The 60,948-nt window shown below is 44.9% G+C and overlaps 3 protein-coding genes across 7 annotated transcripts; 1 reads left to right on the top strand and 2 right to left on the bottom strand.

The window, feature by feature from the left end:
- Positions 1-303: 303 nt before the first annotated feature.
- tesk1 (testis associated actin remodelling kinase 1) lies at positions 304-38,567 on the bottom strand. Of its 2 annotated transcripts, none has more exons than XM_035427245.1 (12): positions 37,877-38,567; positions 34,996-35,273; positions 33,753-34,436; positions 17,801-17,922; positions 16,292-16,340; positions 15,506-15,652; positions 15,128-15,210; positions 12,420-12,510; positions 11,780-11,863; positions 5,873-5,959; positions 5,363-5,480; positions 304-4,941 (listed from the first exon to the last, which is right to left on the bottom strand). In XM_035427245.1, the coding sequence occupies exons 3-12, from the start codon at positions 33,930-33,932 to the stop codon at positions 3,863-3,865; spliced, it is 2,040 nt and encodes a 679-aa protein (XP_035283136.1). In that variant the 5' UTR covers positions 33,933-34,436; positions 34,996-35,273; positions 37,877-38,567; the 3' UTR covers positions 304-3,862. The 2 variants fall into 2 exon arrangements, with proteins under 2 accessions (XP_035283136.1, XP_035283137.1); XM_035427246.1 differs by having other exon boundaries at positions 3,863-4,941; positions 5,369-5,480.
- Positions 38,568-38,751: 184 nt separating this feature from the next.
- Positions 38,752-49,784, top strand: faah2b (fatty acid amide hydrolase 2b). Of its 4 annotated transcripts, XR_004766259.1 has the most exons (13): positions 38,753-38,907; positions 39,282-39,539; positions 42,781-42,863; positions 42,990-43,126; positions 43,386-43,595; positions 44,258-44,377; positions 44,867-45,002; positions 45,171-45,288; positions 46,092-46,211; positions 46,732-46,843; positions 47,575-47,763; positions 48,195-49,164; positions 49,270-49,784. XR_004766259.1 is itself a non-coding variant. In XM_035427249.1 (12 exons), exons 1-12 carry the CDS (start codon positions 38,905-38,907, stop codon positions 48,371-48,373), a joined length of 1,518 nt encoding a protein of 505 aa, XP_035283140.1. In that variant the 5' UTR covers positions 38,752-38,904; the 3' UTR covers positions 48,374-49,784. The 4 variants fall into 4 exon arrangements, 3 of the variants coding, with proteins under 3 accessions (XP_035283140.1, XP_035283138.1, XP_035283139.1); XM_035427249.1 differs by having other exon boundaries at positions 38,752-38,907; positions 39,429-39,539; positions 48,195-49,784; XM_035427247.1 differs by having other exon boundaries at positions 48,195-49,784.
- Positions 49,785-51,612: 1,828 nt separating this feature from the next.
- nelfa (negative elongation factor complex member A) lies at positions 51,613-60,346 on the bottom strand. The gene is made up of 11 exons (XM_035427250.1): positions 60,137-60,346; positions 58,948-59,119; positions 58,012-58,173; positions 55,223-55,312; positions 54,177-54,304; positions 53,886-53,955; positions 53,370-53,458; positions 53,144-53,255; positions 52,602-52,903; positions 52,237-52,336; positions 51,613-51,833 (listed from the first exon to the last, which is right to left on the bottom strand). Exons 1-11 carry the CDS (start codon positions 60,344-60,346, stop codon positions 51,649-51,651), a joined length of 1,620 nt encoding a protein of 539 aa, XP_035283141.1. The 3' UTR covers positions 51,613-51,648.
- Between the last annotated feature and the right edge of the window lie 602 nt (positions 60,347-60,948).

Below are 60,948 nucleotides of genomic sequence, written 5' to 3'. Positions count from 1 at the left end.
GAAAATAATTTAATTGAAATTTCAAAAATTACTTTTTTTATTTTAAAAAATGGGATCAGCTGAAGATGCATATCTTGTACTGTCTCTCGGTCCACAAAGGTGTAATGACAGATCTCAAAAGCTCTCAGGCATAAGAGTATCTCTGCTGAAGCAAAGGATGGACGTCCTATTACAGCAACATGAAAAACGAATGCCTCTAGCTACCTACCTTGAACTGATTTACCCATCTGTGAATATCAGAAGTGTGTCTAACTGGAGGTGTGGCAGTGAACCCGTCCGTAAGAATCAATCACACAGAGGCCGTTTACATTCAATGTTTTATTTCCCTCATTTTATTTCAGATTTCCTTTAAATAACATGAACGTGAGCGCACAGCTTCATTGCGGCTGGTCTTTGCCATTTGTTTCCAATGCTAACACAGCAAGTGCTGGAGGAGAGGGCAGGGAGGTCTCTGGCAGTGACAGGCTTCAGGCCGTGTGAATCGGTCGCACTGAGCTTCCTCAGACCAGAGCACCAATGGGAGAGAGCCATGCCTGATCAGCAGAGGAGCCTTTTAACAAACTCAGCAGCAGCATTCCGTGTCATACCACATGGAGGGGAACGACCAGGGGGATAGAATGGGGGAGAGAGAGACACCATTTTGCGGATTCCGCAAACGTAGGAAATGTTGGGGTTTTAAGTACATTTAGGATACAGGACAGCCAGAATAAGTGGGTGGGTGGCATATTTAGGGGGTCAGGGGGTACGGTCCAGTCCAGTTAATGTAGGACATTACTTACGGGTCAAGTCCAGGCAATGTGGGACTTTAAAGGGTACAGCCTGCTAAACTGCCATATTTTGCGGTGCAGTCTACTCAGTGATGCAAGATGTTTAGGGATGCAGTTGAGTTATCTAGGTGGTAGAGTCTGCAAATCTGGCATGTCACTGGCCAGTGAAGCAGAAGGTTCAGTGGCCCAGTCCAGTAACATCAGAACGTGCAACGTTGTATATTTAGTGACAGACACACAGCCAGGGCCTGGATGGTAGAATTCCGAGCAGATTAAACCTTACAAAACTGACATCTGGGAATTCATTTTTAATTCATTTACCTACTGTGTGCATGTCTAGGGAACAGGTTTTCTATGTTCATTTTATCCACATCAAAATGCAAAGATCAAGCTTGTCCATAACACACTGGACAGCAGCAATGCCTTTGGTGGGAGATTTCTGAACCAATCACGTTTGTATGTTGTTCAATGTGCAGAACTTGGCGTGGGCATTAAAAAAGATGGTGTCGTCTAATAACAAACCAAGATGGGAATGAGTTTGATGCAGAGGTTTGTAAAGTTCATGCACTAGTATATATTTATGCATATACAAGTTTCCCATAAATAGATTTTGATTGCTCTGAATATTATCCCCCACATGCATAGGTATATAATTTGCCAAATCCTTTAGCATTTCAGATATACCATGACTACCAGACACAGAAAACCACACAAAAGCAGCCAGGCCTCATCAACCAGGGTCCTCCTTCCACCAGGGGGAGACAAACACACTTTTGGACAGATGACAAGTTTCCAAGGGCATTAAAAGCATCAAGCAAAATCTTAAAAACTCTGTACAGTAATCAGTCCATGGAGAATAAAAATTCTAGTAACAAAATATACATTTCACTTTCCATTTCCTTATATCATACATATTGTCTGAAAGATAACACAGAACATAGAAAAGACTCAATGTCACCTCGCCCCCCCATTTTCTAAGTACGCAGTACGCATGAAACAACACAGACTGCCATCACGAGTAACACACACACACACACACAAACATTCACACACGCACACAGACACTCACACAAACATACAGCACAGACACTCACACCCACCCACATACACGCACACAGACCCTCAAACTTACACTCTACACGAGCAGCTAGTGGGGATCTGGAGAAAATGCATAAACCAAACTGGGATTGATATCTCATTCACAGAACTGAATAGATGCACAGGAAGACATACACATGCATGCATGAACCCACAAGGAGCAGAAAAGATGATAAATACCACTGTAGGCTGGGAGAGCACCTGTTCTATTAATTATTATTATTATTATTATTATTATTATTATTATTATTATTATTATTAATAATAATAATAATAATAATAATAATAATAATAATGTTGTTATTATTATGCAGAAGGCATTGTAAAACAATCTTTATAAAAATACTATTTTTAATTCTGTTAAATTGAAAATGATCACTTAGGGCAGTTCATTGAATATGTTTCAGAAGGCAGGCGCAGTGACGCTGCACACAAGCTGCTCCCTTCAGCAGGGCTGATCTCAGATCAGTGTGAGTCACAGGCGAGTCCTCGCCAGGAGGAGCAGCTAGCAGGAAATGAGCAGGGTTTATGCCTCCTCCATCCCGGCTGGCCTTCATCACCTTCAAATGGGAGGTGCTCACTGACTCCCATCAGAGCAAGAGAGATCAGGGATAGGAGCAACACGGAGATCATAACACGTGCGCTTGCACGCACGCACACACACGCATGCAAGCACCTGCATACACACACAGAAAGACAGACAGACAAACACATGCACGTGCATGCACGCGCACACACACACACACACACACACACACAGACATAGGCACACATGCGTGCACACACTGGCACAGACATACGTGAACACACGCACACACACACCTCACATACAGCCAAGCACACTGCCCTCAATGTGAGCACCACATCACCATAGCACCACATGTACGTTAAAGACAAACATCAGATCTGACCCACACAGTCAAAAAGGTAGTGTCACTAATATTAACAACAATAATAATGATGATGATAATGATTGTAATACAGATGAACCAAATGAATATCCCCTTGTTTGGTATCACAAACCCCTAGTATAATCTAAAAAAACACTTGCCATTAATGATACTGTGGAAAGTCATCACAGAAAACAACTCAATATCACCTTTGGGACCATTACCACAGCTACATAGCTGAGGCGACCTGTACAGCCTAGTAAATAATATTAAATTCACATTTCTTAAAATTATCTTTCACTTTTCAATGTGCCCAGCTCTAGTAGTTCATCTTGTCCTCTGCACACTGGGAGAGGGTAATATTTCATTTCTAAAATGAGAAACACATTCTCCAAACAAGCTGTCCAGCAACTGTTCTTCAGCCATTTCCTCCCCTCTTTTGGTAATGTATGAAATAATTCGCCAGCTAGCTGACCTAGCTACTGCAGAGACATGTCTAAAGTTAGTGGATATAGTTTGTTAGCTTTTCAGAGTCTGCATTTCTGGATTGGTACAAGGGTAAACTAGACAATTGGTAAACTAACATTGCTTTTGAAAGTACTGCTCCCCCCATAAAGGAATATGTCACAAGTTTAAGACTCAGTATTTAGATTATCAAGGTTACGTGTGCACTTCTTACATTGGTAGTGGGTTTTACCGGAGAACTTAGCAACAAACTAGTAAGCCAGAGAAAATCTGAAAAAGATCAGATGATACTGTTCAATAAGTGCAGTGTGTTACAGTAAAAGATGTAGAAAATACAGTATTCGCAAATCACTTTATTTATTTAAGTGATAAAACCACAATAGAATATTAGAACTGCACACTTCTTTCATTTAACTTTTTCTTCTGTGATACCAAAGGGGAAAACAGTTAACTCATTTATTATTATTAATAATAATAATAATAATAATAATAATAATAATAATAATAATATACCCAACCCACTTTTAATACTCCCCATTTTTTGCTGCACGGCAGTAGGGATAGGAAGCAGGTAATTACATTGTATTTACAGTTAGACTGACAGTAGTGCTATGAGAGGGTCTGTCCAGCAGAGGGCGCCCTCTATGTCTGAGCCTCAGGGAGGGACAGGCCGGGCTCGGGGGGAGTTGGGGGCGGGACCAGGCTCTTGGTACCACGGCAGAGCAGCCCCCGCGTCGCATCCCCGTTCAGGTTCTTGTAGGGGTGGTGGGGGTTCCTGCGGGGGGGTCCCCGCAGACACACTGACGGGAAGCTCAGCCCCGCCAGGCAGCAGCCGGGACAGGAAATGACCTCGTCCTGCTCCAGGGCGGCGCTGCTGGAGTTGGGCAGCGGGAAGGGAGCGGGGGACCCGGGAGGGGCATGGTACCCGTTGCCCCCCCAGGCTAGGGGACGGCTGACCACCACCGTGCTGTTGTTGTTGTCCAGGTGGGGCAGCGGCGGGAGGGAGGGCGGGCCGTTGGAGTTGGGCGGACCCCAGCCATTGGGCAGGGTGGAGGTAGAGGCAAGGCGGGGTTTTGATGGAGCTGAGATGGCACCATCTAGTGTGTCGGGGGAGCAGGTGCAGTCCATGGGCTCGACTAGACACACGCTCTCCCTCTCCACCTCCTCTTCCTCCTCCTCCAGCCGCTCCAAGGACACCATCTCCAGGTCCAGGGGAAGCCCCGAGTCATCGCCTGGTAGATCCAGGGCCTCCGTTGACTCCTTATGCACCTCCTCCTGCGCCTCCCCCCTCTCCTCATACTCCTCCTCCACGCTATCGGAGTCCATGTCCGCCAAGGTGCCCATGGGCCCCTGGGTCTCGTCGCCCCTGAGGGCCACCGAAAGTATGGGGATGCGGCTCAGTTCAGGGGTGCAGGGCAGGGACTGGCAGCGGCGGTGCACCCCCCGGGGGGGCTCGCTCTTCGAGGGGGAGGCGCAGGGGTCGTGGGGCTGGGGAAGGGTAAAGGTCAGGGAGATGACCGACTTGCTGGGCGTATCAAAGAGCTTGATCTTGCCGCCGTTCAGATCGTCCCGCAGGGAGAAGGGGTTCACCCGTGCAGGGGTCCCCAGCAGGGGCGGCGTGGAAGGGGGCAGCATGTCCGACTTGCTCCGGGACAGGCGCTGGTCTCCAGGGAGGCACAGGGACCTCCTTCGGTGAGGGCTGTCGCCAAGGGCAACAGGCTCTGCAAAAAGACAGGTGAGTGAGATGACGAGTGAGGAGACTGTTACTGGATAACTGAAGAAACACACACACAGGCGCACACACATGCACATGCATCCACACACAGACACAGGCACAGACAGACAGACACACACATGCACACAAAACGCACTTGCACACACGGCACTCGCGCACATACATGCGTACACACACACACAGAACAGTTATTGGACACAATGCACCAAAGACTGGATTCTCTGTAGGCTAGAAAATCAGGAGCACAGCTGAGTCCTATCAGGATGTGTCCAGCTCCTGACCCCTAAGCTGAGCTCTACACAGAGAGTGTTCTGGCCTGACACCCTGCACCAGTGAGATGTGTGCTAATCTGAGTGGCTCCCTAACGGGTGATGACTGAGATCCTTTCTTCAGGTTCTGTCGCTCACCTGTACCTGATTCGCCCTGAGTGACAAGTTCCTTCTTCTCCTCCCTCTCTCGCTCCCTCTCTTTCTTCTCCAGTTCTATCACGATCTCCGCGAAAGATGGCCGCTGCTCTGCACACATCTGAATGAGAGGAGAGAGCGATGGAGTGAGAGCGAATGGGGTTTGTGTGTGTGAGTGTGTGCACGTGTACGTGTGTGCGTATGTGAACATATGCGATGACTGCGCGCATGTGTGAGCGCCTATGTGAATACATATGTGTGCGTTGTGAGCATGTGTTGTGTGCGTGCATGCGTGTGTGTGTGCGCGGGTGCGTGTGTGTGTGTGTGTGTGCATGCGTGTGTGTGTGTGTGCATGCGTGTGTGTGTGTGTGTGCACGTGTGTGTGTGTGTGTGTGTGTGTGCACGCGCGGGTGTGTGTATGTGTGCGTGCGTGTGTGTGTGTGTGTGTGTGCGCGTGTGCATGCGCGTGTGTGTGGAAACTCTATCTGAGGTGAAAAGTTGTGCGCTTCTCACATTGCAGCACGTGACAGCCAGGGCCAGGAAAGATGGGGGGCAGTCGCCAATCATGTGCTGGAACGCCTGCACGTCTAAACCGAAGTCCTGCAGTGGGAGAAAACACACACAATACCGGGGTTACAGTCACACACCCACACAGTCAACCCTTCATCATTCAGCCTGAATGGACAGGCCAAAATAACAGCACACATCTCTTCTGAGATTAGGTCCACTGAAACACATCTCCAAAAACTTTTATTTCAGAAAATGTATTACTTTTTTTTAAATAATGAAGACATTTTACGTGAATGGACTGACCCTCGTAAAACCAGCTCTTTCTCTTTTTTCAGGTACCTGGGTAAGAACTGTGTGGTAGCACCAGAATATTATTTGTAGTCAGATGATGCATCTAGGCTAGTATTCTGTTATCAACTTGATCAAAACTAACAGCATGTCTGAACAAACATCAGTATCACATACAGAAGTCTGTACGACTAGGATTCAGAAACACTGTTGTAGGATCCTGACTCTAGTGTTTGGATTCAAGTTGAATTCAGCAACCAATTCAGAGGCTCCCAATGTATCCCTCCCAATGATACTAAGACACCTCCTCATCTATGAGATCCAGCGCAGTCCCAGAGGCTGACCGCTAGCACTAGCTAGCCGCCACTGTCTTTTCACCTGGTTTGGCTGTAAGTAATGCAACACACTCAGAGGAGTGTGCCATTTCAGCTGTTTGCCAGCAAAGGTCACTAGAGAGCAACGAGAGGGAGAGAAAACCACAGTCAGCAATCCCTCTTGTGGGAATGCAGCCAACTTCTTTACAGCGTACCCCCATCACTAGCCAAAAAATTACCCAGCAAGATCTGAACCTACACAAAGGGTGGTCACTCTGCACCGAATGTAAGTGCCATTGGGGAAGTTTCCCAAATACCAGGAAGGGTGTATAGTCCAGAGTGGGGCTGATCCTATGGCCATTTCCTACACCTTTGTGTGTATATAATCTAAATGCACAGCACAAAATTCTGACTACATTCAGCACTTCTAGTCGGTTCTTCAGTCAACACAATCGGACTGCAGTTCCTGTTCTGACACGCCGCACTGCAAAGCAGAACAAAATGAAAGACGGCGCTCTCACTTCAGAGAAAGGCAGAGGAAGAGAGAAGCAAACCGCTGGGCTTCCTGTCCCTGTCAACTGCTGCATCATGCAGAGGAAGCAGTACTCTGCTTCGAATGGAAATCAGTCAGATTTTCCCCCCAGATCTCACAAGAGAGCCAATTAGCAGTACCTAGCATGAAAGTGTTCTGATCAAACGCGTATGTGACAATAAACACATTTCGTGGAAAAACCATTTCATATGAAAGCGGCCTGCTCTAGACATTGCTTGCTTTCTCTTTAATATACATGAAGCAGATTTGGCATTTGTTACAGAGCTCCTCCACCTCTGGTTGAAAAACGAAATATCTCAGGATGCATTACCACCAGTAACCAGAGCAGGTGCTGTTGTGCTTCCCTGCAGGACACACAGGGGGCTGCAGCTGCAAACGCGCTCATTGGCGCATGGCGTGTGCATGGAAACGAGAGCTGCATCCGACAGCCATCTCAGACTGCTGCAGTCTGTTATCAGATGTAAAAGGAACAGGGAGAGTTCTGCGCTCTATGCAGAATCAGACAGGTTAAAAAAGATCTGCAGGGAAAGATGGACACACGCATGCACATACATACAGGCAAACACGCAGGCGCACACACACACACAAACACATACACACACAAACACACGCATGCACACGCACACGCACGCATGCACACGCACACACATATACAAACACATACACACACATACACACGCACGCATGTACATACAGACAAACTTGCAGGCACACACACACTCAAACACATACACATGCAAACACGCACACGCACACACACACACACACGCTGGCTGTCTCAGTGCGTGTGGGATGAAAAGCAGGGTGAGTCTGACCTCATAAACTATTCCCACAGGTATGCGCAGTGCGTTTGCGTTCTCACATTCTGCTTGATATCAGTGATGGCACAGCCAAACTGCTTTACAGCCCAGATAAGGCTCCCGGAAAAATTTCACTTAATGGAGAGATCAGAAGACTTTTACTCCGCTCTCGTGAGAGGAGAGAAAGCCGCGGACAGCCAGATCCGCACTCCGAATTGTAAATTCTGCACTTATAAACTGGTCCGTGCCCAGACGGAATAATTTACTCAGCAATAAAACGGAAGAGCAACCACGTTTCGCCCGCGAGCACCATCAACCTGCGAGAGAAAAGAGCTTCAGTTTTACACGGATTACAAGCCCACTCCCAACGTTTCAGAGTATCGAACGGGGGCATATTAACATATCATTTACATGGCATGAGCCAGAAAACCTTTCACAGCAATCAGCGAAAAGGTCCCCGTGCTTTAAAATACGAGCATCGGCAACCATCAGTAAACACGGGGCGGTCAGGGACTGGGGGCCCCTGGGTGATCACATTACATTCCTGCGGCAGATGAACCGCTGGTCGCTCCCCTTCCTTCCGCGCTCCGGGTTTATGACCGCCGTATATCACCGCTACCGCCCTTCCCCACCGCCCGCCGTCCCCTCGGTCCAACCAGCGATCTAAAGCGGTCATTTTCCGCCAATCAGAGCGGGAGGAGGATTATGACTCTACAAACGCGCACCAAAGCAGAACAGAATTGCGTGGGGGGGGGGGGGTTCTGGAACACTGGCGTTTGATCATGCAGAACACGGAATCATACAACACATGGACACGAGAGCTAGGGGAACACTTGAAGGTTCTGGTTCCACTGGGAGGTCCTAGCAGTTAAAGTAACCGACATCTCCTCGGGTCAGGCAACATACAAGTGCGTTCGGTCACCGAACGCAGGATAAGCACCCTTCCAGCTCACGCTAGCGCCGGGCTTAAGGAACAGCAGTGGATCCGGCTCAGACATTTCAATTTATAATCGGCAAACACGATCCATTGTGAAATCAGTTCAATCGCAGATGACGTTTTATGAGCTGAACACACTGCCACCGCATGATAAGCGACACGGTGCCGGCGAAGACAAAGAACGCGCGTTACAACGACCGGAGGCACGGTCCAGCTGTGTGTACCTTACGGCCCTCTAAAGAGGCCCCCCCCGACGGCGGTCTGACAATGCGCGACAGCCGCCATTATGGCCTGACGGATCAGCTCTCGCCTCACGCTGCTGCCAATGTCTGCCACGGAATCGCATGGTCAGATAACTGAGGGCTCATTCACTGTACAGCTCGAGAACCAATGTAAACCCATTGCAGGATTTGCCTCTCTTTAATTTACATTTTAGGTATTTAGCTGGTGTCCCTTTCCAGAGAAACGTACAACTAGTTAACTAAAAAGGCCTAGATTTTTAAATTGGCAACATTCCAAGTAGCGATTAATGAGTGTAATGGTGGGGCAGTAGCGTCATGGCGATAGGACATCCTTCATCACTGGAATTATTATATGGAAGGGAAGGCAGAGAGTTTGTGAGAGGAGAGGCAGAGAGAAGAATTGAGGACGGGAGGAGCGATGACCAGGTCAATTACGAAAGGCTACGGTTTTAATACGTTGTTGATTCATGGCATCTGTCATCTTGAAGTCAAATTAAATGTTCTCAGACGGGCTCAGACTGGTGGCATCCACTTCAGGTGGAATCCAATGCAGGTGGAAGATCTGCCCTTGAGAGCACAGGTGTCTAAAGGACACTCTGTCACATCACACTTTTACTTGTGGGGACACCAATGTGCAGGAGCTCTGACGGCTTCTATGACATCACAGCTTCTTTCCGATGTCATAGAAGTGTCCCAAAATGGACGCTGTGCTCACCTGGCTCTTGATATCACCATAAGACACATTAAGCTCAGCATCACAACAGGGCACTCACATAACCATGGCTCATTCAAAACTATAATGCAATGCATTGATAATGTCCCCATAAGGTAAGCTTGATACTGATCATTAATGAGCTCCAGAGCAGTGCCAACGTTAAGAGGTCACCGCACTTTTTTGGTGAGATAACCATCATCAAAGAGGGAAAATGTCTATGTGATGTGTAACTAGATAGCATAGATCCATAAGATAGTTGAAGATGTCATGAAGGTCATTTTTGTTAATTATTACACAAAGGAAGACATTTCAGCAATAAGACTGGCAGAGATAAACGGAACTGCTCAGTCTATCCATATAGGGTTTACAAGTTCTTAACAAATGTGAACGTGATGTAGCAACTAGCTAGTTATAATAAATTGCTACCTCACAATGTGCAGTACATTTCAGTTTGTTCTTGAGAGCTCTTTGCACGACACTGAATTCTAGCACACCTCAGACTTTTCAGTTATATTTTGCTGAACACTGCAAGCAAGATAAATGTCTTAATTGTTTTCTCTAAATGGCCCGTGACACCCTGGACTCATCTGGTCTCACACATTTCATTTTGCTCCTGATCTAAAACACAGGTATGTAAGGAGCTCACAGGATTACTTAAAATCAAACAATGCAATCCTCCCTTAAATGGATCCCACTTAAGCCATTTATGCAGAATAGTGTGCACCTTAACTAGACCTGCAACAAAACCCCAGTTTAAGACAAGAGCCAGTCAAAGCAGACAACACCACCACCGATCAGAGCAACGCCGCATAAATAATTCATTGCAAGCGGTAAGCTAGGAAGCTTATAACATAAAATTATTCACTTAGCACATTGGGCTGCAGTTTGCGCATTGAGGGCAGAGTACACACTATACAGCTATTTCATAATGTCTCAGCTGTGCTGGACATTGTAATCTGCTTGATAAAGCACAATCTTTGCTTGATCAGCAGTTCATAACTGACAATCACACCTCCATACCACAGGCTCCTTATATGCATATAAAAATCAAGCTTGAGAACTAGAAAGGTGGAATTTTTACAATTCATCGTAGTCTTACACGTACCGCGGCTAGTCAATGTGACGCAACAGAGTAAACAGGGCTGTTATTATTATCCCCGAATGAGGAAATTCCTTGCATAGCTCGTACGAGATGTGGAAAAAGCACATCGCATTCACAAAAAAGGTTAAGTGTACAGAACCTGAAAGTCAGATGCTTGTCTAGCTCCTTTTCAAAAGCTAAAAGCTGAGCCAAATGAAGACCCCCCCCCCCCCCACCACCAGCTTATCTTTACGTTCACATTAAGCCCGCATTAAATCAGACAAACCTACATGTAGAGCCTCATCACAGCTCCATTAAAATGCAAACAATTATAGTGAAAGAAACAGCAGCACAAAGTTCATATTGCATTACCCATTGGGATTAAATTGCAAAAGCGTATCCAGCCGTGAGTGCATTTTTGACCTAATAATACAGTGTTGTTTTACCTGATCAGTTCATCTCAGCAACTAATAGGAAACTAGGGAATTCCTAGTCAACAGACACAGTTTGGCCAAGGAGACACGGCGTCAACACAGACAGTGCCAGCTGCCCAAATAAACTGTGCTCACGTAAACACTGCATGCAATATTTAACAAATACAGTCACTGCGCCCATCGCGTATTTTTAGATTTGACTAACGCAGAAAGAAATAGCTCCTTACTTAAAGTGAGGAGCTGCATTTTACTGACAGTAGAGGGTGAAGCTAAGGGACAGTCACTAATGTGCCAATCAAGAGAATTTGTGGAAAACGATGTGAAATAAGACTTTTGTGTGTATGCGCGCGTGTGGGAGTGCAGTATGTGGAGGTGTATGCGCATGTGTACGATGTGTGTGCACATATGTGCAGTGTGAGGGTGTGTGCGAGTGTGTAGTGCATGTACTATGTGTGCGTGTGCGCAATGTACTGGTCTGTGTGCAGTGTGTGTACAGTGTGTGCATTTGTGTAGTGTGTGGATGTACTCAGTGAGTGTGCAGTGTACCTCGGTGCGGGGCAGGAAGTCTGGGTCAGCCTGTATCCGGGCGATGATCTCGCACAGGATGATCCCGTAGGCGAAGACGTCCACCTGGAAGGCAGGTGCAGCTCATCACACACACTGAGAGACACACCCACACGGGCTAAAGGACCCTGTGCTCCCCACTCAACAGCTGACAAACACGGTACAGTTTAGCACCAATCCAGGCCACACTGAACACAGCGCTGAACATCACTGACTGTGTGACAGAATTGACTCAGCGATGCATCATAGGCGTGTCTGCCCTGGTGATGTAAAAAGCATCACTGGCTCAAATTTGTCCAGGATGGGAGATACCTAGAAGAATGCTGATTTTTAAATGCCACACTTCTTTTGACCACATTAGCAGAGGACAGACCAATTTACCATAAGTCAGTTTGAGTGTGAAGTTCTAAATGCCAACCTTTCATATTCATGAGTTCTCGTGAGTCCTCCTCTTCCAGTCTATATCCCATCAAGACTCTGCCTCTTCCTGTTTTTTCTTTTTTTGACATTTTTTATATTGCTGGTGCCCAGCCATCATTTCCCTTGATTTCCCCCCTGTGGTGTTCTCCCTGATCCACAGACCTGTGTATAAACCCAAACTATTTCTGCCACTGCACCATACCTTCTCATTGTAAAGTTCTCCTCTCAACACTTCTGGGGCCATCCAGTAGGGGGAGCCCACGACAGCCAGGGGTTGTTTGTCCGTTCCCTCACTGTGGTTTATAAAAGAAAACAGACAAAACAAAAACATTTCACCATGTCTGTATGGCTCGCTCACCACGACAAGTACAGGCACAACAGTACTGAAGACATCAACACATTACACAGTCTGTCATCACAACTTATTCATCAGTGTGACTGCACGGCACATCGGCACTGAATAAGAAGGTATATCATCACTGCTGGGGTACGTACACTCACCCTGGTTATCGTCCCACTAATAACAATCCATGACACGCACAATGCCATGAGTCCTGACAAAGGGAGATGCTCCATCAAACCCTACCGGCAGCCAATCAATTATAAGAACATCAACAGCGGCAGCAATCAAATTTCATTACTTGGGTAATTGTATCCGGGCGTGTGTTTACTGCCGATGACACCGATGCAATTTCGCAGAGGCAAGCTAATAGCCTGTTTTGCATGTAGAACTAGCCACACATGAGGCTCGGTGGGAGATGGCTTCTTCCACTACATGCAGACGGGGGGGTCGTTTCGTCCACTTACAGTACAAGAAGCAATGTTGTTGCTTAAACGGACCAAAGAGCAGGAGAGGAAGAAGGAAGAGATAAAGGAGAGAGGAGAGGTATGGAAGGCGGTCAGACTGAATTATGGCTCCTGCAGTAAACACCATTTGGGGAAGTGAATGAAAAGTGGTCACTGAGCCAGGCACTGTGGAATAGTTTGTCCTTATATGGAGAGTTTCATAACACACCCCCCCCCCCCTCGACCTTCTCCTCCCCAATCCTCCCTGTCCCAAGAAATACAGTAGAGCACACAGCACCCATGAAAGTTCAGCAGGCACACGTGCCCCCCCCCTCGCCACAGACACGTACTGCGTAGGCAGCAGACTCCACACACCTGCATCACACAGAAGCAAACACGAGCCTTCCGGCGCTCACACACAACACAACACACACGCGCTGACACACACACATACACAAAGATGTGTACACAAGCGGTCATCGCAGAAATGTACACACGGGAGCAAAGGATGGTGAACCTCACAGCACACGGGAGGGGGAGGGGGGGTGGGGGGTTTGAGGGATGTGGGAGAGACTAACCAGAGAGACCCAGTCCCAAATAAAAAGGTCAAGGTCAAAGTGACTTCACATACAGATGCAGCCTCACCACCTCCATGTGTAAAAGAGGAGAAGCTGTCCATTACAAATCAACGCCGGCCTTGTGTCAGGAACCGTGTGACAGACCCTCAGGCCATCAATCGAAATGCCCGAGGGGTCGGGGGGTGGGGACATGTACCTCCTGTGCCACTTTAATGTTACATGTACCTACATCCAGCACTTATATTGCACTTTGCATCATTATCTTGATGTTGTAGCTTGTCATGCCTCCTAGTTTGACTTAGCATAGGTTGGGCCAGAGAGTAATGTTTACTGAGTGAGCTGGACTTAATGTGTTCACGGCTATGAATAACTGTTACAAAACGAGTATTGTACCTTATCGGACCTGCGTTTTATAGTTGTTCCAAAGACCTTCGGTATGCACTTATTGTACGTCACTTTGGATAAAAGAGTCTGCCAAATAAATGTAATGTAAATGTAATGGATAGGGGGTGGGGGCGGGAGGGGTATAATGGTAGATAGCAGTTACATCATGGATTTTCCACTGGACTATGCCAATGGGAAGCTGTTTAGCACTGGCCACAACAATGAAGGCTAAAAAGAGCTCGGTGACTGAGTAATGGGAGCTGGAATTAAAAACTGACATTGCGTCACTAAAAAAAGCTGAATTATTATTGGTCTTTATTGAACAATCGTTCTTATGTTTTTTCACCCCCCTTCCTCATTCTCTTCAGTCATTTCCTGAAGTCAGGTAGACTGGAACAGTTTTTTGTAACAGCATTCTTCAGACAGCCCAGATGAGGGATTTAACTGAGGTTGGGAGGTTGTGACTCAGCTGTTTTCAGCCCCAGAGCCGTTTTTAAACAGGGCCTGATCCTCTCTTTCCTGCAGCCTGCTGCTGCAGATTGGACAACACTACTTAAAAAAAGATCAAATAAAATAAACCAACAAAAAAATAAAAACCTGGGTCAAACAGTACAGGATTACTATTATGTCATTTTCACATGGATGTCCCTAGCCAGAGGATAACAGGTTTTTACAGTTACTATGTACAAAAACACCCTACACTGTATAATTGGACACCTTCTGATAAAATTTATTTGGGTGAAGAGCACAACACGGTCTTCTATTAGGCTTTGACACCCAAACCATACTGGTACCCCTTTTGCCACACAGTTGCCCCACACTGGGGCAGTAGCCCCCACTCTTTCACCCCCTCCTTACAGGAGAGGTTCGGAGCCACACACAACAGCTCATAACAGCTTCAAATGAATAAGCAAAAGCCTCAGGATTTTCACATTACAGCCTCCTCAAACTGCAGGCATTTCTCAGTTGAGCACTGCACATCTAATTCAATCCTGACTGGCTCTGGCAGGTCACATGACACACAGTGAGCGCAGTCAGAGGCAGCCGCTGACATTGCAGAGAGCACATTGACCTGTGGCGCCACCGCACCGGTGAGAAGAGGGAAGGAACGCCAGGGCAAAGGCGCCAAACACGCGGATATCGCTGACAGGTATTTGCTTACCTGTAGTCTGGAATTTTCTCCGCCAGGCCAAAGTCCCCCACCACCGCACTGAAGAGCCCGTTCTCACAGCGGATCAGGCAGTTCTGAAAACGAAGGGGGGCGGGGCTGTGAAAAACTGAGCTGGGTCCTTTGCCGTAGCATTCAGCGTTACAAAGGCGTGGGCCTGTGCATGCATACGCATACATTCTGTCAAACGCACCACCTACTTGACAGTCAATCAATTCAGATATCCTGCTGGGCTATTGATAATCTGTGTCAGCATTATATTTAAAGAGACAGTCACCTCTTTAAAACCTCCAAAATGCTGCAGATACACTGACGGGGGAGAGATACATTATGGGTTGTGTATGTGCGCAAGTTAAACGTAGCATGCAGTACCTTAGAGGTGAGGTCCCGGTGGAAGATGCCCTTGCTGTGCAGGTACTGGAGTCCCTGGGCTATATCCAGAGACAGGCCCATCCTCACCGCCCATGACAGGTACATGTCGCTGTCCAGCAGCTGCTCCAGGTTCCCCCAATTAATGAACTGTAACCACGGCAACAACGCACGCCAGTCATTCATTTAGAACCCCAGAACAGTCAGCCGCAAGTGCCCAGCTGGGGGACGGGCAGCAACCTACACCAGCCGTCACCATGGAAACTACAGTGCCTGGAAGGACAACACTTGGGATCAACTGGGAGGGCACAGACATAAAAAAAATCTGGACACAAGTCACACATCAGACGCCAGACATACACACACACACACACACACATATGCACACACGCACGCACTGACGTACACACGTGCACACGCACACTCTTAGCACTGCTGATCTGTGGTCAGAGCATTGTGCATGAGATATCGGCATGATGCAGTGCTGAGCTATGATTAGAGATCAGCAGAGCTACAGAAAAAAGGAAGTAAATGAGCAGCATGGAAGTCAGACGTGCTCATCTTACTCTACACACTCAACCCTGAACTGTGGAGCAGCAACACATCAGTGTCTCAATGTAACCCTTCACTGACCAAAATCAAGCTGGGTGTTATCCAAATGACAGCGTTCTCATTAATGGATCTGAGACTCATACCCATCTGTATGCTTGCTCTGTGTGTGTGTTTGTGTGTGGCTGTGTGTGTACAAGTATGTGTCTGTTTTGGACAGCAGATGAGAGAATATCTCACCTCTGTCAAAGCATGGAGCTGTCCCTCATGTACACACACCCCAACAAACCTGAGAGGGGGGGTGGGGGGGAGAAAGGGAGGAGAAGAGGAGGATAAGAGAAGGGGAGATACTGTAAAATCAGCATGTTGACAAGTTCCTTCTTGCACCTCAGATGGGGAAATAACAGAAGTACGTTCTGTCACAGCTTGTGTTATTAAGGCAGCACATGCTGCACCTTGGGGTGAAGCACTCGTCGGAAAATAAAATTACCAACAATTTCACACAAGCATGTCTATAAAAAGGTACTCTTATACATGTTCACTTAAAGACACCGCAAGGCAGCAGGAAGTAAATCTGTCTGTAAAAGCTTTTTATTTTTAAGTCTGTAGAATTTCATGTCAGGAATTCACCAGTAGGAAGCACATGTCGTGCCTCGTTGAAGCAATGAAGTATGCCTGGACACCTTTTCAGTAAAAACTTTGTGCAAAGAATGTGATACACTGCACTACAACTTACCAGACCCACGCATTTACATGAAAATATATGGACAAAATTTAGCTCTGAACATGAACAATACTCACATTTGCTACTCAAAGAATATTGTAAAGCGGGTTGTCATTAAGATAAGCCAAAAAATAGTAGCAAAGTACAGCAATTTATTGATGATCCCTAAGACCCACAGTGTGAGAATTAGCCCTGAACAACTGAGCCAAGCTACTACAAAGAATGGCTCCTTGTGAAGATACTTGAAACCATGGAAAGGACGCATGGTGCATAAAAGGCTCTCCTATTGATAGCCTGCTCATCAAACTCAGAAAAAACTGGGCGTGAAAGATTGGTTTCAACTGAGCAAAGAACAAGTCCACATTTAATTTCAGAAGTCAATTATACAGATAATACAGGGTTATAATACAAACAACTTACATTGAAAAAAAAAAAGATCTAACAAAGACAGTTGCATGTGCCCTATGTAGTGCAGTAGAAAATTTATAAAGCGTTTACAAAACAGAAAAAGAAACATGAAAGATAACATGACAAGCACATGACAGGACATTATGCCGATGTGTCAATATTTTTTTCCCCCAGTTCCTCAGTTTCCTTTCTCTCTCTTTTCAACCAGCCAGTGCTCTCACTTCAACCCCTAAAGACCAGAGGCCGAAAGCAGCTGGGATTTTGTGTATTTTCCAAGGGACCATGCTCACATTCTGCCACAAGGACTTAGAGCGGATAATATTCTGTTTCTCAAGAGCCATGATTAGGAGCAGTGTTTACTTTTCATTGGTTGAGTGCCCAGCGCACAGAAAACAAATGCGTTTTAAAAAAAGCCTCTGGTGAGTTGGCTACATTCACAGCGATAAGGTAAACACGGAAATCTCTGACCCTTCATAGCTCTTAAATACATTTTTTATATGGGTGGAAAACACCATTTCAAAATAGCCCATCTACATAAATGAGGGGGAAAAATATATAAGTCTGACAATTTGAAGGCTGTAATAGCCATGTTTTTTTTGGGGGGCAGGCGAACTGACCTGAGTATGTTGGGGTGGGACAGTCTGTTCATGAGCTGCACTTCTCTGAGCATGTTGGCCCTGTTGCTGGCCATTGTGTTCATCTTCAGGGCCATCACCTGGCCTGTGATCCTGTGCTGAACCTGTAGGGGGAGATAGAGAGCAGGCTCTTCAGTCAACGCTAAACCCAAATCAAAGGGATTCGACACCGGCAGTAAAACAAAGCAAGATGGCCCATTAAAAAGCACAGACCTAGGGTGACAGATGACGTTTGGAGGTGATTTGCAAAAATGCAAGTCCTCACCAAGGCATGCACCAGGCCAAACCTGGTCTGTGGTAGAACACACCACACCCTCTGCCATTCTGTTTCACACCTCCCGCCATTCTGTTTCATAACTGCATCAGTTTCATTAATGTGCTCACTGTCTGCTATCAAGACAGCAGGCCTCAGATGTCCTTCCATCCATATCTATATGATTGTCTTGAATTAACGTGTTATCGGCCAGGTTGGCACCATTACTATAATGCAATCACACACACACACACACACACACACACGATCAACTGAATGGTTTAAAATATGCAATATGCTGAAAAATATAATTTTATTGTCAAATTGTTTCCAGAAACTGTACCCTGTGGTAAAATCTCTGGAGCAGGATGTCTGATTTTTAAGTAGATTCCACATCCTGACATAATCTAGCAGCAGACACACGTATTATTATTATTATTATCGAGACTTCTCTATGCCAGGGTGAATATGAAGTTTGAAAACATGCCAAGACCCATAAACATACAGTGGATGCCTTTCACTGTGGTTAACATTGACATCTTTGAAAAACCTGAGGCATCTGCGTTTATTGAAGTGATTGGGCACACCTGGTATGAAAAAACCGACACTTTGAATTCCCTATGCAGTTTACAGGTTGAACAAAACATTCAGATACAGAAGAAAGTGAGCTATCCAAGGACAAAAATATATTTAGGTTTGATTTATTGCAAATTTCTGCCCTAATCTGTTGAAGCAAGCAGGCCTCCCTGACCTGAAGCTACGCAGCTGGTGCCAGTGAATTGCGTGTGCATGCGCTACATTAGCAACAGTAGCTCATTTAGCATTAATAGTTTATCTGTGATAAATCATTATTGCAAATTAAAAGGACAGCAGACTGCCCTTTTTTCATATTCAGCTTTATTCAGACAGGAAACAGAGAAAGGATCACAGCTCAGGAGGTGCCATGGTGGGGATCGAACCTCTGCCCACAGGGGGGGGGGGGGGGGGGGGTGGGGGGATTGTGTACAGTTTGAGAGTCTTGCCTGGATCACCCTTTTTAAGAAGATTTCTGACAGGCAAAGATTCACCAGCCATACACAGCCTACTCCAGAACACTCATATCCACATGTCCCAGAACATTCACACTCACATATATTCCATTCCAGAACACACAGATGTGTTCTAGAGCACTCGCACCTTCGTATTCCAAATTATAACTACATCTAGCATCTCACTCCACAGTATTGCTCACACAAAGGATTGGATATGCTGTCAGATACAGATCAGCCACCACCGCTCCTCTGAAATCAATGCGGCAGGCTGAGCCGGAACTCCTCGCTGCGTCAGCCCCCTCCCATCGCCATGGAGATCCGGGGCCGCCTAATCGCCGGGCGGTAATGCAGGTCAGAACCGTTCACATGACGGACCGCAGCACGGCTGTGTCAGGAGGCCATTTGACAGAGAGCGTAATCTCCCTTGCACGCCATCCTCTGACTTGACAGGTCACATTTCCATGTCTCCCAGCCAGACATCTCACAGACGCATGCGCGACAACCCACCCCAGCAACCCCTAATGCAACACACAAGAGACCATACGCAGGAAAGGCACCAAATGCACGACAACTGAAAATCCACTGGCCTTGCTTTTCCCTCTTAAAGAGCTGCATTTTTTCCAGTCTGCTCACATCTTCACACCACGAGCTGCGTACGCTGGTAAAGAGCACACACGTACACACATAAACACAGACAGGGGGCGTGTCTTCTGGAGGAAGCAGTACGTGCAGAGAAGGGATGCAGCCATTCACAAAACTCATAGCTCGATTCGGTTCGGTTGGTTTCATTTATGTTATTAGAAAAGTTATCAAAATGTAATAAAATCATTGTCAAAAGCTTGAGAAGAACAAACAGATTTTAACAGGTTTTCAAAAGTGACAAAAGTGTCAAATATAAAATAATACCCACACAATAAGGCTGTCAACGTTAAATTTTGGAAAGCAATGCCTGCACAGACGTTGTTTCATCCACCACATTTTCCCCATCACTTCCACAGATAACACTGAATTCTTAATGCTCCCAAACAGCAGACTTAAACAATATCAGAGGATCCTCTAGCTGTGGTATTTCTCACAACTTATTTCCCAAGCTGACTGACTAGTGATTCATCTGCAAGCTGCACTCACCGCATCAAATATAAATGGCCATTATAAACATTAGATGAAAGATTTTTTAAGGAAAGCGAGTTAATGTTGTTTTCAGAAACATAGCTAGAAAAATGAGGATTTTTGAAGCAAGTGAACTGAACTGAATACAAACCAAACCTTGTGAATCAAACTTTGGGTGGTGAACCAAATGGTTCGGTTTTTCCCATAAACCATTGGAACCCTAATGCAGACTGTACACACTGACCACTTACAGGCTGTATTAGCAGTGTATGTCCATCGTGTGTGTGTGTGTGTTTGTGTGTGTGTGTGTGTGTCTGTGTGTCTGTGCCTGTGTGTGCTTCAGTAGATTAAATGCATGTATGGATTACTCAGTTTAGCCTACATGTTTTATTATGAGTGTGTGTCCACTCTAGACTGTGAATCATGTCCAGCATATTCATTGTGAGTACAACACACTGGGCCTCATTTATCAAATATGAGCCAAACGAATTTGATTGTAAATCTTTCACAAATGCATTCACACAAACAATGAGGGATTTATCAGTTTGTTTGTAGGATCTGAACTGATTTCATAAGTGTTTGAAACTGTTCATATTGTGTACGTAAAAGAGAAAAAACATGGTTGTACAGCATGTTTTGTGTGCTTTTATTATTCCATTCATTCGTCTTTTTTTGAGGGAAGAGTAGCAAAATTATTTGAATAAATTCTAGGTCAATTGAATATTATAACTGTTCAAGTTATTATATAAATCATCACAGCTGGTTTCAACATTAAAACGGGTGATGCTTCATTAGCATAGCCCTGCTTAATCCAATGCTTAATTGTAATTGAATATAATTTTTTTTTTTAACACGTAAACAAAGTTTGCTATAAATATGCCACAAAAGTCATTCACTGCTATGACAGACCTTGCTTTTATTAGTAGTGAGGTCAGCCATAGCAATGACGGCCTAAGCTATGACGTCTGTGCCCTATTTATTTATTGTTGATGTGTTTTTTTTTGTAATGTGTATTCAATTTCAATAAAGCATTTCAATTGAATATTTTCTTCTTTTTTGACTTTTTTCTTTGCCTCCAGTTTCATGCCATTTTCATTTTACCTATTAACAACACTTAAGACACAGAGCTTACAACAACAGCTATGTCTTGCCAGGCCCTGATGACACTCCCCCGATTACACTAGATAATAAAACATGTTTTTGGTTTGCACTTCCATTAATGGCACTTCAATATCCGCTTCTGCTAAATTTACACACAGTTTTATGAAAAGTGTGTGCGCGTGTGTGTGCGTGTGCGCGTGTGTGTGCGTGTGTGCGCATGCGTGCGCATGTGAGTTTCTGTGGTTATGTGCATGCGTGTCTGTACAATCATACACATGTGATAGTGCATTGTGTCCAGTATGTCTCAGTGCACTGGAGATTAATGGCCTTCCCCCACTGCTCCAGCCAAGGCCACTAATAGGCTTTCTGGATTTCCCATCATTCCTCTGAGCTGCTTTCTAGCTGAAATCCAGGACACCGTCACACTGACAGCACAGACGGACCAGATGATCCACCGGCCATCCAACATCTCCACAACAGAGCCCCTCACTGAGGTCTCCCTGGTATCTGTCTCCATCTGTATCACACAGACACACACACACACACACACAATATCCTGTCTTCACAGTCATGTACTAAATTCCTAATGGAGATCTTTCACCTGCTCTTATGTGTGTGTGTACAGGCACGTTCACGCATGTGTATATGTGTGTTTGCATGCATGTGCATGCGTGTGGGTATGCACCAGCCAGTGCCCATTGGGTCAGAACAGGGCCCCCCAGCCCTGTTCCTGGAGAATCAAGCTACTGTAGGTTTTCATTTCAATGCTGATTTGGCATACCCGATTCAACTAATAATCAGCTAAACAAACTTTCTAGCTGTAGAATGAGGTATGCTTTCTTTGGGTCGGAGTGAAAACCTATAGGATGAATAGATCTCCAGGACGGTCCCCTTTCTTGATCTTTACCTTAGCCAGAGGACGGAACATGTTGAGTAGAAAATGTCTGTGTGTGTGCGTGCGTGTCTGTGCGTGTGTATGTGTGTGTGTGTGTGTGTGCGCATCAGTGTGACAGAGATAGAGACACAGCAGAGAGAGAGAGAGAGATCTCAGTGAGTGGCTAGTGTGCCAAATACTCACCCACACGCAGAACAGAAATATAACAACAAGCACCCAGTAAACCACACAAATATAAATACATATCCATATACACCCACCTCACCACACCTCTTAGGAAACATCACACGCCCAGTAATCCATGAGGTGCTAGTCTCCATCAAAGGACAAAGACTAACACACTGCCAATTAGCCCCAGTGCAGGAACATTTATGGCCCAGAAATCAACCAAATCTGTACCCATGGCCACACACCCACTGGCAGTTACCGCCCACAGGCAGAACCCAGGACGGTCCTGCCCTGGCATCAGAACTACACCCTAAAACTGCCCAGGAACCAGCAACTGAGCCTGTTACTGCCATCCAATCAGAACTTGGGCCGGTTATTGAACTAGAACCACACCCTGGGCCCATTTTTGTATTGGAACCAGTACCTGAGCCAGTTACTGTTATTCAAACAAAACCAGAGCCAGATATAACTCAAGCATTAGTACCTGGGCCTGGAACTGTAAGGGAACCAGTATCTGGACCTGCTAATGCCTTACTACCATTCCTGCCATCTCTGCAATGAAGACAAAACACAAGCCCAGACTTGACTAGCAGCAGTATCACTTACATTTGCGCAGTCTACTTCACTTCCTGCAAAGATCGCTCAAGACTGTGCCCGTTCAACTGATAGTAATGGTGTTCACACTTTTCCTTGGAAAGCTGCAGGGCATGTGGGTTTGCCTTGTCAGTCAGCACTTAATTGTGCAATAAAAGAAGCTGATTACATGATTAACTCACAGTAACCACAATACTGTTTTTTGAGTTGGTTTTTTTAAATGTGGAAAAAATAACCAAGCACCCCGCAGCTCTCCAAGGGCAACATGACTGACCTACAGAGCATACACTCCCTGGAGGAAATTGAAAATGACTAATGGGTTATTTGAGCTCTCAGGTGCGAGGTAGTGTTGGCTCTTTCCTCTTAAAAGGTAACCTACTTCACTCACCTTACTGATGGATTGGACAGTCACTCAACATGATTAACACAAAAAGGGATTTCCCTTTACAAGGATGGAGCAAAACAATCATAGGGTTGTTGTTCTGGTCTTGGCCCTATCTGCATGAATCGACTACAAGCCCCAGCATGACTTAGAAGAGTGCCTGCACTCAAGTGCTGCTTTCTTTGGTTTATTCCACTTTATTTTGGATTATATTTTATTAATAGGCATGAATTTGGCAGACACTCTTATCCTGCATAAGTCACAATGCAAAAGAACATCATTGCATCGTCCATCTGAGAATATCTGAGCTATGAAAAATGTATTGCGCCATTGCACTACCAACCATTTTCAGTTCTCTCAATCTCACACCTTTTTCCACAAGCCCTACATTTGCAAGTTACTGCTGGCTGGTGAGGTGGACACCGAGGGCAAACGTGGCAGAACAAGAGAGGGACAACCAGAGAAACTTCCTCATGACAGCATGAGCTAGGAGTGGTGCAACAGGGCACCATTCCACCTGCATGCAGCACTCTGACTCATCACTCACGGCTTTGCTTTTCTGGTGAGGGTAAGCCAAGGCTCTACAGCGCTCCCCTTTTAGGAGCACTTGCTCCTGAATATTGATGTGTGGAAAATTAATTTAGGAGCACATCCGCTAACTGGGATGCATTAGCGTGCTTCTAAAATTTTTCAACTTGTGCACTGTGAAATACACTCACACACACATGCACACACATGCGCACACACACACACACACGTGCACACACGCGCACACACGCGTGCACACACTCGTGCACACACGCGTGCACACACGCGTGCACAAACACCCAATTAACGGTGCAGGATACACGTCAACACCCTCTCACATATTCCCAATGAACCGACAAAGGAAACTGGACACATTTGGCAAAAGACTGGCTTTTCGACTGAAAGAAAAACATAAGATTCAAGTTCAATAATAGAAATGAAAACGTCAAACAGACATCTGTGTCTGACGCGAAATACACTAATTGGTATAAATGAACAGAAAAACAGGCTCATTACTCGTTTAACTGAATTGATCTGGACCTCTTTCATGTTTCTCCAGGCCTTCTCGCTCATACTCAATTATGGCCCTCAAGGCCAGAATACTGCTGGTTCCCATTATTTACTTCTAGCCTAGTAACAGACACATGTAGACCTGGTCAGTGGAATCTCAAGCAAGTCAATGACATTAATCAACCACTTAAATATCAAGTACAGGTAGAAAAGAAAACCAGCCGTATTACTGGCCTCAAGGGATACATTTGGATAAGTACGCCTAAAATTCATCATTCATCTGAATACAGCTCCCCAGGGTACGGATGGTCTGAACATCTCTGACGGGCTTTTTTTTTTTTAAACTGCGAAAGGAATTGTGGGATACAATCTTTGCCTTAGCAATAGATCACATTCTGTAAAAAATTTTTAAGCTTTTTTTAAATTTTATTATTTTGGAGAGAGCGGATTTATGATTTAACACCCTGAGATGTGTGTCTTAGAGCAGAGAACAGGCGATAAATGTTACTGGATAGAGGACTTGGCCCGGGCTGTAACGCAAAACCTCCGCCGCTCTGCGAGACGGATCTCCGCTCCTGATCACTCGGCCAGCTAGGATTAGGAAACAGAAACCGAGGGACAAAGCTGGCTGCCTCCACTGAGCATGCTCTGCCAAAGGTCACGGCAGCACGTACGTCAATAAATTATAAACCCTAATAAGCGAGCCAACAAAGACATCTTTTTAACCCCGTCTAAGACGTCAGCTGAGCTGTTCACAGCTTCCCCTCTCCCTTAAGGACCCAAACGCACGAATCTGACTGGATACAAACCAGCTCGACTGCTGCCGGCAGACGCCAGAATTCACAGACGAGACATTCGCCGATTCCATCCCCTGCACACCGGCTTGGCTCTCCCCACCAGACTCCACTCGTCAATACCGACGGGTCAGAGGGGAGCCAGACCCCGGCCTCTGGGAGCCGGCCAATGAGACGCCAGGACGCGCTCGTGCGGAGAGAGCACGGGAGAAACACAAGCTCTCCGCGGAGCCAGACACACACTGAGCTCACACTCCCCTGCTGCCGTCGGCCTCCTGGAGCGTTTCCACTTTGGCTTTAAAAAAATTTAAAAAATTGAATCTAGAAATTTCTGAGGGAGAGGCCATTTCACAGCAAACAATGACACACACATCCCTGAGATCCCACACATTTCATACATTCCTGGGAGTGCGGCAGCAGGCCACACCTTGCGTTGACAATTTGGCAAGTGGCCTCAGACGATTAAACATTAACAGTTCTTCAATGAAATGGTGAAGACTTCTGAACAGTTAGACAGGACAATAAAATATTACAGAGGCCTGTACATTCCGTCAGTACAAGTTCAGCTATGAAATAATATGAATTTTCCTTCAAAAGTTAATGTATTGCAATAATTTTTGGCATGGGCTTGAATTCCTGTTTCCACTGGCAGGTTTCTCAGTAGTTTTGTTTTCCTTGGCATTGTGCTCTCTGTAATGAAGGTGCAACAGTGGCGGCATTTCTGGGTGGAACGGTGACCTGAGAGAGAGACACCCTGTACTCACAAACTCTGACACACTCACCAACCGGAAAACACCACTACACCAGCTCCCACCCTGTACCACTTGACAACCAACAAAATAAATATCATACACCTCTGTCCCAAACAACACAGAAAATATTATCAAATTCAACCTGTACCAACTGACACCCAAAATATACTATTATACTCACCCTGTACCAACTGACAGCTGAAAAACTATTATACTACCTCTGTACCAACTAACACCCAGAAAATATTATTCTATTCAAACTGTACCAACCAACACCCAAAAATGCTAATATAATACCCTGTTCCAACTGACACCCAGGAAGTACGTTTTTACTCAGTATCAGAAAGTGGTGCTATATACTCTCCCATCTGACATAAAGGAAAGAAGCTGCACATAGCTGTCCCTTAATGCAGTAGAGATTATATATTCTGTACGCACTACACCTCACCCTACACAACACCCTTTCTCTCTCTCTCCTCGCCAGATACTCCTTTCCCCTTTCATTCTCTTTTATTCTTCTTCTCTCCTTCACATGACATTCATCTTCCTTTTCCCTGGGCTGCTGTCAGCCTTCCCCATCCAGCAGTGAGCCTCTCTATCGCCTTCTCCCCTCTCTCTCTCCCTCTGTTCTTCTCTATCTCCCCCATCTATCTCTGCCCATCTCCCCCTCTCTCTCTAAACTTCTCTCTGTCTCTCTCCTTTTTTCTCTCCCACTATCCTTCTCTGCCCATCTCCCCCTCTCTCTACCCTTCTCTCCGTCTCTCTCCCTCTATCCTTCTCTCCCAGTCTCTCACCAGCTGACGTCCCGTACACCTGACCAGCAGTCTTTATTACCAGCAGAGAACACGTCTTTATACTCAGAGATCCAGTTTTCAATGCCCATGAAGGGTACTTCTTTTAACAGTGTATTGTGATCTCCCTGGTTCTCTATTAATTCAGTAGGAATTTATGTCAGTTTGACCTGACCAAACTATTTGTATCTCATTTATTTATTGTGAGAACATTTAAGAAGCAGCCCCAACAACTGGAACAGGGATAGAAATAGCATACCACTGCAAAGCAGGTTGAGCGATTTTTGGTTTTACTGGAAAACTGTTTGTGTCCTGGGCGGAACCTGCTTTTCGGTGGTACACTATCCTGCTTCAACTAAGGCCTGGATCGGCTCACACCAGAACACACCGGGAGTGCCACGTGAATCCCTGTGGTACAGTCTCTCACCCACTCACCCACTGTTTCCATGACTGACGGGGGGTAGCGCATGGCCCAGTTTTTAGGGTACTAAGTGCGTGGTGGCAGCACTATCGAGGACGATTCAGTCCGACCCGACGTCCACCACGCCGGAGGAAGCGAAGGCCGCCGCCGTGTCATCACACGCGTCACTTTCCGCCACCGTCATGAGAATCCGTACGGAAAAGGTCGCGGGCATCGTTTCTGGAGCCTCTGACCCGGCGTGACAGCCGCAGTCTGAGAGGGAGATGGAACTCAGAGCGCGGCCGAGCCGTTAGCCTCCTCCCTGCGAGACGCCTGGCCGGAGCCCTGCGCCGCCGCGCATGCGCCAGAGCGCTGCAGCTCCTCCCAGCCGCGCAGGAGCGCCGCCGATCCTGCAGCGCTGCACTGCGCCCCCTTTGCATATCCACCATTTAAACAGCCTGCAGCCTGCAGGAGGAGGAACCCTCCACAGGAACAGGCTCGAACGCTGAAGCCATGGTGCTCCCTCTCTCTCTCTCTCTCTCTCTCACTCTCTCTCTCTCCATTCCCCTCTCTCTCCCTCTCCCTGATTAAATTATTTAGTATTCTCTGAAGCTCCTCGCACTCGAAATGAAATTAAGTCAGTTTGGCTTTCCCCAACTAGCGGTTTTTTGGCTGCAGTTTGGAGAGGCTGCCCTACCCTCTCTCTCTCTCTCTCCCTTTCCCCCCATCTCTCTCTCTCACCAGCTCCCTGACTGGTTGAGCTCCCTCAGGCATTACATTTTACCACCAGGTACAATGCAAGAGGGCCGGCGCAGTAGTCACGGCCAACAGGAACAGGGCTCGCTCTGTTCTTGTTTTTCCTAGGTTTAAGGAGATGAAAATAGCAATGCAAAGCATGACCCGAATACACAAGTAACAAGTTTGTCTAACACGATTGGGCAGGCAAGCTGCCTCACCCCCCACCCCCCGCACTACTTCTTAATTACGTTAACTTGGCCCACGGTTTACGGCAGCCTTAAACCAATATTGCCAATATAAACACTGAAAAGGCAGCCCGTCTGTGTGTGATGCTTTGCCTGTGTGAAAACAGGAGACGCTCTGTGGGCCCGCCCCCAGGAAGGTGAGAACACCGCTTCGCTCGCGTCTGGGGGCGCGTCGCAACAGCTCATCAAAAGGACCCCTCCGCCGCTCCAGCGCAAAATCGTTTTCCACTCTTCCCGTGCCAATTTCCAAAGAATGTCTCTGCACCTGGGGCATTGTGTTTTTATTTTTTTTAATTTTAAATGTTTTTTTTTGGGGGGGGGGGGGGTAAGGATTAAGGATTAATCCTCAATGACTGCTGTGCTTGCCCTGTGCCTGCCTGCCTGCCTGCCTGCCTGCCCCCCCCTCCACACACACACACACACACACACACACAAAATAAAGATAAGAGCGCATGGGCACACCATGCTTGTAAGCTGCACGCTCGCCTGCTCCAGGGATGACACTGAAGCAAGCCCCGACTCGAAGCCCACATGGAAGAGCACAACAGTGGGGGGAAGGCACTGCCCCCCCCCCCCCCCCCCGGCTCTGGAGGCTCAAGTCAAAACTGGCTCGCCACCATTTCACAACCAATAACACTGCCGCACCGTGGTACCTTAATCCTCACAATGAAGCTTGTCAACTGCAGGTTCGACACAGCTGATGTGCGGCACAGACTCCGACCTCATGCTATTGAAGGGTCTCTTTTCTTTTTTTTTTTTTTGTGATCACCTGGTACTTTCCACTTCATTCACCACTAAGGGGCACAAACGTGCTCTTACTCAAGAGCCAAGCTGACTGAGGGGACACCCTCTAACTCAACACGGCCGCTGAAAATGGGAGCGTGAGGCCACAGCGAGATAAATGCAGGCTTTTACTAGACTAAAATATCTCCCATTTATTCAGTTATTAAACTGCGCTGTTTAATTCTGTCACTTTTAATTAATGTGTCTGGACTTCTCCCAACACCCTAGGGTTCCTCAACCGATGATCGTCAGCCGCATCACTAAAGCAGCACACTTTTTAAAATTAAACAACCGTTTCGAATCGTAACTTTTTACTTCATCGACGATGTAGAACGCCCAATCCAGAGCGCCATCTTAAGTCGTGGTCTGCAGCAGCAGCGTTTGGTCTGGACTCCTGCGCGCGTCCTCGGAAACGCGTGAAGCCCGCCTCAGAGATTCCCCCAGTTCAGTAGCCACGCGGCGGGAAATCTGCGCAGCCGCTGCGTCAGAGGACCGCACCTCTTGCGCAGCTGGCGCGGACGAACGGCTGGGCAGCCATTCAACAAGCGCGAAGGGTTAGGGTTAGAGCGGAAGGCTCTCTTGCACTTTGAGGGGGAAACGTAGGGAACACTACAGCCAATCATGCATCACCACACAGGGCTCCAAGCCACTGTCCCAACAGGCACAGGGCAGGAGGACAGTCCCGTCCCTGCAGGGCACACCACTGTGGAGAGAACCAGGGTCTTACCTGGATCCCACCCCCCAACCACAGAGCCCATGGCCAAGGGCTACATGCTTCAACACCGTTTTGAGTGAACGCATTTAGTTTGGACAATGAGAAAAAAATCATGATAATGATCAGAGGAATAATCTATAGGCCAGACCACAATGAGCACATGCACTACGCTGTAATTAAGTGACGACAAGCTGTAATTATGATGTGATGTGCTTTGGCCCCAAAACCTTACTGTATATTTAGAAGTTTGCTGCTGCTGTCATCTTCGTACAATTATGTCATTTAACAGAGTCATTAACTCAGGACTTGAAAACACACAATACTATCATTAACACTGATGCTTACTGTAAAATAATGACACAATATTTAGCACAAAGAAAAACCTGAAAGCAATGCACTTTGTTACACCAGAGAATGGACCAAGCAGGACACCTACAGGCACAGGCATATTCTCTGGGCAAGGTATACGTCACATTTAACACACCTGGTCGTCAGTTACAACACGGAAAATACATTTCCCGAAATGCCTTTTTAATGGCGAGTGTTGTCTCTGACCAAAAAGCAAACTACCAAGGTTTACTAGGGCTTGTTAAGGTGCCTGTCGTTGAGTCACACATCATAACTCCCCCACCCCCCATGCTTAAAAACAGGTGCCCCCAAAATTTCCACTGGATGATGAGAGCCAGCTGTACAGGTCTATTAACCATGTTCCATGAAAGTACACTCTAATCTGCTTGACTAATGGCTCTCATTCAACACCTGGAGTAAACAAACAACCAACTGGCCTGTGGTAGAACAAAGAATTAGATTAATGAGCCAAGAAGGAGGCCATATCATGCTGGGTCTCTTTCACTGCACAGGGCACCAATGATAGACAGACACACCTGCATACACATGTACACACATACATATATGCAAGCACCTTTCCACAAGTGCACTATGAGCAAATGGTTGTGCGAAGTAGCACAACCATTTTTCACCACATCGCATTTCAATTCAAAAGCTAAAATTTCAGGAGTCATAGCCTTAGCTCTCAAAAAGGGGCATCCATTTAGTCCTAGCATAGAGAAATTATTCTACTACTCAAGTAAGAGCCATGTCCGTTCAAAACAGAGGACTTGCAGGACCACCTGCCATATAGATGCAACTCCTGGTGGATTTCTTCATGTGCTGACTCAGCAATGCTAAAAGCTTTGCACTCCATATCCAGGACCACATTACTTGGCACTATAGCTAGACTGGGTAGCCGTCCTGCAGTGCAATCTCTTTCTGTACCTCAGCCTCCCATTGCCAAAGGTCATTGCAAGCTCCAACTCCATGATTTAAAAGGGCGCAAAATATAAATTTAACACATTTTACGAGACTATTTTATGAAGCTCAACTGAAAACAGTACAGGAACAAGAGCTTCACTCTCCTGGCAATGACTACACCTGAACCTGCCCTGCCCTTGCAAGGTAGAGTCAGGGGAGAAACAGCCAGAGGAAAAGCAAACACGAGCAAGCCACTCCCACATTTTTGTTTCATATTCATTCAGATTTTCTAGATTTACGCTCAACTTCCAAGCAGCCATATGCACAAACCTGTACGTTGATATTCACACAATAACAGGCATGTCCAGTGTCATGTGCTTAAGGACCTATCCATAGTAACGACGCACTCCTACATTCTCTGTATTGAAAAGCACTGGGTGGCAGCAAGCCTTCACCTCATCGACTGGAAAAGAAGCATTTGCTTCTTGGCTCAAAGAACATGGTTCAGAATGCTAAACGACGCATGTCGGACTTGACGAATCTCACAAAGCATCATATTATCATTCTTGACTGTATTCCATCTTTAAGGCTAAAATCTACATCCATTTTTTATCCTTCATTACTAGTACCAAATTAAATGCATGTCACCAGAAACAAAATAACACATCAAAATCACACATTTCTGAGCCCACATGTAAAATAATTTTCATTTCTCAAACATTTTTCGAAAGTTTTTTGATGCAGTAAACAATTCAGAAAAGCGGTGTTGTAATCCCTTCGATGAGACCATAAACACATCCATTTTTCACACCTAAGCATAGATTTTCACTTCTTTATCATCTCTTGATCAATACAGGTAATCTGTAAAAAACATTTTTTTTTTTTTTTAAACTTGATGTACCAATCAATAAAAGTCCAGTGAAAATGCCTGGAGATGGCTATGCTCCACACAGGGCAGGGAGTAACCATAGCCACTGATTAAGTGCCTTCATTGATTGGACTATAACAGAGCAAACCGTTTGTTGATTAATTAAGCATTCTGCAAATCAGCCCAGATAAAATCTTCAATTCTCTCTCGCAAGGCATTTCTCAGCTGCTGCTGGTCACCCACATCAGGTATACTCAAATCTGTATGGCTAGCGCTCACAGCCTTCCTTTAACAAGGGTTGATTTTGAAACGGGGTAGCAGATGAGTGGGATCTCTGACCAATCAGTGACTAAGCTACAAGGTACAACAGAAAACCAACAGTACTAACTGGCCTTGAGGACAGGCCATCTGGTACATTTTCAACCTATTTTAAACTTCCCTACCTAAGTTGCAATATAATTAAGAACGAAAAACAGGACATTTCTTTAACAAAAATTCAGCAGTATTCTAATGACTCCTATGACATGAGGTACATCTGCACTTCAAAGAACTGCGATAAATAAAGCCCAAATATGCACACTAACCCAATGTTGTCATTCTTTCATGAGGTTATTACTGCCAAAATATCTAGCAGAGGGACTGCTGACCTCATGATTGTCACACCATGAGCTGAATAATCTTCCACAGGTTACATGATTCTTCTTATTATTATTATTATTTAACGGATGAAGAGACTTTGACTTTGCTGGAAGCTTAAAAACTTGAGAAAGGACAGCATAGTAACAGAAAAGCCTCTGAATTCCAGTTCAGTCAAATGTGAAAATGCTAAATGATTCCAGCAAGTGGAATCATTTTCTCAGCTGTCGCCATTATAAACTGGCATGCTCTAAGACAGGAAGTCAGCCTTCTTTGCTTCCAAATACAATCTTACAAGGAAGACGTTGACACTTGAAATGCACGTTATTATAATGAAGCCAGGTTTGGTTTTTGACTTTCATACTTTACTGTGGGGAGCATATGGCTAATGCTAAAATGCATCATTGAACAGCACCCTTTTTTTATTTTATTTTTTTAAACTTTTGGACCTTAGTCAACATTGTTCTTGCACAGAAGTCAGGGAGAACAAGGATGTACCAACCTCACACTTAGCCCCAGTCCAGTAATAGATAAAATTATTTTACAGATGCTGTGTACTTCCCCACATACAAATGACACAAAAACCATTCCAAAATAATATCGGACAGTTATTAATGCAGCCAGTATAGTTCAGTTTACCACAGAATCCGGTCCAATATATTAACATAAGTGAATTATGTACAGGAAGGATATACAGTGGTACCATATGGGAGAATTCCATACATAAAAAAACATTATGCAGCACAAAAGTCCAGGGTTTGTGGAAAAAAAACCACTGCCCCATGCACTATCACAGCACTGATCAGTCTTTGCCTGTTGAGTTTACGCCAAGTCCAGTTCTATGCACAAATTTCAGACTTTTGAGACCCTTAAGTCGACTCCTTGAATTCCAAGTTTCTCACATTTAATGGAGGTAGCCTATAGTCAATATCAGGGGTCTGCCCTGGTTTTGGGTAGCTAAATTAGTCACCAATTCAGATCCAAGAAGACAGGCAGCAGCTGGTTATTGGATTAATACACTGTTTTAATCAGTGAATTAAAACAGTTAATTAAAACAATTAACTGTGTTAAAAAGCATAATAATAATAATAATAATAATAATAATAATAATAATAATAATAATAATAATAATAATAATAAATTACCATGCACGTCACCAGACCCCCACTTCTGCAGACCCGTGGCCAACACATTCCCATCGTTTAATTGTATTGATACCGTTTGACTTGGGCATAAAGAACCTGCTACAGATTTGTCCTAAACGGCGTTTCTGACAAAATAGTTACATTGAACCGATAAATGTTACATAGTTACAATTGGCTAAATGAAAAGGGTAGTGAAAGTAGCCTACACTTGGAGAAACTAAAAAGGTAACTAAGCAACGCTTACCTTGAATACTTCAGAGAAGAACCCGGAGCCGATTTTCTCACAGAAAAAATCGTCAATGCGGGCAAGACTTGACACGGCGCTGCGCAGTGCCCGGTATGAGGAGGGCCGGATTCGATTTGGTCCATGGATCCCGTGAATAGGGGGTTCTGACACCTCTTGGTCCGCTTCAACGGACTCCATGCCAGCGAATTCCACAGGAGTAGCACACGGAGTTTAAAATCCAAACCGAGTGTTTACATTTCCCATGTCGGTGGCATGAGGTCCAGAATAACTAATTTCTTCGCAAGGGATACTTAGCCCCCAAAAGGTCGTGTAAAGTCAAGAACTCCGCTGTCGGATTTCTCTCCGTCCACATCAAACTGCAGAACAGCTCCTCACTTACGCATTCTCCCCCAAAAACTATAGTCAATTGCCATGCCGCATCCGGCGTTTGCAGTGCGTGGTTCGTCAGACTCTCTCATACCGTTTTTCTTTGCTTCCAGACGTGACGGCGTAGGTTACCTTCCCAGATGCAGATACGCAGGGCGTCCTCTGTCCGGTCATCCAGTCGCACTCTCTCCTATACGTAGGCTATCTTTTGCATAGCCATTGGTGTTTCCCTTTCGGAGCTCGCCTCTCCAGCTCAGCCTTCCTATACAAGGCGCCGTCGTTGCCGGCTAGTGGAGAATATTAAAAAGGACAGCACTGCCAAAAGAGAGGAGGGAATTTTTATTATTTTATTTTACATAAATATTTATCTAATTATCTGCGTCTAGTCGCAGTGATGCAGGTCATAGGCAAATATCCATATTGTTTTGGACCAAATTTTGAATGAATGCGTTGTTTTAATTTGGTAAAAATATATTATAAAGGCAAACATTCAATTCAATCGAATAAACAATCCAATGTTGTTAAATCGTTATGCCAAAATCTACCCGTCCGACAGCAAGGATGTCTGTATGATTCGCTGAGCAGAAAACGGGAAGCACTGTGTATCGTGATAAACCTCCCTCTACAGCTCTACTGCGGATAATAAATTATAAATGTGGCCTGAGCCGCTACGAGGTCTTATATTTTCCCGTCTGTCTGCATCATAGGCTATATGCGTAGCATGCACGCATGCAGGCATACACGTTTAGGCTATCCTGTCTCGCATATTAGATTGACATATCTATCCTACAAAACACCGCTATTTATGAACAATTAAACAGCCATAGTAGAATACTCTTCGATCACATTTCGATGCGGTTCAACATCCGTTTACCTGTTCTAGGTGATCCGTCAGGTACGAGTCCACAGGTCGGCTCACTGTCCTTCTCAACACGGATCTCGTGTTATGTTACTGGAGCTTTTATTTATTTAACTGGGCAACCTTGCCCGCCCTCTTGCTCTTGGCCGGCTCCCGTGTATCTTGCCTCCGTTTGTCTTGGCCTGCTCTTGCGGAGCCGCACGGGTTTAGTTTAGCTCAGCTCTAGCTAAAGGAGGAGGAGCGGCGGATGAGCTGCGAGGGCGGTTCCAGCACGAGGCACCGCGGAACTCCACCTGCGGGGGCGCCCAGCGTGGAACATTGACACAGTTTTTATTAAGCAGTACTGCGTAGTGACACACTTTACTGCAGTTTACCCATTCAAAGTACTATTCTGTATAGTCGTGTTATATTTTGCACGACTATGAATGGAGACTTTATTCATCTTCATTAATTTACTGGTAGGATTATTTTAATGCATAGCGTCATGTCACGCGACACAGGCATAACCCACATAATAGTGATATGAAGTAACATTCTACCATCGAACACAATGGGCCTTTCACGAAACGTGTACGATCACATTTGATCTTAACAACGTTTCCAAGAACATTTCAGTATTAATCTTTTTTTCTTATTTGTGTTCGTGGCTGTTCCCTTCTGCAACTCACATGAACAGGATTACACATAAAATGTAGTCAGCATTCATACACCTGGGATACACACAAAAATAAAGGTCTGCAAATATGTTATAAATCCTATATTTGTTTTTCGTAGGAACATTTTTAAGAACAAAACTAAGAATAATTTTTTTAAAAAAGTTTCACAAATGAGGCCCAGTGAAACTATTCCAAATACTACCAAGCTTTGCACTCCTCACCGAACGATGCACAATTTTCAGGCCTGTAGCTTCATGGAAATGTATTATTTATTGATTAATTTATTTTCTTGCTTTGGGCTATCCACGGCTCCTCACAAACACAATACAAGAAATACAATATGTGGTTTATACCTTTGTTGCAGTCAAAGGTATTTGCATCAATTATTTACAGCACTGCTGTTCACTAATTTATCAAGCCTAAAATTGTATTTGTAAGACAATATGTACGGAATATATAAGTTGGTTATAAGAATTCTGACCTCAAGATTGCTGAAATCCCAGGTTAGTTACATAACACAAGCTGTTACACATGTAGGCCAGTCAGGGAGAAATAAATACGTGGGGTGGCTGAAGTTGCTAGGAATTAATGTGGGAAATTGATTTGCTTGTTTTGTTTTTGTGACACCGGTTGAACTCCTGTTGTGTTTTAGGGTAGAAAGCAATGTTTTAAATGTTGAATAAATTAACTGTGCAGGTGGTACAAAAGTACAAAACTTGGAAGGAGGTGCTAGATTTTTAAGCAGGGTGGGCTGCACCCCAGAGCTCAGCAAATACATTGGGCTTGCTCACTTAGACACTTTTATTATAAAACACTTTTATAATACAGAGAATATTTAGATTCATCATGTGACTTTGCCAGAATTTCACCAAAACCATAGGTGTCACAAATGGATGCTCATAAGGGACACACATACAGGAGCACCTTTTGGAGGGACTTCAAGTGCAGCCTGTTTGTCAAATTAATATCATTTCATGATTATCAACAGCATACAGGTATCTTTGTATTAGTTTTTTATATTCATGTGCCCTTTTTAATTGTTTTTATTTCTGCTGTTGGAGGTGAGATAAACTTCACCACAAGGATCTGACTAAAATTATATTGTTTTTCAATTTATTAGTTTACATATTATTACTTTTTGTTGATGATGATGATGATGATTATTATTATCATCATCATCATCATCATCATCATCAATCCATTGTCAGAAAGAGCACTTAGCAACCAAAATGTAGGTTGTCCATCCATCCATCCATTATCTAACCTTATTTCTAGGGTGTGGGGGTGCTGGAGCCTATCAGAGCTTGAACTGGCGAGGCAGGAATATACCTGGGACAGCTCTCCAGTCCAATTGCAGGGCACACACACTTGAGCAAGACACCTACAGTAACCCCCCATTGCTCCCAATGAGCTAGTATGTGCCTTGCATGGCTGCCTTGATTGCCGTTGGTGTGTGAGTCTGTGTGTGAATGAGAGGCATTCATTGTAAAGCGCTTTGTGCAGTTGCTGGAAAATGTGCTATATAAATACAGTCCATTCTCCATTTATCATACCTAGGGGCAATTTAGGCTCTCCAATTAACCTAACCTGCACACCTTTGGACTGGGGGAGGAAACCCACAAGGGCATGAGGAGAACATGCAAACAACATAAATTCTATGTACAAACAAAATACTTAAGCATTATGTTCTTAGCACTGTAGCACAGTGTGATAACGATGCATTCTCCCTCTGCAGTCTTCACTGCTTTCCAAAAGGAACGCACAGCCACAGTGCCGCGAGTGATTCAGCCACCAGGAAGCAGAGAAGCTGAGAGAGGGTTTGGCTTTTCAAGCTGTTTTCAAGCTCATCTGCTGTAGCCAGCTACATGTAGGAGAGCGCCTCAGGGAAGTCATCTTAGACCCGAAGAGCAAAGAAGTAGAACCAGGACTTCCCAAATGCATTGTGCTTCAGGTCCAGCATGGGGGTAGTGTAACATTGCAAGTAAAATCAGCCCATTCCATTTGGTCATTTGTGCAACGGCTGTTGCTTAAATCTATCAAGTCATGCTTTGTTCTCTTTGTCTGACCATCACCTAATAACAGTTTCTTCATTTTTAATCATTTGCTTTTGCAATTAGGAAGTGCACTTATACTAGCTGGAGTGTACTTTCTGTAACTGAGCAAAAATAATTATCGTTGATATTTTTAATTGTTTCATCCATTTATTCGATAACAACAACAACAATAATAATATAACCAACCTGGATGGCTCTGCACACTGAAATGCTCATGTCCCCACATGTTGGAGCATCTTCCATCCTCAAGGGTGTGGCGGAAGTTGGACCTTGAACCTTGAACTCAGAAGGGGGTCATACAGCCACAGGGCAAAGGGAAGGGTTTAAATCACACACACCTGAGCTCCTATGGCATAACAATGATAAATTTCCTTCCATAAGTAACTGCAGAATTACTACAAATTTCAAATGCCCAGTCTCACAGATTAGGCGAACTGCAAGCACTCGTTTACTGCTCCTATTACCACCAAACCAACAAATATGAGTAAAACATAGGCCTGGGCCATATAACACACATGAACGGTAAGATCGAGGGAAGGTGTAAATTAGTTCCTCCGACTTGTCAGCTTAAGTGTTTTAATTTTTCTGACATAATTGTCTTGGGTGACAAAAACGTTACAGTGAATATATTTTCAAAAATATTATTTTATTTTTGTTTTCTATACAGAACATGTTTCATTTTAGAAGACTACATGGTTCTTGAGATTAAGACTGGAGGTTTATGTCCCCAGGGCACAAAAATAAATAGCTAGGAATTATTCGTTTACCATTACGGGTGTTTTGTTCGTTGAGGAATTACGATATATTGCGTTCACATCCGGTGACTAGAACACCAACACACTCCTTTGCCATCAACAATGAGAACACAGAGCGGAATAGACGCTTCCAGCCGTGGTTGCTGCATATGGATTTATAACCTACTAACCTGCTTCGCTGAAGCTAAAGCAAAATTGCTCGATGCTCTATGCACCACGGCCCTCTCATAATTCTTTTGATACGCTCCTGCCACCTTGTGGTACAACGCCGGAACTAAGGGACGTACAATGACAGTGCAGCTACTAGGTTTTCTAGGTAGTGATCTGGTGCATGAAAATGTAGCGGAATGTGTGAAAAATAATCAAAGCGCATGTTACATTTCTTTGAAGTAATGTAACATTAGACAATTGACCATGGGAAACATAGCTGAATAATACTCTACACTTGTTCGACTCTTTATGGTGAGTTTTGTATTTGCACATTATTTCCTGCAGATAGGCCTATGGTTTATTTTTCCATTCGTTCATGTGTTTAGGGTGACATCTGAGGTTCAACTAGTGACAACCAGAGGGTGACAATGAGCTATCAACATAGCGACCAGTAGCAAACATTTTTAAAATGGTCGAGTTCCCGATAACCTATGGCATATGTATAACTTAAGAATGGTCGGGAAGACAATGACTGGAAGGACATGGCTTGTATTTCCGCGTTTTGTGATATCGTTAGTTTTAAACGTTGTTTACATTTGATTTTGGTAGGCTATCATATTTCACACTTCGGTGTAATTTAGATTTGCGTAGAGCAGCTACATAAAGATTGCGACAATGTTTCGCAGCCCAGTGCATGCTGGGAACGTGCTGGGGACACAAATACACTGGTATTCTGTCAAGTTCACCCAGCTGACATGGCGCTAACACGCTTCGAACGGTTCCAAGCATGGATTCTACGCACTTTTAAGAAAGTGCTCCTCGTCCTCTATCAGCTGCTCGCATCTCGACCGTCCGATGGATCTTCCAAAAAACTTGCACCGATCACCAATCCTCTCTTGATGGTCTCTGGCATACAGCTGGCTCAGAAGATACGCCTTAGAGAGGTTTGTATGTCTTCTTTGATTTTATTTGCTTTATGAAATTAAAATAAAGGTAACGTCGGAACATGCGAGAAACAAACGATTGTTTGCTTGGGTGTAATTTTGTCATAGGATTGACGTGTTGTATGCTGGGAGATGTAGTTTATAGTTTTCAATCGTGAAGCACTAGGGGGCTACCGCCTTTTGCATTCAGCAAATACTGCTTTCAGTATATAAAATATGCTATGTCAAATGATTTCTAAGGCAATATGTTTTCTTATTGTAATAATGTTTCTAAAATTTTCCTTGCCACTGTTGCTTTAGGCTTGCTCCTGTGGGGGTTTAGGCCATGGTTGATTGTAAAGCATATTAAGACAACTGCTGTAATACAATTTGATTGATTGATTGATAAATGATGTAATTACAGGTGAAATCAATGAGGTCCGAACTGCTGAAAAATTAAACCGAAGCCAAACCATTTTGCCAAATGGAGTTTTGAGACGAAGGGCAAGGGATTGGGTTCAAGAATTGCAGGAAAAACTAGTTTGAGAACCCATTGTTTCTAAATAGGCTATTCACTGAAAATGAATAGTTCTGCTTTCCCCCCTAGTCCCTAGCCTACTTCTAACGCATACTAGCATACAGTTATGATGTCTTGCAAGTGAAACGAAGTTTAATTGGGATTATTCGAGTCGGACAGCCAGTCTTAAAAATTCTATGAAATGACAAAATTTCAAATTTTGTCTACGCAATAAAACAAAGACAATAGAAAACATGTATCAAAATACCTTTTCCATTTCGCATTGGTGGTTAAAGTCAACATTTTTCTCATTGGCCTGGAGCATTAAGAAATAATCATTTGAATTCTACAAGAACTCATTTTCCTAAAATAACGATGGAGACAATTTGAATGACCATTCTGATAACTGAGCGCACAAGTTTGGTAGCTACCTGTCCCAGTCCTAGTCACCCGGGGGGTGGCAGGTGAAGCTTTTTTAAAGTTACACATTAAAAACACTGTCCATGTTCAGGCGTTTATTAGTTATTATTAAAGATTGAATGATAATGAAAAAAATTAAATATTTGTAGAGCACATTTTATGCAATGTGTGCAGCACTGTATACGTATTACAATGGGAAAAAATCGTAAAAATTAAAATAACTAAGCAAGATGTTAGAAAGCTAAAAACACCAAAAAAAATAAATAAATATTGAAAATGAAGATATCCTAAAATGAGATTCCAGCAGTTAAATAAGAAATACGAATAATGAGTTGTAAAAACAAATAAAATGTTGTAAAAATGAAACACAAAAATAGATAAATAAATTAATAACTGCGGATATTACATCCCAATAAAGTATTTGATTGCACGTGTGCAAGCTTGAAAGCTATAATCCATTGTCGTTCCACCGTGTTGTGCAACACGTTCCAGGCGAAAATGAGCACTGCAAATTCTAACTACAGGTTATTGTAATATTGCAGTGCCCGTGGGCTCCAGAAATAAAAACCCCTTTCTTCTAGGTCTCTTCATTTTTGTGAAAAGAAAAAAGCGTATTGCTCTCTCTGCATCTAGAGAAGGGGCAATGCTTAGGCATTTTTAACTTAGCTTGCCTTACCCGTTCAATTGTGGCAATAGCGTCATCTACGCATTACATCTACATGTATGATTTCACTGGACATTGCAAGTATCATTTAAAATATTTTTCGGCGGTTGGTGAATGCAAAAAAAGTATTAAAAGAACACAGCAGCAACGAATTTCAGTTTCCTGGACCTTTTAAAGACTGGGTTTTACGTTTTCTCTTAAAATTTTGATGTTGATTTCTAATATGTTTAGTACTATTTTGTGTAATATATTCCTAAGTCTTAGAGAAAAAAGCCTAGGTCTTTTCTTTATTTTTACCTAGGGAACAGGGAGCAAGCTTACAGTGGATGATCAGACATCAGAATGTCAGTTTTACATGGAGGCGTCAAACCATTTTGCCAAATGGAGTTTTGAGACGAAGGGCAAGGGATTGGGTTCAAGAATTGCAGGAAAAACTAGTTTGAGAACCCATTGTTTCTAAATAGGCTATTCACTGAAAATGAATAGTTCTGCTTTCCCCCCTAGTCCCTAGCCTACTTCTAACGCATACTAGCATACAGTTATGATGTCTTGCAAGTGAAACGAAGTTTAATTGGGATTATTCGAGTCGGACAGCCAGTCTTAAAAATTCTATGAAATGACAAAATTTCAAATTTTGTCTACGCAATAAAACAAAGACAATAGAAAACATGTATCAAAATACCTTTTCCATTTCGCATTGGTGGTTAAAGTCAACATTTTTCTCATTGGCCTGGAGCATTAAGAAATAATCATTTGAATTCTACAAGAACTCATTTTCCTAAAATAACGATGGAGACAATTTGAATGACCATTCTGATAACTGAGCGCACAAGTTTGGTAGCTACCTGTCCCAGTCCTAGTCACCCGGGGGGTGGCAGGTGAAGCTTTTTTAAAGTTACACATTAAAAACACTGTCCATGTTCAGGCGTTTATTAGTTATTATTAAAGATTGAATGATAATGAAAAAAATTAAATATTTGTAGAGCACATTTTATGCAATGTGTGCAGCACTGTATACGTATTACAATGGGAAAAAATCGTAAAAATTAAAATAACTAAGCAAGATGTTAGAAAGCTAAAAACACCAAAAAAAATAAATAAATATTGAAAATGAAGATATCCTAAAATGAGATTCCAGCAGTTAAATAAGAAATACGAATAATGAGTTGTAAAAACAAATAAAATGTTGTAAAAATGAAACACAAAAATAGATAAATAAATTAATAACTTATAAGATATTACATCCCAATAAAGTATTTGATTGCACGTGTGCAAGCTTGAAAGCTATAATCCAACTCGCAGGAAACCAGTGCAATGATGAAAGGACAGGGCTTGGGTTCTCCGTGTGGTTCCTAACAGTATTCTGACTGCTGTATTTTGTTCAAGCCTTTATACAGGATTTATGCATACTTTATCCTTTTGTATCTTTCTAGAAAATGGCATCCTGAGTTCATTGTCTACAATCCATAACAACGATTCAAAAACTTTAAGACATAAAAAAAAATGTGTATAACGAAAGCCAAGCTTGATCTTATCTTGAACACCGTGCTAGTGTTTGGAGCAGTTTGCTCATGTAAATTCAGCTCCCTGAACAGGGCAAGACTCCATTGCTGTGGCCAGACCATAACATCAGAGACATTAATGGCTGCTCTGTTTTCCAGGTGACTTGCGTAGAGGTGGTACAGGCATACATCGATAGGATCGAGGAAGTCAATCCTCTGATCAACGCTATTGTCAAGGATAGGCAAGTCTCACAAGTGTCGAAACCAATTCCAACTTTGGTGTGTGTGCATACTTAGCACGGGGGGCATTGTTTTTAATGGGTTTTCCTCTTGTATCTCCATGCCTCCCTCATCTCTCTGTAAAACAGGTTCTCCGCTGCCTTGCAAGAAGCTGCCCAAGTGGACAGGCTGATTGATGAGGAGGAGGGGGGTGAGGATGTCCTGAAGGACAGACTGCCTTTGCTCGGCGTTCCATTCACCGTCAAAGCGGCCTTCGCTCTCCAAGGTACTGAACCTGCCTCTGTGTTTGTCCTTCAGTGTTCGTACGTTTGTGTTTCTTTATCTGTCTGTCCGTGTGTCTGTGCCTATGTCTGTGCCTGTGTCATAGTCGATCCATCTGTTTTACTTTGTCTTTGCCTATGTCTGTCTGAATGTTCAAAACCTTTGCGATTTCCCCCTTTTCTTTCTGTTTCTCGTCCATCCATCCATCCATCCATTCTCCTGCCACCCCCTTTTCTCTCTCTCCCCCCTTTCCTTGGCCACAGGCATGCCCTATTCTGCTGGTCTGGTGTCCAGGAAAGGGGTAATTTCGGGAGTGGATGCTCCCCCCTTGGCTCTGCTGAAGAGGGCAGGTGCAATCCCACTGGGCATCACAAACTGCAGCGAGCTCTGCATGTGGTTCGAGTCTCATAACCGGCTCTTTGGAATCACCAGAAACCCCTACGACATGGACCGGATTGTCGGGGGCAGCACTGGTCAGTCGCTCAAAGTAGAAAATGGAAAATTCACACACTTATTGTGCCTGTGCTCCAAAGCCAAGGTCATATTTTTATTTCGCCATGTGACTCCTGAAGCTCCAACGTAATGTGTTCATCAGAACAAGCTGCACAGTTTACACAGGTCCATTTAAATACTGCTGCCTATGGACTCCACAGGTATGTGAGATGGCCACCTCCCTCATGCACACTTAGAAAGGACAAGGGCATAGAGCTGAGGGCTCAGTATAGCAAGCATGTTTGAATGTGAAAGCTCATAAGTGAGTGTCCAAATGTTCATTCTGGATTTTCAAATATGACATTTTGACTCTGTGCCTTACGCCAAGACCTTTTTCGGGGTGCACGTGTTTGTTCTCTCAACGTCACTCAAAGTGACCAGTGCTGAGTCTGTGCACTGTAGCACCTCCTGCACAAAACTGATATCTACTGACTACTGCTGCCATACATTCAACCCATACGATCTATTCACTACAGAGCCAGGGGTGTGTCCTGTTGAATCTACTGAAAATAAGCTGTACAAGTGGGCTAGGCTGTTACAATCGTGTACGTGCTGCTCGTTTTCTCCTACCTGACATATCTCTGTTTCCCTCCCTACCATCTCTCTCTCTCTCTCTCTTTCTCTCTCTCTCTCTCTCATGCAGGTGGAGAGGCCTGTATTTTGGCGAGTGGGGGATCTGTTATAGGGGTCGGTTCGGATATCGGGGGTAGTATCCGCATGCCTGCCTTCTTCAATGGCATCTTCGGACATAAAGCCTCCCCAGGTAGGAGTCTCACCTGCGTAAGAGCATAGGAAGAGCACAGTGCTTCTGACTTTATGTTCCAAGCTGATTGCACTCTTAAAGATGTGTCAGATGGAACTCTCTGGAAGTAGGAAGGGGCTGTGTGGGTCTCAAATTAAATCTCTGCTCCTAAGCTGCATGAGAACGGAACAAAGAAATTATTATAAGAAATTATGTCACTCTTGGAGAGAAATGAAAGTGAAAAATGTTTTTAATCCAAAAGATTTTCGAACAATCTTTACAGTATTTCTCTCCAAGGGTGGCTGAAATTCCTATGCCCAACAGTGACAACAGGATATGAAGTCATCCATCTGCTAATGAATGCAGAAGTATATGGCAATCAGTACTGACCCTAGAGCCATCATAACAATATGATTAGTCCTCTCAGCATCTTAGCAAAACGTCTCTTGTGTGGCATGCAGATGGCTAGTGTGTGTGTGTGTGAGATTATAATACAGTTTGTACCCTCAGGCATCGTCTCTAATGACGGTCAGTTCCCTCCATCCTCTGGGCTGGAAGATGATTACCTGTCTACTGGGCCCATGTGCCGCTATGCTGAGGATCTGCTGCCCATGCTTCAGATAATGGCTGGGCCCAATGCTCAAAGGCACTTGCAATGACTCACTCACAGACACATGCACACAGACACACAGACACAAACAGACGCACACAGACACACACCTACACACGCACACACACACTTACACACACACACACACTGGAGCATTAGCATTATTATTATTATTATTATTATTATTGCTATTATTATCTGCAGGCTGTCCCTGTCGTCAGAGGTGGACCTCAGGAAGCTGCGTTTCTTCTCCGTGCCCCACGATGGTGGCTCCGTGCTCGTTTCCCCCGTGGACAGGGAGCTGCTCCAGATCCAGAGGAGGGTGAGAGACGCAGAGGGGAGGAGCAATGAGAGAGAGAGCATGAGAGGAAGAGTGAGAGCAGGAGAGTGGGAGACAGTGTGGAAAAGGGGGAGGTGGTCCATGTACTTTGGAAAAAAATCTCAGGAGGAACGTGGATATAGAACAGATGGGCAATTCTGGACCTGGAGGGCTGGTGTGTGTGCAGATTTTTGAAAACCATATATGGGTACAGCCCTTATTGGCCAACTGATGTGTAAGGGGAGCCCATCCTCTGCTAGCTGGCCCAGTGTCAATAGCTAAAGATAAGCTAAATGGTAAACAGAGAGGTAATGGGAATCCATAGGAGCTAATAGTGGTTGTGCACATTATAGCCTGACAGTTCAAACTAGCTGGTAAATACTACAAAGCCTGAACAAAGAAATATTTATTAAAATGCGTATCAGCTGGGGCGAGGCGATGCATATTGGTCTCCTGGTTCCTCCATGGTATGGGATTGAACCAAGAGAGAGTCAAGACTGGAAGAGTCTGAGGGTAATATGGAAAAGCCCCAGTGTGCTATGCAATGATAGCTTATCTAAAAATATTTGCAGGAGTGAGGGTTGTACACAACCATAAGCACCCCAACACAGTAGTGAACAAGTGTTCAGAGACAGTGACAGGGAGACCATCAGCTAAGCTCAAAAGATGTCTGGTATGCCCTTCCCATACATCTTTAACTATAGGGATGGACTAAAAAGGTTGGTTTTGGGCCTATACTTAGAAAACGAGAGTTTGAAATTATATAATTGAAATGTTTGTAATTATAATTATTATGCATTTTTCAGGTGGTGGAACATCTGGAGGCTGACCTGGGGGTCAAAGTTCAAGAGCTGCGTTTTCCTCAGCTGAAATACTCTTTTCAGATTTGGAGCACCTTTATGAATTTGCCAGACAAAGACGGCAAGGTCTGTGGGCCGTTTGGCATTATGCCGATTTGTCCAGCGATATTTATAAATGTGTGTAGAAAAGTGCAAATGTGTATATAGTATGTGTACGTGTAAAGAGCGTGTGAATATCTGGTATCTCCATCTCTGTCCCTGAGCAGCCGTCACTCTGTTTACATGTGGGTGACACCCTTGAATGATGCTCAACGTGTCAAATTCTTGCACGCATTCACACGGGAAATGGTGGCAAACGATGCCGGCGCCCAATCACGCGCCTATTCGTGTACACGCCACAGGCGCTGGGCCGCAGGACTCCATGTGCCGTCTCCCTGGTTCCCTCCCTGCCCAAGACCCATTTCAGGCCCAAACCTCGTCCCTGTCCCAATATTAAACTTCCAACTTTGCGAGCATTAAAAGTGTGGCACTTTCCAGTTATAGTCACCCGAGCAGTTATTGCTATTATATGTACACTTGAGTCTACATCCCAATTCAGATTCAGATGTATGATGTAATGAAAGCACATCTGTTGTTCCTCCTGCAGCCCCCCACGCCCTTTGTGGACTACATGGCTGACCACGGAAAGAAGGTGTGGCCTCTGTGGGAGATGGTGAAGTCCTTCCTGGGACTGTCCTCCCACACCGTGGCAGCCATTGGTAACAACACAGACCATGTAGCTTGGCCTCCTCTACCGTAGTTTGGCTCAACAGGACAGAGTTCATTTAATACGAGCGCTTTTTTGCAGATGTGCTGTGCTGTGCTGTACCTTAAACTGAAAAACCTTAAACTGAGATCCCAGATTCTGCCAATGTTTTCATTACCAACAGAAGCACACCTTCACCTAGTTTCAGAGTTGGGTTTGGTCCCTGTTCTTGACTGGGTACATAGTGAACTCGATAGGACCTAACAATGCTGTCTAACATTGATTGGTCAAATGCAATCTTCACAGACATTGTCCCTATAACAATCACTTTTTCATGCTCAAATCCTGGAACACTGCTGTGTCTAGTGGGTTTTGATGTATTCCTGTAATTAAGTGCTTAATTTAAGTCAGTGATTGGCTAAAGAGTCTGTACACCTTGTTTCCAATGCCTAAATTGCCTGCTTGATCGAAAGGAAATCACAGAAACCAGCCGAGACTGCGGCCCTCCAGGGCTGGAGTTTAGACCTGCTTCAGAGGGTACTGTCCACAGAGTACTTCGACTCGTATTTTGGGGAAAAAGCAGGGACTCCTTACTGGAATTAGGAGTCTGATTCAGATGATGCCCCTACCGTTTGAACAAAGACACTGCGTTTGCTATAGCTAGCTTTGTCTGAGGGTTAATTTCTTTGCAGTGATAAGCCTGTCTGTGTTGCTGCATGTTGAAGCGGTGTGCTTGTGGTGCAGGACTGGCTCTGATGGAGATGGTGGAAAGCAGTGAACCCGACCCGTATATCCTGAAGCAGAAGGAGGAGCTCCAGAAGGAGCTGGAGGAGGTGCTAGGGACGGATGGGGTGCTGCTATACCCCTCACACCCTCTCATCGCTCCCAAACACCATCACCCTATTTTTACCCCTTTCAACTTCGCCTACACAGGTAAACCACTCGGTACAGATAGCCAACTGTGAAAACCAACTTACAACATCAGGGGCACGTGAAACAAAAAGGCAACTAATTTAATAAAAGGTATCACACTCAGGGCTGGTTTCCCAGGTATGGATTAAGACTAGTTATTTCAATGGAAATCTTGAATTTTTCTTTTAGTCTAGGACTAGGCTTAATCTATGTCTGGGAAACCAACCCCAAGTGCATGTAATTTACACTATACATGAGACGCGGTCTGTACATCTTACATTTTATTATGCGCTCCATGTCTGGTAAAATTTAGGCAAGTATGAATTTAGTTTTGGCTGATAGATATCTTATGGACTCGCACAGCAATGTAAGTGTGAAAAAACCTTAGCACTGAACCCAGTGACACACTCTCTAAGTTAAAGCATTTAAGTAAATTGTGTGTGTATTGGTAGGGATCTTCAACATCCTGGGCCTACCGGTCACACAGTGTCCCCTGGGCCTGAGCCAGGGGGGACTCCCCTTGGGGGTGCAGGTTGTCTCTGGAAAGTACCTTGACCGGCAGACCCTGGCCACTGCGCTGTATCTGGAGAAAGCCTTCGGGGGTTGGAGGGATCCTGGCTCCTCCTCCTGAGCTCTGCCAGACCCACCCCCCAGCCTTGGTGACAGCGAAAAACAAAACGCTGAACGTCAAAACGAAAAACGCTTCCTCCTGCTTTGGAGCTGTCACATAGGGAAAGCCAAGAGTGCCAAAATGTCTTAGAAAATGTCAATACAGAATTATTGCTTGCCTCAACACACTTAAAAAAACCTAAGCCACTAGCAATGCAGGAATTGTGTGTAGCTTAGCATATTGCATTAAGGCATGCATCACCGCTACATTTCTTGAGCACATTGATATGTTATATTCATAAGATTTTGGTGTACCCCTTAACATAAGGTATGCTTAGCCTTCCGTATATTATATTGACGTGGTGAAACATTCATTCTATTCTTCTGTTCAGTCTTCCTGTGTTTACACAGGAATATTTGCCATGTGAACACATCAAAAATAACTGAGACACATTTTTAAAGACATTTTGGCACCATTCGTTTATCATAGTCAAGGGCCCGGAACACACTTGCCCAACTGTAGATCCTTGGCTCGATGACATCACCCATCCAGTCCACATCCTAAACTCTTCCTACACCCCAAAACTGCATCACCCAGGAAACCACATCTCTTGGCTGAATGTATACTGAAGACAGCTGCAAGCCAGGCATCACAAATATGAACTGTAACAATGTAATGTTATGCAGGGAAATGAATGTAATCCTACCTAGTGGACAATCATAAAACTTGTATTGATGCGCTTCACAAACTCGGGATTCAAGAAGAGCCTCTAAGCCTTACATAACTGTATCGGTCATTCAATGGATGATTCAGTTTTATTCATCACGTCTCCATCGTCATATTTCTGCGTGGCTCAACCGTTTCGTAAATATCTTTGCTGCACAGTACTGTACAGTAGTTTGAAAGTGCAACCATAGATGGCACGCCTTTTGTTGATTATTTAATATTTCAGTCAAACTATAGTTGAGTTGAGATCCTTTTCAATGAATTGCTCGAGAATAGCCTTGCCATGGCTTTGCTTCATTTTTTCTAAAAATACATTATAATGACATTAGAATTCCGGTATCAAATAGGAATTAAATCAATGTTGCTATTGCTAATAGGAAGTGAAAAGGAAGGGAAGTTATACGTGGAAAATGATTCATAGGAAATCGGAACAGAAACATGGGAAAGGGAACAAAACCAGGGCTAGCCGTGCTGCAGACAGCACAGCCCCATACAATAGCCCTGTTATACAAACTGTGTGCCTGAAACAGGTGCAGGTCAAAGGTTGCTGGCTCTAGATGGACTGCGTTCATTATGCAGTTTGTCCTGCTCCATTTCATTGACATTTGGCTACTCTTTTTTGAATGCCATGGAGATAATGTAACTGTTACTGCGCTAAACAAACATTGTATCTCAAAAATAAATAATAAAGCATCTTTTTACGGTTTGCGTTTGTGCTGCCTCAGTCTGAACGTAATTTTGGCAGAAACAGTGCATCTCCACTGTACCACTGTGACTATATAAAAAATTGGTGTAGTGAGTAAAAGCATTTGATTTAAAAGCTGCAACAGTTCAAACAAACGTCTATCTAAAAAAAAAAAGAAGGATAAACATTTCACACACTAGTCACAACACTAGGTTTTATGGCAGGAAAATATTTAGGCTGTTGGCCAGACTTCGATTCTGGCTAATTCACAAGACCATGGTCTTTCCGCTTTGGTGTACCTGGCTCCAGAGGTCATTGCCTTTCTTGGTTCTGATTAAGCAGTGGTAACCAACCCAGTTCCTGGAGATCTACCATCCTGTAGGTTTTCACTCCTTCCCTAACAAAGCACACCTCATTCAACAGCTGGAGATCTTGTTGAGCTGCTAATTAATAGAGTCTGGTGTGCCAAATCAGGGTCGAAATGAAAATCTGCAGGATGGTAGCTCTCCAGAAACAGGACTGGTTACCACTGTGCTTGAGGGAAGTAGTTTTGCCTTTATCATTGCTTTGCCCTTTCATAGCCTCAATATGCAATCAGCAATCATGCATCTCAAAGTACCCACACCCAGACCCCAGCAGCACAGCAGCTGAAAGGCTACAATTTTGAAGAATTAATGTTACTGAAACCTGAAGAACCATGCCCAACATGGATCAACAATGCCCCTAGTGGAAGGAGGCCAATAGTGCCCTTCTGCTGTAGCCTTAAGGTCATAACTGGTAGCATATTCCGGTTTCTGACAACCCATCCATAATAGTCGCAAGCAAAGATGAAAAATAAGCAAAAAAAAAAATAAAAGCACCAGATTGCTTTCTCTGATTTACAGCATGCAGTAGCTTCAAAAACTGCTTCACGAAGGCTTGCTCACCCATAGTTCAATACCAGCCCAAGTTTTCAAGTAGAGTACTTCAGCTTATACTCAACATTTATGCCCAGTCAAACAAAATCCTGGTGCACAGCCTTCATGGGTTCATGCAACCGTCAAAATCGGTCATAACTTTACACAAGGAGTTTGCTCTTGACTGCTTTGCAGCTTTCGTCACTTCGATCGAAAGTTGTGATTGATGCAGGATTGGGTGTCACCAGCCATTTGGAAAAAGGCAAAAGAAACGAAAGGGAAAATGCAAGCAGGAGGTGAAGGACGACTCTTAACACAAGCATAAGTCTGGACCTGTTCTAGTTTATTTTCTCCCCTTCTTGATGAGGTTGAAAAACAAACAGTTGCCAGAATTCTCAAAAAGGAAGTTGACAATTATAGAAAGATAACCACCGTCACATTTTGCCGTGTGTGTACGTTTTTCTTTGAACTTGGTAGAAGCCGCAAATATTTTTAGAATTTTCTCACAATAAAACACACAATACTTTTTTTTTTTTTTACCCTCAACAACCCTCAGTCAACTGCTGCCTCCACAAAGCAACAGTCTGGTAGGTGCCAATCAAAAATGCCAATCAATATAGTCTTTCCCCAGCCCCTCATGAACATTCGGAAATCTGAAGGGACTTCAGTGGGCTTTAAAAACAAACAACCAAAAACAAACAAAAAAAATAAACCCAATAAAAAAACAGAAAAAAAAGTTCCTGCCAGTTGGCAATGCATGAACAGAGATGGGTGTGGCATTAGACTTTTGGAGATTTAAACAGCACGTGAAGGCTTTTTTATCCCCTCTCCACAGATCCCAGCACACCACCCTTACCCCAACTTAAGCTGGATTTGGCCCATACTTTTTTGTTGTTTTTTTTTTTGTTGTTGTGTTTCTGTATTTTTGATACAGCCCCCATCCCAATCCCCTCCCCGCCCCGCCCTGCCCCGCCCAGCTCCCAGCTCCCTCAGGAGACGTTGGTGATTGGCTTGTACTTCTTGAGGCGAGTCCATTGGCCTGTGGAATAGTTCATCTCGAACACGGTGTCCACGAGCATGGTGGTGCTTCCCGTCCCGTCTGCTTTGGGCAGGATCTCCGTGTGTTCGCTCAGCTTGATCTGGATGATGTCACCCTGTTCTGGGCACGGGTTCTCTGTGGAGAGGGGGGGGGGGGGGGCAGACAAAGGCAGGACGGCCCGGACAGGTCAGACACGAAATACAGAGCCAAAGGCCGTGTGCATTTCAGAATGTTGTAGGGGCTGGGGAGGCGGAGTTGGGGGAGGGGGATCGGGAGGAGGAGCCGCACTCTGGATGCCCCCACCCAGCCAATGGGCAAACAAGTCAGTACACCACAACACACAACTCATGTAGACTGCAAGGTGGGAGGAACCAGGCAGAAGCCGCAGGACAGCGATACTTCTACAATCTGTGCTGAGACCAGTTAGTTACAAATAAACCTGAATATGCCAAAAAGTATGGCATAAAATAAATAAATGAACCAAAGTACGAGGAGGAACACTGGGGATGACATGCTCAGGATTGGGCCAATGCTATACCTCGTGATCCGGCCATGAAGCCCAGGATAAGGGCCTTCTCCGGTCGGGTGACCTTGTTCGCCGTCTTGAACATTTCTTGCGCGGCGTACATCTGTTCTCTCTGGGGAGGAAGCCGGTCACAGTGACGGTTAGTCAATTTCGGTATTCCACAAACACATTTTCCAGCTGTCGTTTGACTCCTCTCCTTCAAGGTTTAAACTTTAGTGGAAACTTTATTGACATTGCACTGTCAATTTATTGACACTGCATGAGAAAGAGCAAACTTGTATCTAAGATAAGAGCTAAATTTAAAGCAAAGGATCCATTTCCTTTGATAGAGGGTGGCTGAGTGTGACATCACAACGCCTGTGCGACCGCGTTCTCACCGTAAGCGAGAGGTTCTTCTTGGGCGCCGGTTGCTGGGCAACGGGCGTAGGCGTGGGCTGGGAGGTCGGGGGCTGCGTGGGCGTCTCCTGCTGCGTGGCTGTGGCGGCGGTGGGCGGGGCGCTGTTGGTGGGGGTGCTGGTGGGCGTGGTGGGCGAGGTGGGGGCGGTGGGGCTGGTGTTGCTGCTGTTGTACATGGGCGGCCTCTGTTTGAACTGGCCGGGTAGCGTGGTGCCGGGGGCCGCCGAGTCCTCGGCCTGCCGGCTGGGCTGCAGGGCCTCGCGCCCCGAACCGCCCGCGTTCGCTGAGGTCACAGAGGGGCGGGGCATGAGAGGGGAGGGAGAACATGGCAGAGAAAAATGTAACGGTTATAATATTAATAACTTTTTAAATAAACAACACCAATTCCAAATCGGTTATACTGTCATCCGCATGCACAATCTGAGAACAGCACACACTAAGCGCAAATTAAAACAGCGAACACCGCGGAATAGCGCAGTGGCACGCGAGCGCACAGCCGGTGCACAAACGGGCAGCGACTCACCGGGCTGTGTCTCTGAGCTGGGGATGTAGGAGGACGAGGGCACCATGCTGGGCGTGGCGGGCAGGTAGCTCGTAGACGGCAGGGCGCTCTCGCTGTTCAGCGACCCCAGTTTCTGCGGACACACAAACGCACCGCCTGACAAAGCCGTAACCACGGCGACGCACGGCGGCCAGGCTCGGGTGCGTTAAAGGGGCGGCGCGAGCCGTCGCGGCGGGTACCCACTTACCTGTGTGGACACCAAGCCGGCGGCGTAGTCCGGCGTGGTGTTCTCCACCACCGCCTCCTCCTTGGCGGCTTTCTCGCCCGCTTCCGCGTCTGTGGACATGCAGAACTCACAGTCATGGAGAGGACAGGGACACTGACAACACTGAACAGAAACACTTAAAGCCTCCCTGCACCACTGTAAACCTCTTAGTTTAGCTTCTGCTGCTTTCTACACCAGGAGCATTCTTTAGAGCTTCTGGGTACCAGAAGCAAACACGCCCCGACGTTGCTCAGACCGCAATAATAAACATTGCCAGTGCGAAAACTATGCGGACTATTTGTGCTGATATACAAAACTATTGCTCGCCCCATAACTAAACGCAGCGGTCTTTGGTGATGTTACGAGGTATTCCGTACGTGTTCAGCACAGTGAGTACGAAAGAAGTGCGTCTATCCGGCCCGTAACTACACGCAGTGGCCTTAGCCAATGTTCTGAGGTATGAGTTCAGCACGGTTAATGCAGAGGAAGTGTGCTTACCCATAGTCTTCCGCCTCCTCTTGGCTTCTCTCCCGCCTCCCACCATGTCCAGCTCAGAGATGTCCAATAACTGAAAAAAAAAGAAGAAGAACAGAAGAACAACTGAAAACTTCTATGTCCATAGGTTTACATAAGTTCATGGTGACATATCTAATGTCTATGTAAAGAAATGTAACATGAAAATGCTCAGAACACAGGAACATTCATTCTGACATACATTAACGAAAAGGCATCTAATGTTGCTCCAAAGAAACAAACAAGGCCTGAGGCCTTGACCCCCCCCACACTTACCTTGACTCCCCTCTCCTTGCGCATGGGCGTCCGTGCGGGGGCGATGGGGGTTCTGTTGCTGGGGGGGCTGAACATGCTGGGAGTGGTGGGACTTCGGAAAGGGGCTTTCGGGATTCCCTTGAGGGGCGCTGGGATAAAATGGAGGCAGACAGGAAGTGAGCATTCACGCAACGAGAAGGGCACGACTTTAACCCTTTCAAACCCTCGTCAAGTTTTTCAATGGACGTGTCATCTGTAGCCTTATCAGGACCAACACAGAGCCTTTAAAACCACTGTACATTTTTAAAAATAATTTCTTTTTTACACCTTTTCCCCTTTTAGATTTAGAATTGCTAATTGTGCCTCTCAAGAAACTGCCATACCACCCCCTCCCCCCCCACCCTTGCAAGAATACTGCAGCTGTGGCATTTGTGCTCTTGTGAAGCACCCCAACTAATGGTAACAGTAACCGGAGGTACACTGTCCAGACTAAATGCGCTATATCCCTGGTGTGTCCCAGCACTGCAGTCTGACAGTCTGACTCTGCCCAGATTCAAACCCGGGGTGTCTAACGTTCAGGGCCCAGCCTGCCTTTGATGACTGAGCCAGAAAGCCCTTTAAGGTGTGAGATCACAAATATGCGATTAGAATGTTCTGAACTGAACATTCTAATGCTGATGTAACAATCAGTACTGGTAACTGAAAGCAACCGAGTTCTAGAACACCAACTTAAAATTTTGAAAATTTACAAAATAAAAAACACTCCAGAAAACCTACTCTTCAAAGGGTTCAAACTATCAAACCCTTTGAGAATACACAAGGATGAACACAGTGACACATTTCTTAAGTTCCTAGTGAGACATTTCTTAAGAAAAACAAGTTGACCACAGGTCTGTAGACCACTCAGCCTAAGCATAAAAGGCATCTGAGGTTCTGCACGCAAGGCGACAGCTGTGACTGTCGTAAACGGATCATCATACACAAACGTTTGGTTTGGGAGCCGTGCAAGAGGGCGGTCTCTGGCACAGCTCCGCTGAACTCTGATAGGCTGAGGGAGCGGGACCCACTTGTCGTGTCGATCTTCTTGACCAGGCCCCTCCCCTTGGCGTGGAAAGGCACCCCGGCAGTCTTCTTCAGCTGCTGCGCAGTTTCTGTGGCTGTGATTGGCAGGGGCGCGAGGGGACAAAAAGATCAGTAAGCATCAGCTCGCCTCAGCAGCCTTCAACAGTAATTGCTTATGGGGAGCCCGCGATATCACACCACACCCATTACAAAACTCCTTCTACACAGCACATCATAGTATGGACCAGATTTTCACTTGACAGCCTAGCCCAGCTGATTGTTCTGGACTATGGCACGAAGGGAGGACGGTAGCACAGCCTAGTCCATGAATGCATGGTCTGAGTCAGCCCTGCATGGTTAGAACATTAATGAAATCGGGCTGGGGCTCCTGTAGATGGGCTCTCAGTAGTGGCTGCCTAAGCCATTACCCCACATTCACACAGCGAGTGAACAGTCGACCAGTGTCGGAAGTCCATTCATTCTCTATGAAGCTGAGCGATGGCCATCACCCGTCAACAGCCAATCAGAGTTTCTGGCTTGCTATTTCTCCAACTGATGTGATACCATTTCATGCATAATACTTCCGCCCGGCTTCACTCATTGCAATGGAGGAGCAGCTAAAATCTTAAAGGATAGGCAGCGGACTATATGGTAAATATGTGGCTTGTTCTACCAAAATCAGCCATTTTGACACCAGAACACACCATTAGAGAGGCGGCTAATTAACATGAGCAATTGAGAGATAGAAAGATTGCTACCAAGATCACAAGAGAGACAGAGATTACTACCGAGGTAGCTAACTAGAGAGATAGAGAGATTGACAGGTAGATAGCTGGCTACCAAGAGAGCGATATATAGCTAGCTAGTGAGCTAGCAGTAAGGAATAATAATTATCAGTGCCATGACATAACTACAGAACCTAAAGGACAGGACACCTAAAGAATGCTAGGCTGGGCAGTGGAGGATGGGTTTCCCCTCTATAGTCGGGTTTCTCCCACTAGGGAGTTCTTTTATTAATTTCTTAAAGTTCACATGCTAGCTATTTGCGGGTAAAGGTCTGATTCGACTTGATTCAGTATAAAGTGAAAACAGTGCAACTCAGGGCTGCTCACTCTGCTTACAGCACGAGCGAACACCACGATCTCAGATCAAATCCAACCTGTACCGGTGGCGACTGAGGCTGGTAGCCCCAGGAGTGGTGCAATATTGGCTTTGCGTCGCTCCGGGATATGGGAGGGATAGTCGGTAATATAAATTAAAAAATAATAATAATAATTAAAAGTTTGTGATGTAAACAAATAGGTCAAACAACAGGATAGAACAGAGCGGTGACAAGGAGAAAGCTCCAGAAAAGATTTCCACCAGTTGCTGACAATGAATGTAAATGTGTGTAAAACTAAGCAAATATGTTCCAGCCATACTGACTATCTATATGACTGTATCTAAATCCATCAATGTACTAATAAAACTCATAAATAGTGGCTGTATCTCTGTCCGCAGGGCAGTTCCCACTTTTGGCCTACAAGTCAGCCATATTCGCCTGTGGAGCTGAAATGAGTTTAGCACAATCTGGAGCCGAGGCCAGCCATGTCAGAGCTGATTGATTGCCGTTTCATTGCGTTACCCCACAACCAGACCTGTAAAGACATGCTGTTCTGACTAGATTGAGACGAGCATTGGGACTTCACAAGTGGTTTACATTACAAGCAGCCTGCCAACAGTTCCACCAAAAACGCTAGCAAGCTAAGTTGACGCAAGCCAGCATTACATTTACATTTCAGGCGTCCAGCGCATGCTCTTACCCAGAGCAACTTACAATGAGTGCAGACAAAAAATAAGCCAAGATACACAAATCACCAACAACCCAAGCAGCGATTAATGAGTGTCATGGTTAGGCTATAGCACCCAGGCGATTGGTAATCCTTCATCACTAGAGTTAACATACAGAAGGGAAGGTAGAGAAAGGAACTTTTCCCTTTTTTTGGATATCACAATACAAGGAGATAGAGGGGAAGATGTGGAAGAGGGGAACGGGACTCAGGGAGGAAAAGGGGGGATGACAAAGAACAGGACCAGAAATGAACAGAGAACCTGAAGTGAGTGAGTTAGCCTGCTTTCAGACCATCGGTGTAGAAGAGCAATGAGAGGCAAAGGGCTCCTCACAGCTCCGGGGGTGCTAAACGGCTACAATAACATCACTGCCAACAGCAGCAACACAGCCGTGATGAGCTTCAGCTTCAATCACTTCTGAACACACTCACACTCCAATCTCTATTAGAGACACAGGCTCCCAGGCAAGGTTTCTGTCTCTGGATTTTATTGCTTTTCGCTGGTTTGTTCTGACTCTCTGAGTAATGAGTTTAATTTACCGTAGAGAAGAAAAGAAGGAAAAAACAGCTGCAAAGTACATGGCCAATCAATGTTGTCATTGGGGGGGGGGGGGAAAGCAATTTGTAAGGGATACAGAAGAAAAAGTGTGCCTGGTGAGAATAGATTATAATGACTGGCAATATCAGCATCCCTGGAGAAACATAAGAGAGGGATGGAAGAGGGGTAGAAGAAAGTGATGGAAGAGGGGTAAAAGAGAGGGATGGAAGAGGGGACGAAGAGAGGAATGGAAGAGGGGAAAAAGAGAGGGATGGAAGAGGGAAAGAAGAGAAGGATGGAAGAGGGACAGAAGAGGAGTAGAAGAGAGGGATGGAAGAGGGGTAGAAGAATGCGGTAGAAGAGCGGGGGCGAAAGATAATGAAGGAAGAGAGGGCTGGAGGAAAGGGATGGAAGGGCAGGTTCCTACATTTCTGCAGCAGCTCGGCCCTCAGCGTGGCACTCTTGGGTTTCCTCTTGAGCTGAAAGTGCTTGACGGGGGGCGTGAGAGGCCCCACCAGCATGGTCAGGGCGTTCTTATTCAGGTACTGGCACTCCAGGGGCAGCATGGCAGAGGCCTCGCACTCGCTCACTGTGTGAAGGGGGAACACGCACGTTAGTGTCACTTGTGTTCATGTGATGGTACAAACACTGTACACTCCAGCTCACTCAACTGCCACACACACAATACATGCTGCAGCTTCAACTCAATTACTATACACACGCATCCAGAAATTCATTTAACATTACGATGTATGGTCGGCGAACCTGCAGGATGATGCATGATGGGCTCTACCATTGTCTAGGAATGGGAAGGATCAGCCAGCCATAATGACTGCCTCTCATTGCCCAGCAGGCCAATTTTGTGCCCACAGGTTTGCCTGTTGAGCTGCATATGAAATGTTTTCCTCCAATTCATGTCTGTGTGAGCATGACTTGAGAACTGCAGCATGACAGGAAGTAGCGACTGGCATCATGTACTCAAGCGGCAAGCACGTGCTTGTCTGCGCTCTCCTGAATTAACAGTAGAGGCAATGAGCACTGATAAAAATCCAATAAAAGAATTATAGAAATACATAATTAAAATAAAAAATGTTTTTAATGAAAACTCTGGAAGCACCTACAGAGCATGACTCCTGACCTCTCACCCGTGAACCACACTACCGTTGAGGAGTGAAGCGATTAATAGTAACATATTAACATAATAGTAAAACCTAGTGAGGCTTCACGTCATCCATAACAGACTTTCTTTGGACCAAACAATACTTCTGTCCAGGGCAAAGCAGCAGGAGTAGATCAAATCAGCCAATCACAGGGTTAATAAAACCCTTGTTCTCCTAACACCTCCTTTAGCCAGAAAAGGCACCTTTCTCTCGAAGCTCGCCGAGGATGTCCTGGACGTTTGGGTTCTGCTCCTCAAGGTCCAGGTTAAGGGATCCAGTCTCAGGGAAGGACTTAAGAATGTCAGCCACCATGAGGACCCAGGGTTCAGAGTCCAGTGTGGCCAGCTGGATGATCTCTGAGAGAGCCTCCTTCATCTGTGGAGACACGGGTCACATGAGAATGTCAGCTCGCAAACGCTTAAGGATAACAATCTAAGCAAATTGTGAATATTATTTTTTAGATCTCTTCCGTTTTGAATTAATTCAAAATACCGTACTAATATATAACTTATAATAAATGGACGCAAATCCACCAACGTCCATTGTCAATAAAGGGAAATAATATGTTAGCTATCAGCTATTCGCCTAGCGACTACCACTCACAGACAGAGCAGAGAAAAAGAGGGCGGTAACTCCAGCCTTGCCGCCCGAGTAACAAATCGGGACAAATGTCAATAGAACGCACACTTATCAGTTCATATCCACGTATTGTAGCAGGACAAGCGAATAGGCGATCAAAATATGTTCAGTGAAATTTTAAAAAGTATTACCGACCCAAAGCACAACTAGTAACTATGAGTACAATGAAAGTCAGACACTGTTCGCTGGGTAGTCAAGTTTGAAAAGGCTGAGATCTCACTCAGTCACTGTCACACCTACCATCCCGAAAGCATTCGTTCGTTCCGTACGTTACTTTAGCAAAGCTAGATCCTAACTAGTTAATTACGTCGTTTTTACTAGCTACCAAAAGCGACATGTGTGTTCTGTTATAAGAGCCAACATTGTATTTTTGACAATGATACTTTTACGAAAAGAGAACATGTAGTTACCAAACTGTCTGGCACAGCTACTTTCCTATAGCTAGTTAGTAAGCCTGCAGTGCATTAACACCGAACCCAAAATCAAAGCTAGTTCGCTAACTAGCCAAGTAGCTAGCAAGCAAACCCCAAAAATGTTAACACGACAGCGTTTGTATTTCTATGTCAAGCAAAAGGAAATACGTTGCTTGTTAGTTCGCTGTTGCGTTACAGTATCATAACAGCTAGTTAGTTTGCAAACTGCGGAGTGTGTGGATGTCAACGTACTTCCCGCTCAGCTAGCCAGATGTAGCAACCTGGCTAACGTTAGCAACCTTTCGTACGTTGACTCTCTCATAGCAACTCATAGACTAACCTCATCCACAGTCCGCCTTGGGAGATGCAGCATCCCAAGCAAGAGTTTTAACTTCACGGGAGGCGACAAACTGGAAAAACACAGGCGTATGTTGTCGATGACAGAAACTGTAAGCAGCGAAGCAATGCTAGAAGGTGCCCACAACTCGTCCGTTGATCCCAGCTTGTTATGGAGCCACAGGCCGGTGTCACTGTCCCTCATCGACGCCATTTTGGAAAAAGAAGTGATTTGTGTTCAGGCATTTTAAAAGACTACATAGGAGAATACAACACACCAGCCAGGACCCCCATGATCCTCCTGCAACCATGCACTTCAGCAGCGGTATTGAATGCAGGATGGCCACCAGGCGGACAACAGTATATCGATATACATTTGAGGTATAAACTACGTAACTGTATAAAAATAAGTATAGTAAGTATGTAAGTATAACGTAAGTATTGAAGTTATAAAATACGCTAAGCCCTTTTTAAGTGCTTTGGTGTTAAGTAGCCAGCTAACTGGCCCGTTGGCTAACTTTATAGCCAGGCTCTGATGATGAACTTCTCGCTGGTCAGATGATAATTTTAGTAAAAATGTTAACAGAAATGATAACGTTTTCTTTCAGGTTTTGACTTGGCGACATTGTTAGAAATGTATACAGTATACTCCTGTTAACTGGAGTGTCACTGGTTTAGCTGACTGTATAATTATAACTGGTTAACGTCAGCTATAAAAGCGAGGCTATAGCAATATTTACTTAATAATCTAATCGAGCGTGCTAGCTAGAATCAGGCTAGAAAATACAACTATTTTCTAGCCTACTAGAGTGGGGT

Source organism: Anguilla anguilla, chromosome 7 (genome assembly GCF_013347855.1).
Source record: "Anguilla anguilla isolate fAngAng1 chromosome 7, fAngAng1.pri, whole genome shotgun sequence".
Classification (NCBI taxonomy): Eukaryota; Metazoa; Chordata; class Actinopteri; order Anguilliformes; family Anguillidae; genus Anguilla; species Anguilla anguilla.
This window is presented reverse-complemented; position numbering and strand designations above follow the sequence as displayed.

Bases quoted from the DNA above. Each gene is read 5' to 3' on its own strand.
- tesk1 (XM_035427245.1), bottom strand. From the start codon at position 33,932: ATGGAGTCCGTTGAAGCGGACCAAGAGGTGTCAGAACCCCCTATTCAC. The intron at 17,923-33,752 runs GTAAGCGTTGCT...CTCCCCCTACAG, and splicing joins TCTTCTCTGAAGTATTCAAG to GTTCAGCACAGGATCACAGG. The intron at 15,211-15,505 runs GTACTGCATGCT...CTTCGTTTTCAG, and splicing joins ACCGGGACCTCACCTCTAAG to AACTGCCTGATCCGCTGTGA.
- faah2b (XM_035427247.1), top strand. The intron at 42,864-42,989 runs GCAAGTCTCACA...TCTGTAAAACAG, and splicing joins AACGCTATTGTCAAGGATAG to GTTCTCCGCTGCCTTGCAAG. The intron at 47,764-48,194 runs GTAAACCACTCG...GTGTATTGGTAG, and splicing joins TTTCAACTTCGCCTACACAG to GGATCTTCAACATCCTGGGC.
- nelfa (XM_035427250.1), bottom strand. From the start codon at position 60,346: ATGGCGTCGATGAGGGACAGTGACACCGGCCTGTGGCTCCATAACAAG. The intron at 55,313-58,011 runs GTAGGAACCTGC...TGCCAATCACAG, and splicing joins GGCCGAGCTGCTGCAGAAAT to CCACAGAAACTGCGCAGCAG. The intron at 54,305-55,222 runs GTGGGTCCCGCT...ATTTTATCCCAG, and splicing joins CAAGAAGATCGACACGACAA to CGCCCCTCAAGGGAATCCCG.